The 65,527-nt window shown below is 43.4% G+C and overlaps 1 long non-coding RNA gene across 1 annotated transcript; it reads right to left on the reverse strand.

Moving 5' to 3' along the window:
• Positions 1–44,000: 44,000 nt before the first annotated feature.
• LOC115030371 lies at positions 44,001–53,063 on the reverse strand. The gene is made up of 5 exons (XR_003835954.1): positions 52,816–53,063; positions 52,140–52,333; positions 50,979–51,182; positions 50,402–50,510; positions 44,001–45,068 (listed from the first exon to the last, which is right to left on the reverse strand). It is a non-coding gene; the product is annotated as an uncharacterized LOC115030371 (long non-coding RNA).
• Between the last annotated feature and the right edge of the window lie 12,464 nt (positions 53,064–65,527).

The raw sequence follows: 65,527 nt of genomic DNA on the forward strand, positions 1-65,527 counted from the left end.
ACCTGTACTTTTTGCTGCCCATCCCTGTTGCCTTTGAGTTTCTTGGAATTGTGGCTGTCCTTGGAATCTCTTTTCTATTCACAGCCCTTCTGTAGCCTTGCTCTGATGGTTTTAGCACTTGATCTGAGAGAAGCTTGCCCATAATTTAATGCTTCTTTTCCTGTAAATTTTGAGGCATGGCTGCCACACTCATAGTGGTCCTCCTGCCTCGGCCTCCCAAGTTCTGGGATTATAGGTATGCAGAGAAACCAATGTGAAGCGAGAACACCAGGTCTTTCTTTCATGGACAAAGGCTCCTTCCCCTATTTTTTTTTTTTTAAAGATTAAAAATCCATAGGTATGGGCTGAAGAGAGATAATTTTAGGAAGGAAGATCAGAGTTACCAGAGAAATAAGGAGTTGATTAATAATAGACTAAGAGCCTTACTTTAATCTAACTTTGGGACATTTAGGGCTTAAGCAATTGAAAATGTGTGTGTGTGTGTGTGTGTGTGTGTGTGTGTGTGTGCTCTCGAGCACACTCGCCAGTATGCTGCGACACACATATAGAAGTCAGAGGACAGCCTTGGGTGTTGGTCCCCGATTGCCATCTTGTTTGGGACCGGGTCTCTTGCTAACCAGGATAGGTCAGGAACGTGAAGAGATTCTGTGGTCTGTGCCTCCCATTTTTCTGTAACTACACTGAGATTACAGGTCCATTCTACCTCTTACTTTCTGTGGGCTCTGAATGCAGGTCCTAGCACTTGTATAGCAAGTGTTTTACCCACTGAGCCATCTCTTCAGCCTGGAGTTTCAAGCCAACCTTGCCAGTACGTTCCCTCTGTGTTTCCTGGAATCACTTGGCTCTCTTTAGACTGGTGCTTATACTTTGTAGAAGATGATCCAGTTTATACTGATCAAACAGCTAGTGTAAGATTCCGGGAAGCCTTAGCTTACCAGGGACCCCCTGAGTGAACCATGTGGAGCCAGGATCGATGCAAAAATCAAGAGGAATTTATTGTTCCAGTGCACTGAGATTGTCCCAGACCCAAAGGAGAGGCAGCAACCCCCAGCACTCATTCGGCGAGTTTTTATGTGGTTTCCAGGGGCAAAATAGAGCATCAGCAACTAGGCACAATGTGATTGGCAGAACAGTGCACCCTTTAAACTGATTGGTCTTTAGAGAATGAGCTGACAAGGACTTCCCTAGTCTGAAGGTGGGCAATGGTCCATCCCGTGGAATGTGTCCCCACCCGCAGGTCTGTTCCTGCCCTGTGGTCTGAGAAATGGTAATCAGCCTCTTCCTTCCAGAAGGGTATTTCATGACCTTCCCAAAGTTCCTAAGCTGACCTTTTTGCTAGGATCCCAGAGAAAACAAAGCCATGAACTCTGTCCTCTGGGCTCCATGTCCACTTTTGACATACTGCATTTCTTCGAGGCACTGGACCACCTGTGCTAGGAAAAGCAAAGTGACATTATGGCTAGACAAAAGCAGGAGAGGGACTTAAAAAGGTGGACTGGAAAAAAAAATGCCAGACATGGTGGTATACACCTGTAGTCAGAGCACTCAGGTTCAAGAGGTTGATTCAAAAGGATCCCAAGTTCGGGGCCAGCCTGTAACCCTATCTCAAAAAGCTAAAAACAGAGTCCCTGAAGAAATGGCTTAGGGGATAAGAACACTGGCTACTCTTTCAGAGGATAAGGGTTCCATTCCCAGCAACCACATGCCAGCTCACAATCACCTGTAACTCCAGCTTGAGGGAATCCAATGCCTTCTTCTGGCCTCCACAGGTCCCAGGAATGCCATGGTGCACAGAAATGCATGCAGCCAGAACATGCATACACATATATTTTTTATATGTATTCAAAAATAAAATAAAAGAGGAAAAAAGAAGCAAAGGAAGGAAGGAAAGAAGGAAGGAAAAAGAAATAGAAAGAAAGAAAGTTAGTTAGTTGGAAGAAAAGAGGGAAAAGAAAGCAGGGGGAGGGATTCTTTCTACCAGTATGACTGATAGACACATCATCCAATCCATTAGGGCTCAAAGAGAACAAAAAGGCAGAAGAGTGACTGCTTGCTCCTGGAGCTTGGTTCCCATCTCCTCCTCCTCAGATATTGATGCTTTTGGTTCCTCGATTCTGGAACTCCAGAGTTTATTTCAATAGAAATAGTTCCCCTAGTTCTTAGGTCTCCATATGTGTCTGTGTTACACCTGTTTTTCTTCTTGCTCTCCAAGATCACAAGGTCTAAGGACTAATTCACTATATATATGTGTATGTGTATATATATAATATGTATATATACCCATACATATACACACATATATATATATATAATATATATATATTCATTTTTTTAAATTTCCCTTGGGTTATATTTTCCTGGAGGGCACTAATACCACTTATTTTAAGAGAGATAGGAATGATTAACAATGGATGAAGTGTAGCAAGATTAGTTTTTATATTAGGGAGGGAAAGGCAGTCAGAAAATTGGGCCATTCGTAGTTATAGCCTTCGGGTCCCCCCCCCCATCAAGTAAAATGCAGGATATTTTGCTGAGAGTATCTAGTTGTGGACAGAAGTAGAAGACTTGAAAAAGTGGTGCAAGGAAGATAGACTCAGGCAAGGAAGGATCTAGGAACAGATGCAAGGACTGTCCAGTTTTATCAAGGTGGTAGATGCTAAAACATTCCACCCCTTGCTCAAGGCACAAGTCAACTACACTGTCCATGAAACTGTTCTCCATGGGATGGTGTGGCACACCCCTCCAAGCTCCTTGACATCTGACCCTGCTCCTTACAGTTCATACCATGTTTGTACAGCAAGAGCCATCCTGCTGGCCAGCTCACTCAGATCTGAGTCTGGAGACTGGACAGAGTCTGGGAACTGATTATCTGAGGATCCTGAGTTTGGGAAAGCAAATATCAGAAGTTTTGATAGAGACACGTTCTAAACATGTCAGGATCCATTGGGCTTCTCAGGTTAAACAGCAAAAGTTCTGATAATGTCTTCATTAGTGAAGTGATACAGTTTAGGTGTGTGTGTGTGTATGTGCACGTGCATGTACATGTGTGTACAAACCTGTGCCCATGTGTACACATGTGCCTGTTAAACTGGCTGATGTATGATACTCTCCTGAGGGCAGATCTCTTATCTGAGAAATTGTCCCATTTCTACAGGTCCTAAGAGTTCTTTTTACAGGGCTGCGAGCCCAGTGTCTGCTATATGGATAAGTAAATAATCCCAGAACTTGGGAAGCAGAAGGGCAAGCCTCGCCTTGGGCTACAAAATGAGTACCAGCAAGACCCTATCTCAAAACCAAAAGCATCCTGTAAAACAACAACCGAAATCTTTCCTCATTTCCTTTCCCCACTTTTCTTGGTTTAAACTTAACCTTTCCTGTTGTATTCAGGTCATTTTAAAGAGAATCTAAAAGGATAACTGGACCACTTCCAACCACAGTGATAATCACCCACTTTTTCATTCTCCTTTTCTACCCCTCCTTTGGAGACAACCCCCACCCCACCCCCCAACCCCTCTGAGGAGACGGACGCCACGGCTTGTATAAAACATTCTGGCTCTGAGTCAAATGGGCTGTGCAGGAGCGTGTAAAAGGGATTCACTCGCCACATGAAAGCATTCATTTAAGCAGCACATGGCTTCGATCTCTTTATTACCTTCGGGAGGGTAAAGCATTAGAGGACATAAAGGTATCATTACTGTAGGAAAACTGCTGAATAAGGAACGCCCCAGTGATAACAACTCCTCGAAACTGCCCTGGTGAAGAGGAGATAAGGCAAGCTATTGTTTATTGTGCCTGCAACCTGTTTGCCATACGGGGGACTATATACATGCCTTGCCTAAACAGGAGCAATCATGACATTGTAACCTTAAACAAACACTTACAGCTCAGCCACTTGTTTGCCATTTGTATATCTTTAGACAAGGCTGCAGTGACTTCATTCCAACTAAAAGATTAAAAGATTTCTGAAGCCGTCTGCGAAGCCTTTGTTTCTGCATGTTTATGTGTAAATTAGGCTGACATTAACACGGAGTCGATGTCTCTAATAAATATTCATCGAAGGAGTGGGTGAGTAGAGACAGACTCCACTGGTAAGGATTAATAAAAACATTTTCCCAGGAGGAGGCAGAGAAATAATGTCTTTACACTCTGTCTTTTGCAAGTACCCAAGAATTGTGTTAATAAGCTTGGGGATTTGGAGGAGGAGATTAACCACACACCTCCGAAGGTGGGCTCACGATGGAGGTTAGCAAGTCAAAAGAAGGTGCAGCTATTCTTCAATTCAAAACAGCTGTGTTATTTGTCTAGCGACAAACACACAGCAGGCAGGAACACTGGATTTAATTTCCACGTGTGTTACTCATTAGCTATGGGGTTTGGCATGTCATACTATGCGGTGTCTGCTTTCCCGTTTGCAAAGTGCACGCATCTCACAGGGCCTTTCTGAGAATTACATATTTGGTATAATTTGGACCTTAAGTGCCTGCCAAAAGTCTGTGGAAACTTTTAACAAGTGGGATCTACTGAGAGGTCTTCTACTAATTGGACTATGTCCTCCAGTGGATAGTGGAACTCCCACCCACGCCCTCTCTCATTCCTACCCACGCAGTGAGTGGTTTTGCTATGCCACGGGCTTGCACTATAACACACCACCACAGGCCCAAAGACTGGACTTCAGAAACTTAGCCAAGTATTATATATATCTCAAATGCAGCATAAACATTTGTTGTAAGTGTGTGAGTGCCTACATGCCACAGTGCATGGGTGGAGCTCAGAGGACAGCTTTTAGGAGTCAGTTCTCTCTTTCCATCATTCAGATATTCAGATCCTGGGGATCTAGACAAGTCGTCATGCTTGGCAGCAAACACTTTACCTAACCCTTGAAATACGTCTTGACAGCCCCCATAAACCTTTGCTCTTTATAAGATGATTATCTCAGATATTCTGCTACAGCAATGGAATCTAACACGATGCTGTATGTAAATACATATAGAGTTAAGCCCAGTTTATTCACTTATGCAATGACTATAAGTCAGGTGCTAGGGACACAAGTACAGAGAACAACCCAGGCCTTGGAGAAGTTAGAGGTGTGTGGGGAATAGACAGAAATACACGAACATTGTGAGGTTATTATAGGTGGAGTATCAGAGACGAGGAGGAATGTCTAAATGGGATTGGTTAACTCAAGAAAGTTGTTTTATTTGGGGAAGCAGTGATCAAACTGAGATTTGAAGAAGAAAGAAACAGGAAGTTCATTTTAGTGCAAACTGCAGCACGTACAGAGGTAATCTGGCATGCGACAGCTGACGCCTGAGGAACTGCAGTTGGCTAAAGCAAAGGTTTCATGTAGGAAAGTGGTAGGAGATGGCAGGGGAGACAGGAGGAGACCAGAGCTTGAAGAGTATGGGATGTTAGAAAGTAAACTTTATCCCGAGATGCATGGGGAAGCCCTGCAGAGTTTTAAGGCGGGCAAGTCAAAGATAGATTCACATTTATAGAGAACACTTTGACTGAAGGTGGGGGAAGAAAGTGGGGGATGTGGCCTGGATGTAGAAGGCCCAGTGAGAGGCCTCAAGAACAGTCCAGATTTCAGAAACCGAGTTAAACTAACGGGATGGGAAGAAAGCTTTGAGTCAAGTCTAGCGTAGCACAGAGCTGGTAGTGAAGAGACAGGGAGAGTCTAGAACGATTTCTAGCCAGCGAGGTGGATGGATTCCAGCAAGATTAGGAGATCACAGGATGAACAGAGTTGGGGTGGGGCTGGGCATAAGAGCATGGTTCTTCTAGGTAGGTGCTGAGCAATCAGAGCTGAGGGATGTCTGTGGCTATGTATTATAATGCTAAAACCTGCGAGTGAACTCTCACACTCTTTTGTTGTGCAAACCTTCTTCCTTGATTTAAAACTATTGGTTGCATAAAATTGGCTATAGCCAATTACTGGAGTGGGTTTTGAGTGACATGGTTGGGGGTGGAGAAGAGAGAAGAGTAAGGAGGGACTAGGAGGAAAGGAGGAAGAACAAAAGGAGAGGAAGAAGCCACACATGGACCATGGACACACGTGACTGGGAGAAAGAGCAAGCATCTGGGGTACAATGCTGGGGGAAGTAGCCAGGTTGGCAGTTAGGAAAGTAGATTAGGGGTTACCCCCAATAATTGTCAAGGCCAAATAAAATAACTGTAGTGTGAGTCTCATTTATTTGTAAGCTAGTCAGGGATAAGCATAAATTGGGTATGCTACACAGTGGAGTTTGTTTTTTACCATTGACAAGCTGTCTGTATAAACACATCCAGGATATTCTTGGCTATATGAATCTCAACAAAAGAGAGTATGACCAAGACGTAGTCCTCTAATGCATATTGTCTTTGACTCAATGGAGACTGAATTTTCCCCTTCTTTCTCTCATTTGTTTTTCTTTTCTCTTTTCCTTCCTGTTCCTCTTCTTCCTCTTCCTCTTCTTCATCTCCTCTTCCTCCTCTTCTTTTTCTTCCTCTTTTTCCTCCTTCTCCCTCTCTTCCTCTTTGTTTTTCTTTTCCTTGCTTGCTGAGTACATGAACATAAACTGCATGTGCCACCTTCACTTGCAGCCGAGCCTGGTAGTGTGACTAAGATGTGCTCTAGACAATGAAAGGAAGTGGACCCTCATGCGGGAAGTTCTAAAAACCTCACTTAAGGTTCAGCCCATGTCTACCCTGAACCCTTTCTTCTGAAACATTCCCACCACTATTTTCCTCCCTGGAAGAGAGATGATACCATCTTGAACAATGAGATTGAGACAACTCCAAGAGGATGTTTCTTGGCTACTCCAGAAAGAACCAGCCTCGTGAGACAGTCAGCCACACCTGCTGGAGCTGTGGGCACAGAATGTGTAAGGCTAAGTACAGATGCCCAGGGATTTATCTCTGACCTCATGGGGTTCCTGAACTATTTATTATTTATTTATTTATAACCTTTTATTTTTCTAATTTAAAGAAATTATATTTATTTCCTTTGTGTGTTTGCATGCATGAGCCTTTGACGCTTGGCACTTTATCCACAGAGCTGTCTCTCTGGCCCTATTTAGAATTGTTTTGTAGGAAAGGAAAAAAATTAAATCTTACCTTTTATTTAAATTTTTTTGTCTTTGTTTTTGTTTTCATTTTTTGATAGCTCTAAGAACTGAACCCAGGGCCCTACACATGCAAAGTTCTACCACTGAGCCACACGGACAATACATTCTGGACTTTTTTTATTTTGAGACAAGAACTAAATTGTCCAGGCTGCCCTTAAACTCACTCTGTAGCTCACCCAGTCCTTGGATTTAACCACCATCCTGCCTCAACCTCCCCAGTAGTTAGAATTACAGACTTATGCCACCAGGCAAGACCTGTTTAAACCCTTACCAAAAAAAAAAAAAAAAAATTCTAGTAGTTTTTCAATTAAAACTAAACCTAAATTATCACACAATGTATGAGAAGGAATTAAAGCCACAGAAAAAGGACCAGGTCACCAGGGGACTGAACCTAGAGACAAGAAACACCAGAGGGTGGAGAGGGCAGGACTCAAGTGTCCCTTCTGTATTTCCTCCAGCCACCCCAGAAGGGTTTTGGGTTTTTAGTGTGTTTGTTTTTCCAAGATGAAACAAGAATGTCTTCCCTACAAATCAAGCAGTTAAATAATTCCTTGCTGTCACAGGCTGCCTTACTCCAAACAGAGAGGAGTGTGGCTTAGTGTCAGTATGGCAAGCAGAGGCAACGATTTTCATATTGACGTATATGTCACATACCATCTAATTCAACGTTTTCTTTCACCATCATCACGGGGGCATTCAGCAATCCCCACAGTCTAATTCTAAAGCATTTTTGTCCTGCAAAAAAGAAATGATACCCAGTGTTACCCATTGTCCATTTGCCGTCACTGCTATTCCACGATAATGACTTTTTAACTGTTGTCGTTTCAAGTTCTTTATAAATTACAGGGAAGCCAATATCCCTTCCGCGTAGGCATTCCCTCAGGACTCCTTAAGCTACTGGGGACAGTGGGAGAATAAATCTGTGCTCTTTTAAATTTCTCCACTCAGAAATAATTTCAAACACTGCAAGAACACTATCAACACCTGTTTGACCCTGTCCCAGACTGCTCAATTGTTAACACCTCGCTACAGTTGTTTTCTGCGCATATCTGCATGTATTGTTTCTCTGCACAGTTTGGGAGGAATGTACGGACCTAATGTCCTATTATCTCCTAATATGTTAATACTTCCTAAGTACAGGAACAATCTCTCTCGTAATTACAATGCAAACATCAATACCATCTAATTCACAGACTACATTGCGTTTTTTTCCCTACATATCCCAATAATATCATTTACGGGGCCCAAAATTCAATCCAGGATCACGCAGTGCTTTTAGTTATAATGTTTCTCTCATTTCCTTTAATTTGGAAGTTGGTCAGCCTTCCCTTGTCTTGCCTGTCACTGGCATTTTCAAGGAGTTCGGCCATTTGTTCTGTATAATGTGCCTAAGTTTGGTTTTGCCTGGTGTTTGGCAATGCCTGGATTTAGTCATGCATTTTGGCAAGAACAACACAGGGTCTTGTTTTGTTCTTTTCACTGGATCCTGCCAGAGCTACCTGATGGTGATCTGTACTGGTGTTGTTGGACATGGTCACTTAGCTAAGTGACGTCTGCCAAGCTTCTCTTCGGAAAGGTTAATTAGCAAGCATTTTGCACTTATTAATAAGGAAATAATAATCACGATATAAATACACAGCTTCTCAACAAATTTTCTTCTGCTGAGTTTTTAATCCATTGAGGATTCTTGCCTAGATTAATTAATTAATGGCAATTTTCTAATTCTATCATATTCTAATTTCACTGTGTTTTCTATGCTTACTAACTGGCTTATACTGTGAGATATAATTTTCTTTTTTATTAAATAAAACTTGTTTGTTTATACACTTTGGACTCTTATTTATAGCCGACAGTAATACATTATTATTGATACTTGATTCTTATTTCTTCTCAGTTGGGCCCATGGAAGCTCCTTTCCTGGTGGTTCCTGATGCCTTCTTTTGACCTTACATTCCTGACTACTCCTTCACTTTCCAGCAAAATAAGATGTATTTTAACCATAGACTTGGTGGCTTAAAAGAACAGAAATGTATTTGTAAATCTTTATGACCAGCATCACTGGGTTGCTATTTAGATGTTGACAGGACGCTGTTCCCTCCTCAGGGTCTAGGAGAGAACCTATTCCTGCCAGCAGACAGATGCTGGCGTCCAAGGCTTGTGGTGGAACTGCTCCAATCTCAGCCACACTCCCATCTAATCTTATGTCTGTAATCTCCCTGTTTCTTTCTTACAAGGAGTAACCCAAGCTAATCTCTACAACCTAAGACCTTTAACTGAATCACATCTACAGAGATATGTGCAAATAAGGTAACCTTCATAGATTCCAGGAATTGGTTTAGGAGATGGTTTATTTATGAGTGGGTTTATTTATTTTGAGCCTACCACACCCTAGAATCTACCAGGTCTTGAAGGCACCCTGGTTCCTTTGATTGAAGAAGGATTTTTTTTAGGTGAGATGGGAATTCAAGGTATTCCCATTGCCATGTCAGCGTCTCTACATCTAGTCCATATGTATACGCAGAGCTCGAAATGTACATACGTTAAAAGAGACATGTGTGTGGATAGGTATAGATCAAGGCATACGCACAAACATAAATCCGCATTAATTTGTCTATTTACATTTTAAAAATCAAGAGTTCACATCTGTGTCTTTAACTCTAGTTCAGCATCATGGGATTCACACTGGCCATCTTCCTTTGTTTGTAGTCAGGTTATAAAGACTCTAACGGTAACAGATGGGGCTCATGTTATCACAACAGGTCTACTTTCTTGCCTGGTTCGCCTAGAACCAATTTCCTGACTGTACCACCTGAACCCACTCGGTCCTCGGGAAGAGCAGCTCGTGCAGTGTGCAGAAATGACAATTTTATTGGAGAAATAAATTGCCCGTGCTGGACAGGCCTTTCTTCCACTGAGCTCCAAGCATCTCCATTTGTGATCTCACACTTGCTATGCCCAGAGAGATGTCATCAAGTCCCAGAAACGAGAGAGTGGCTTTTACAATCCACTGTCTTCAAGTGCTCCTTTGTGTCTGGCTTCAGGGCGAGACTGGAAGGTTTCGAAGCTGAGACGCAGCGTGGATATTCACATTGCCCTCTTTCATCCGTTAAAACCTGTGAATTGCTAGATATGCTGAATCGCACATTGCTTACAGGCATAAAATGTTTTCTTTTAGATGAACACCTTAAAAACCTAGGAGACAATCCCTTATCCCACCCTCCAGGGAGAACAGTTTTAAAATCCACTCAGAGACAATAACAGATGATTTTGCCCCTCGCCAGCTCCCTTTCTGATGCTATTAATGGGAGGAAGGGTGGAGTTCAACACAAACACAGGATTTCTACATCTACTGTGGATGTAGTGCTGTCTAGGCTGGGGTGTTGAGGAGGCAAGCCAAGAGAAATTGGTGAATTGGAACTCGTTTAGTGATGTCTCCGGACAAAGTTCTCTTTGCTTTCTGAATTGAAAAAAAAAAAAAATGTGTGAAGTGATTCTCCTTTCTCTCTTCCTCCTTCCCCCTCCTTTCCTTCCTTTTCTCCCCCCACCCCCCACCTCTCTCTGCTACTGCAGTTCTTGGGCTGTTTAAGCATTAATAATGTTCCAAAAACGCAACAGATTTTGTTTCTGCTGCTACGGCGTATGCCAGGCATCTGGGGTGAGATGAGGAAAATGGGAACCCGAAAGCCTTTGAAACTGCAATGATCATGGAAGCGTCTGGTAGCAGAGACAAGTCTGTTTTCCTACATCGATGACAAAGGTTCGGAAATCAAACTGGGGTGGGGGGGATTAAGAAAGGAAAAAAAGTATCTCTGGTTACTACATACCACCGTCCTGAGAAGGAATGTGTGTATCTAGACATTAACATGATTCGTGAACATTAAACACTGTTTGTAGGGCTCATGTATGTGGTATGACATAAAGCATGGAGATTTTCTCTAATTCTACCAATTGGCTTAAACATTCAAAGGAATAGAATCTGTTTCTAGGTGGCTACCCGATGAACCTTTATGGAATCCAAACCCAGTGTAGTCCTTGGGAATCGTTTGGAAATACCTTTTGGAGTCATGTAATACACTGCTTATAATTTTAACCTTGTGTCTATGGAAACGATTTTCCCCTACCCAAACTAGGATCGTCAACCCTTTATTATCCATTTTTATACTCCTAATTTGACTTTAAAAGATTTTGATTTTTTTTTAAAAAAATCATTCTTGAAGATCTTTCAGTGCAACTCAAAACTGACACTAATAACAACTTAGTGGGACTCCTTGGGAAGTGCAGACACCTTGCAATTGTTTTATGCTTATTTTTCCTCTTTTCTCTCAAGACACAGCCCTATAAAGCCCTGTGAGAGGCTGGACCTGAGCTCTCTCTATAGCCAAGGTCGACCTTGAATTTTCATCCTCCTAGTCACACCCCCTGCATGCAGTGTGCAACTTTCTGCTCGGTTCGATGAGGTGCTGGAGAACAAACCCGGCTTTGTGCAGGCTAGGTGTGTACTCCACCAACTGAGCTTCATCTCCAGCCTCCTTTTCGCCCTTTCCAGATAAGAACACCCAGGCTCAGAAGGAGGTTGAACAACTTGGTCCAGGCAGTAAACAGCAAACAAAACCAAAACAGGCTAAATCCGACTTGCCCCAAGTCATCTGCCTCCAACATTCAGGTTTTATTTGGGGGGGAACACACTAAGGAGCCCCCACAATTGTTCTTGAGCAACACACTAACCCTGGAAGCACACCTTGTTCTCCAGCTCCCCCAACAAGGCCATTTCAAGGCCCTGTGCTTATTTGCTGCAGAAATTCTTGTCCTATTTATTTAAAAGCCATCTCATTACTTTATTGGCCCTGTCTCATATTTTATTTCACAAAGAAAATGTTTACAACTGAAATGCTGATGGAAAGTTACCCAGGAGCGAGCGAGCGAGCGAGCATGGCAAGTGTTAATATTACCATTTAGAGATGATTCTCGGGGGCTGGAGGTGGAGAGGTGGGTGTTTGTCCACATGCGCATAGCCTAGCATCCCGAGGCAGAAGGAGAGGGTGGCTACAGGCTCGGTCTAAAAACAAAACAATGTTTTCCTTTGCTGTGCTTTTGGACCCCCCACCCCATATGATCCCCATTGAATTCCAGGGAGTGAAAAGAGGGCCTAAGATAATTAAAAGTTAAAAAGTTAATCTTGTCTCGAAAAACCAAAATAATGGGTGGGGGGGGGGGGGCGAGAGAGAGAGAGAGAGAGAGAGAGAGAGAGAGAGAGAGAGAGAGAATGAGAATTAAAAGTTTATCAAACAGCACAGGGTTTTAAACGCGTATAAAATACAATCTTTCTGCACGGTCTGCTGCGCTGTGTTATACACAGCTTTTCTTCGGCACAGGAAAGCTCTGCCTAGTGAAAGCCGGAAGTATCAAGATTAAGGAAAACATCCTGTAATGTCCATTGTTTAATAATTCAATGCAAACCCTCTTTATTATATCTTTAAAAAGATTTTTTAAAAAAAATCATTGTTCCAAGAGAAGAGCTAGGGAAAGAAACCCCTGCCTCTGGGCACAGGCTCAAGACTCAGCATGCAAAGCGGCAGGAAGCTGCACACACCGAGCCTGCCTGCAACCCAGCTTGTGCGACCCACTTAGACGCACTGCTCTTGCGCATCTACCCCCCCCCCCCCCCCCCCCCCCCCCCCCCCCCCCCCCCCCACACCACACACACAGTTGTCAACGACAGGAGGATTTCTGAACAGATTGATAGGTGCTGTGTAAACAGTCGGGTGTAAGAAATGGCTCCATTTGTCCTCGCCTATTGTTTGCTCGTGGAATTAGTGTGCGTGGCCTTGCACCTGACAGAGGTCAGGGCGTTGCGTGTTGGCATTGTGAAATGCTACATTGAAAAAAAGCACTGAACAAACGCCCGGGGTGCCTCGGGCCCATCCTCGTTTTATTCAAATATTTCTAACCCCATTTTCTTTCACAGTCTTCTCCTTTTCAATTATTCATGACTTGACGGTAAGATTCATGGGCTTCAGGGACCACGTCTGTTTGATTCAGCGGTACACATTCAGCAGACAGCACAGTATGTGGCCCGTGGTTGATACTCAGCGGCTCAGAAGCCAAAAGTTCCCACTGTATTTGGGACTCCAAGGTGGCCATTGCCTGAAGCTCCTCTGAATTGATCAGGTTGAATTAGGGGGATATGCAGGAAGTGCCACCACCTGAGGCCCTTCTGGGGACCATTTGGAAAGCAGATCTCTATTCCTCATTGGTGCTTCTATGCTTCCGGAGTAGGAAGAAATCAGCACTTTGAAACATCACCCTGGAAAGGTTCGAATGCTGCTTCTTTGTGGGTGTTTTAGGGTTTTGTTTCCAATAGCTAGATGTCTGGAGTTTGGCCTCAACACTACCATCACCACCACTGAGGCAGAAGCCAGGGATGGGTGGAGCCCTGCAAAGCAGCCAAAGCCACTAGTATGGCCTGCAGGTTCTCCAGAGTCCTTGGTTTGTGCAGAGAGACCAGCCACTAGCACAGCCTTGAGAGGAAGAGGTGGTTGGTCGCTCTGGAAATGAATGTGCCCTGAGCAAGCCAGTTCTGCCCATGTCACCGTTCTGGCATAGAAGGTGTGCCAGTCATATTTTCTGGGTTGTAAAATGCCATACTATGAGGAAGGGGTTTGGAAGGCTAGAAGTCAAGCCAGCTTAACTGAGAACAGAGCAAGGAGGCTGGGCTCTATTTAAACATGCAATTCAAGTCACCTGGAGAGCCAAGTCTGTCCCTAGAGATCTCCCGTTTAATTGATCTGGGGGGCAGTCCAAAGTATCAGTCGTTTTTAAAAACTTCCCAGGTGATCCTAGTGTGCAGCTAAGGGTGATAAGCACTGTGGCAGGGTGTCAGGAAAGGATGCTAATCCCTCTGGGGACGTTGTTAACCCACTTAGCTCCTCTTCCCATGGACAGTCTCACCTGCAGACTCAGCTCATCCCAAGCACTGGGACCTTGGCCTAGCGTATCACTAGTTCAGAGAAACTTCAGGATGCTAATTTTAGTAGTTCCGATAACTTGGCTATTTGAGATAGCCTCCTCTACACTCCCCTCTTGGCAAGTAGATGATGCCCCAAATGAAGCGAAGTCTAAAAGCCACCCATGTAAGCAGGACTTGGGGTGTAACTTTTGTTTTAACTTTTGACTGGAATTGCCAACAGCAAATAAAAATATAAGATTCTTTGTTAAATTGTAATAGTAAATAAGGAATTGATAACTTTACAGTCTGTTTCATGAAATATTTAGGACCTGCTTATACTAAAATGTACCTGTCTATCTGAAATTTAAACCTACAGAGCATCTTCCTCTATAATCTTTAGGCCTAAATGCTATGTTCAAATTTAAACGAGTATGGTAGAGATTTTGTTTGGTTGGTTGATTTGGTTTTTTGTTTGTTTGGGAATGAAAGAGTTACATTACTGTGTGTGAGTTGGGCGGATACATTTCTCAGCTGTCTATAGATGTCCAAGGTAACACTCCAGCTAGTTACACTGTGTCCCTTACACTCTCAAAAATGTTCAGACTGAATATTTGGCTAGTGCCCTAGAAATTTCTGGTCATCCCAGGCTGGAAACTTGAAATACCAGAATGTGGCCCCTGGGCTACTGACCCACTGCCCCCTTCTTTGACTGGACTAGGTGGACACAGACCCTCTAGAAGCCCAGACAAGTCTGGGATGGCAAATCTCTTTGCCTTGAGCATCCCCCATATTTTGAGGGGCATAGAAAGCCCTGGATGCTATCCTGTTTTGGGTTAGGGAACTCCTCCTCCTTGCCTACCGGATCTTAGAATTAAGGGTCATAGTAGTGAAACAGTGTGATATTGACCTCTGGCTGGCGACTTTCATCCTTCTGCTAAGGGTCACTTCAAGAAAGGAAAGAAAGCATGCCTGCCTTGGTTTCACTTGGGAACTAACAAGCTAGTTCTTCACTAGAGGCAAACACTCAGTGCTGAGCTGACTCTACTCTTGTTCTAGTCTGTTACTTCAGTGTCCCTCTTACTGTAGTGGTCTGGCTCTATGTTCCACTTTAGGCAGCTGAGGAAATTCAACTCTGATTCCTGTTTGTCCAGCCTGGATCCCTGTGTGCCAATCCCATGAATGTACTCCTGAGTACTTTAGCTGTGTGTGCAACACCTGCCATTAACCTCGGTTGCACCCCTGCAATGGCCACCCATCTTTCCTCCCTGGGCTTTGCTAATTTGCACCTCCCCCCGCCTATTCTGCTTAATTTAGGATTGTTTAAATCCCTGAGTCACAACATTTTTAAAAAAAAATTTTTTTTTATTATGTTGTGTATGTGTGTTCAAAGGGGGCTAGCGTTCCAGGAGCTAACGTTCTGGAGTTGGTTTCTCTCCTTCCACTGTGCAGATCCCAGAGACTGAATTCAGATTGTCAGATGGGTACCCAGGTGCCTTTAGCCACTGAGCTATCACATCAGCATCTCTCTTATTTTATTTTTTTCCTCCCTCACCCACCCCCAGAGTTAAAACATTCTTAAATCTTTAAATCTCTGGATGCCTGCCTCTCACTATCCTGTGTCTGTAAGATGCTTCAGAATCTCGTACCTGAGACCCCACCCCCACCCCACACACACATGCGGGCACACACACACACACACATACACGTGCGTACCACACATGTGCGCCCGTACATACTCTTGGGTTCTCTTCCATGCACCTGGTTGGGCAGACATTCTGTGGGGAAATGACATTCACAGTACAGTCACAGTCCTCAAGTGTCTTAGATCTTGCCAGCTCTAGGGTGTGATTCATAGTCACATTTCTCTGCCTGGCCAGTACATCCGCCCCCTGGAAACAAAAGAACAACTCTGGTAAGTCCTGGTCTTTGGAAGCCAATCTCCAAACCTACCGACTTCCAAAGAACCAGGCAGCCTCGCTATCATGCTTAATGTGGATAGCCGACCTCTCTGCTCATTCCTGGACAGGGTAGGAAAGCCAGAGAGGAGAGAAGAAGTCTAATTCAGAAAAATCTTAACTATTATGACGACAGTCGCAGACCGATTTGTGATTTTATCCTCCTGCTTAGCCTTGGAGGGACATACGGCTTCTCTCAGATCAGGATGCACAGAGAAGGCCTCCCAGGTAGCCTCAGCATGCTGCCTGCCCAGCCACACCATATGGCCCATGTAGAGTCCCTGCTCTGAGCTGTCAGACAACCCAATTCTGGGAATTGTCTGCACGTCTGGATCCCCATGGGTCTCTTGTTCCCCAAAACCCTGCTGTGTGCTCCACCTACCTCCTGAAACACCACCTGTTGCCCTGGTGGGATTGTCCTGACAAGGAAAACCAGATTTCTAGGCCCCACTTCATTTTCTGTGATCAAGGACATGCGTGGCTTGGCTCTGCATCTTGCTATGTTTGCAGCTGGAACTGTCACTGTGTGCCTGGTCATAGTGAGGATTAGGTTTGGTCTTTCCAAATATCCCTCATCCAGATGTGTTCTATGCTCCCATACCAGCAGCAGAAGGAGGAGGAGTAAGAAGAGGAGTAGAAAAAGGAGGAGGAGGAAGAGGAAGAAGAAGGAGAAGACGATGATGAAAATTGTGGCTGAAAAGAAAGAGCAAGCAGAAAGATACCGGAGAGCAGGGCAAATATATCAGAAAACCTAGACACTAAAAACCTCCCCTGCACCTCTTCTTGTTATCATTAATCCACTGAAGCTGGAGCACAGTGACTCAAACCCCGTTGTGGCACCAAAAATAGAGAAGCCAATCCAGACTTCTGCATCCTAAGATGACTCAGTATATTATACTATTAAAAAAAATGGCATAATGCTCTTGCAAAACTGAGTTGGATTGAGCAGATATTTAATATAGTTTAGTTTACCAAAAGTGCTAATGTATACACTTTTTAAGAGGGGATTAACTACTGTGCAACCTAGATACAACTAAACTCACTGGAGGAGGGAGAAACACCTTGTAAAATAAGAAAATGGTGGATTTAGTGAGAAGAATTGTTCTTACTGTTAAAGTAGCCAGGAAAGGTGTAGGTTACTCAAAGTCATCGTAAGGAAGGCCAAGCATATCGGGCTATTCAAAAACAAAAACAGCATTTTCATTAGTTTGAGAGCCAGGAAAAAAAACTTGTTCTTTTTTTTTTTTCCCCAGATTCTGGGGTGTGGCTTAAATCTAAATGCCAGGTACCCCTATATGTGACTTCTTGCGTTTTGTTACCGTGACACCTTCAGAGGAGAGTCTGAACACTGGCCCATGGTGGCCTCTGCACAATTCCAAATGGGTGAGACTAACAGGGTTGTGATGGTCACCATTGCCATGGCAACTTTAGTGTAGTTAAGATGGGCAATTCCCTCCAGGCACACAGTGGTATTGTTTACTGTTCTACTCTAGAGGGTGGTCCCAAACACGCTAGTCACACAGTCACAATGACCATTGCGTATGGAGCCAGGAAGCCAGAGTGACAGTCCCACCATTATTTAGCATATCTGTTCCAGTTGAACATGGAGGAAACTGAGAAGTAACCATATGGAGACCCAGGGCCTTTTGGGCTCACTGTAGGATGTACTTGAGTTAAAATGTCACTTTGTCGCTCACTGTCTGACTTCTTTAACCTCTAGAAAGTTGAGGTTTTGGTTCTTTGGGGATAAGTATCTGAGTTTCCTAATGCTGCCAGAAGGGGTTAGCACAGCGGTTCTCAACCTGTGGGTCGTGGCCCCTTTGGAAATTGCATATCAGACATCTTGTATATCAGACGCTTACATTACTATTCATAAAAGTCACAAAATTACAGTTACGAATTAGCAATGAAATAATTTTATGGTTGGGGGTCACCACAATACGAGGAGGTATGGGGTTGAGAACCACTGGGTGGGTTAGCGTGCTAGTTAGCTGTAACACCAGAAATGTATTCTCTATAGTTCTGGAGCTCAGACATCCACTATTAAGGTATTGGCAGTGCTGTTCTTCCCAACAGGCTCCAGAAGACAATCCTTCTTGACATCCAGTTGCTGGGATTCCTATACGACTGTACAGCTCCAATCTTTGGTCCTATCTTCACATGGCTGCCTTCCCTGTGTGTCTGTCTGTCCCTTACAAGGACTTTTCTACTGGATCTGAGTTCCATCTTAACCCAGCACGATGTCCACCCCATCCTTTATATCTGCAAAGATCCTATTTTAAATAGGTCACATTCTGAGATTTCAGGTGAGCATGACTTTGGGGGACACATTCAATATCCAACAGAACATTGTCTCATAATTCCATAAAAACTTCATTCCCCCCATTTTTCTTGAGCACAGATAACCTAGAGATGCAGATTGTCTATGGAAGGCTTACACAGAGATTATGAAGTATCTTTCTGTTGTAGTGATCTTCAAAATGGCCCAATCTCACTTCTACTCTGTGGGCTGTGGCTTACAAATTGGCTCAGCTATGGGGACAGATTGAAGGAGCATATATAAACAGTGCCAGGAAAGCAAACACTAAAGAAATATAGCACATTCCGAAAGACCTTGAAACTGTATTTTTACAAAGACCTAACAGCTTGCAGAATTTAGTAGTGGTTTGGTTCACTCTCTGTGTTAGTATGGGAAAATGTAGCCATTAAAAATAGAGTACAATAGTTACAACGACAACAAAGACAATGAGAAAATAATTAAAAGAAACAAACGCCTGGGGCGGTGGTGGTGCACACCTTTAATCCCAGTACTTGGGAGGCAGAGGCAGGCAGACTTCTGAGTTCAAGGCCAGCCTGGTCTACAAAGTGAGTTCCAGGACAGCCAAGGCTACACAGAGAAACCCTGTCTCAAAAAACAAACAAACAAACAAACAAACAAAAAAAGAAAAAAGAAAAAGAAACAAACAAATCACAAAGGTCATAGCTTTGGTCTTCCAGGATCTCCCATACCCTACTACCCTGAGCTTCTTAATTGCACGTTCCTTCATCCTGATCAAAATCTGGATTAAGGAATATAGCAGCTGGGTAGATGGCCAGAGCATCAATTAATAAGTAGGCAGAAAAGCATCAATAGAATATATTGCTTATCTGGTGTCAATTAATGCAGGCCTTCACAAGAGAATTTTTATAGAACTGGCTAAAAGGTAGTACGCTTGTGTTCTCATCAAACAAGACAGCATCCTCAAATGGGAGCTTCAAAATATTTTTCTCCCACTAAGTAAGTACTGAATAAATCTTTAAAGAGCATTGATTTGAAAGGAAGCTAAGTTATCAGGCTTCCTGACCTGTCTGGATCCAGCCCTGCCTACCTGTCCTTACCTGCGTCCTGCTTCTCAACTGGTTTTCTCTAGTCTCAGATATTCTCAGACTTGCCCTGAGTAAACAACATTTTCATTTGACACACTAGTTAACACTCAAGGGACAATTAAAGGAACAAGCCAGAGATTATGGGATTGTGAGATGGGTTCACTAGTACACCCCTTTTTTTTTTTCCAATAAGGAAAGTGGAATCTCTTTTAAAGGGTAACAAAGCAATTGTGAAATTATTTTATATCATCTCCTGGGACATAGACGGTACACCTGCTGAAAGCCACTGGTAGGTAGGGTTTTGCACGCGCTAGCTGCTTCCTGAAGCTTTCAATTATATCTTAAAGCAAGCCAACTTCCATTTTGGTTTTTGTTAGTGGTGGGGTTGTTGGTTTTTGTTTTGTTTTGTTTGTTTGTTTGTTTGTTTTAGCTAAGAACCAGTCCCAGAGCTTGCTACCACTGAGCTAAATCCCCAACCCTCAACTTCCATTTTAACTGACCTATCTAAATACAGAAGAAGAAGAAGAAGAAAAAAAAAAAAATCACTGGGATCTGCTTCTTATGGCCAATTGACTGTGTACCTTGACAAAATTTCAAAGCTAAATGTTTGGGTCCAATCTAAAACACCGTGAACAAAGTCAAAGGCAGCAGACAAAGGAGGACCATGAGACTGTGGCATGGTGACATCAGAGAAATAGAAGGGAAATGTGTCCCCAGACTGACAGGGAGACTGAGTAATGCAGTGCCCAGACTGTGATAAAATAGATATCTGGAGCAGGGACAATGAAGTGGCCCAGTCACCAAAGTGTTTGTGGAACATGTTTGAAGACTTGAGTTTAAGCCCCAGCAGCCATGTGAAATGACCAGGCATGGTGCAGAGGCAGAGGCAGGAGGATTCCAGGGCTCCCTGGTCAGCCTGGTTCATGAACTCCAGGTCCTAATGAGAGAACTTGTCTCAGAAGACAAGGTGGGCAGCTTCTGAAGTACACCACCTCTGGCTTCCACATGCACTCACCTGAACACACATGTATAATCACACATTACAAACACGCATTCACACACACACACACACACACACACACACGTATGAGGCAGTGACTTATGAAAAGCAGATGATAGGCGTACAACAGCCAAGTCACTGACATCGATAAAATACATCATCGATAGAGAAGTAAGATGTCCCTTGACTTCCACGTGTGCATCTTGGCACTTCTGACTTCCACACGTGCACTAGGGCATGAGCGATCATGTACGTGAGCACACATGCTTGTGCACACACGCAAAATAAATTAATGCAACTAAAAAATGTTTAAGTAAAAAATAAAAAGCAACTTTGAAGCCGGGTAATCCAGAACTCAGGAGGTGGAGGCAGTGGAATGGAAAGCTGAGAGGGGCCTGTCTGAGCTACATAGCAAAACCTTGTCTAAAAAAAAAAAAAAAAAAAAAAAGGCATATTAGAGATTAACTAGAGGGAGCGGGAGAGATTGCTCAGTGGTTAGAACTAGCTACTCTTCCAAAGGATCAAGGTTCAATTCCCAGAACTCACATGGCAGCTCATAACAGTCTGTAACTGCCTCCACGGGATCTGACACCCTCACACATAAATACAAGCAGATAGAACACTAGTGTACATTACATAAAAATAAATGAATCATAAAAATTATTTTAAAAGAAAAAAATTAAGTAGAAAGAACGTTTGAATTTCATTCACCAACTCTCATTTTTGCTGATATTTTGGGGCCTTTACAAAATTTTAACATAGCGGGCTGGAGAGCACTGCCTGCTCTTCCAGAGGTCCTGAGTTCAATTCCCAGCAACCAGAAGTAGCTCAAAACCATCTATAATGGCGTCAGATGCTCTCTTCTGGCACTTTGTACAAGCAGATAGAAGACTCATGTAAAATAAATAAATAAATCTTAAAAAAAAAAAAAAAAACAGGCAGTGGTGGCGCACGCCTTTAATCCCAGCACTTGGGAGGCAGAGGTAGGCGGACTTCGGAGTTCAAGGCCAGCCTGGTCTACAGAGTGAGTTCCAAGACAGCCAGGGCTACACAGAGAAACCCTGTCTCTAAAAACAAACAACAACAAAAAAAATTTAACATATATAGCGAAACAGGACAAATTATAAAATCTACTATTGCTATAAATGAAAATTTTCATCTTACATGAATTGTATTACTGATTCTGAATATCTATAAAAGTAAAAATATATTTTCTTTTTTTATTTATTTTTAAAACCTGGGCTGGCTAATTTTATGTCAATTTACATAAACTAGAATTACCTAAAGAAGGGAAACTCAGTTGAAAAAAATGTCTCCATAAGATCCTGTCGAAGAAGAAGAACGAAGACCAAAGTGTGGACACTGTGCCCCTTCTTAGAATTGGGAACAAAACACCCATGGAAGGAATTACAGAGACAAAGTTTGGAGCTGTGACGAAAGGATGGACCATCTAGAGACTGCCATATCTGGGGATCCATCCCATAATCAGCTTCCAAACGCTGACACCATTGCATTCACTAGCAAGATTTTGCTGAAAAGACCCTGATATAGCTATCTCTTGTGAGACTACGCCGGGGCCTAGCAAACACAAAAGTGGATGCTCACAGTCAGCTATTGGATGGATCACAGGACCCCCAATGGAGGAGCTAGAAAAAGTACCCAAGGAGCTAAAGGGATCTGCAACCCTATAGGTGGAACAACATTATGAACTAACCAGTACCCCGGAGCTCTTGACTCTAGCTGCATATGTATCAAAAGATGGCCTAGTCAGCCATCAATGGAAAGAGGGGCCCATTGGACTTGCAAACTTTATATGCCCCAGTACAGGGGAACGCCAGGGCCAAAAAGTGGGAGTGGGTGGGTAGGGGAGTGGGGGGGAGGGTATGGGGGACTTTTGGGATAGCATTGGAAATATAAATGAGGAAAATACCTTAAAAAAAAAAAAAAAGATCCGGTCGAAGGCATTATCTTAATTAGTGATGATAGAGGAGGGCCCAGCCCATCGTGGGTGGAGCCATCCCAGGGCTGGTGGACCTGGGTACTATAAGAAAGCAGGCTGAGCAAGCCATGAGGGCAAGCCAGTAAGCAGCATACCTCCATGTCCTCTGCATCAGCTCCTGCCTCCAGGTTTCTGAGCTGTTTGATTTCCTGCCCTGAGTGTTTTCAGTGAAGAACAGTGATGTGGAAGTGTAAGTCAAACAAACCCTCTCCTCTACAAGTCGCTTTGGTCGTGGTGTCCCCTCACAGCAATGACAACCCTAACTACAAAATCCAAAATGCATTAAGATAACAAAAAGCATATTTGTACTATGATTTAGTAGTTGCCTCAAATGAACCTTTTGTAGACATTTCAGTTTTGTTAATATTTACTTACTAGTTACTAGAAAATTATGTACATAAGCTATTAATCACATCAGGCTATAACCCAACAATCAAAGTTCAAACTATAAGGTAGATATGAACACTGTCAAGTAAATTGTGTGCCTTTCTCTTCTTAGGGCTGTATTTATTTTAATTAATTAATTAATTAATTAATTAATTAATTAATTCCTTTTTTGAGTCAGTGTCTATGTTGCCCAGTCTGGACTTGAACTCCAATGTTCAAGAGGTTCTTCTGCCTCAGCTCCAGAGTAGCTAGAACTACAGAGGCATCCATCACACCTAGACTATTTTTTACTGATATGATTATGCAGCTCTTGTGTGTGTGTGTGTGTGTGTGTGTGCTTGTTTGTTTCAGCTCTGCTTTCAGAAAGAGAAAGAGAGAGAGAGAGATTGTCTAGGTGGCCCAGCCTTGAACTCACTGTCTTCCTTCCTCTGTCTCCTGAACACAGATTTCAGGCACAGGTCATAACGCCTGTCTTATGTACAGAGGCACAGAAAAGGAGGGTGTTCAACTTCTGTACTTCCACTGTAACTGTTATTGTTTATTTCTATTTTGTGGCACTAGAGTTTGAAACCGAGGCCTTACATTATGCTAAGCCAATGACGAGTCAAATCCCAGCTAATATTTGTTTATCACTTCAAATGTATTACCAAAACTTATAAAACTACATAAAGGAACATTTAACATGATCTATTCTGGACTTCAAATATAATTGGGTGTCAAATAAATTGTTAAAGGGAAACAGTGATAAGTACTGAAATTTTGTTAATTATCTTTTCAATGTATTTTTCTATAATAAGATGTTTAAGAGAATAATTATAAATGTCTGAGATAATAGATATACCAATTACCTTGTATGGGCGTGTGTGTATTGGAATGATATACTGTATACCATAAATATATACAATTACTATATGTCAATTAAACTCCATTAATTTAAATTTATCATTTAAATGATATTTTATTCATTTACTTTGTGTGCATGTGTGTGTGCCCATAAACACTCATCACAGTTTAAGTATGGAGGGGGTGGGGGTTGTCAAAGAACAGCTTGAAGGAATCAGTTCTCTCCTTTGACCACGTGGGTCCTGAGGATTGAACTCAGTGGGTGACCTCGCCCACTGAGCCAGTACACAAGATGCATTCAAGGCACAAAGAGCTTGCATCTGAGGGATTAGGTAATCAGACTATAAAGGTAGCCATCCCTGGGATGAAGCAGGACATAGAGACTGGACTTGAGTACATTTACGACAACCATCATTAATGAACCTGCCTAAAGATAGGACTATGAAGGTAGCTTTCTTTAAGGGCTCAGGGATAGAATGGGACTCAGGGGAATTTTCATTGTCCAGATGAATTTTAAAATGGCAAAGTAGCTTCCAGATCTTTATTACTATTGTGCATTCCTTTGGGGACCCTAGGATAAAAGAATCTAAAACAAACCTCATACTAGCCAAGAAATTAATTAGAATGAAGAGAATTGCAATAATTGAGACCTGCCAGTAACAGCAGGAGCTAAAGCATTCAGTGGTAGATATCTTCCTCCAGAGCCTGCTTCAGTTAATAAGAACTTTATTTTTCATTTTTTATTAATTAAAAAAAACAGTCTTATTCTGCAGCTCATGTTGGCGTGGAACCCACTGGGTAGCCCAGGTTGGCCTGGAACTTACTGTTCATCCCAGGCTAACCTCAAAATCAAAGTATTGAGTGCTGGGATTATAGCTGTGAGTCACTGCACCCAGCAATAATATCCTTCTGCTCACTGGAATGATCAGATCCCAGTCATAGTAGAATTTCTGGATCCCCAAGTTAAAGAACAAAGAGCCAGGTGTGTAAGGGACTGTGAAGGCAGCCCGTGGCACAGTGAGGACTCCAGCTTCCTTGCTCCTCTCTAGAGAAGACAGGCCATGTCAAGTTACTGTCACGAACCTGCGTTTGCAGAGTCCATTTGCTAAGTTCAGTGTCTCCTGGTGACAGCAATAGAAGTGTAGTTATTTTGTTTGTTTTGTTTTGTTTTTTTCGAGACAGGGTTTCTCTGTGTACCTCTGACTGTCCTAGAACTCACTCTGTAGACAAGGCTGGCCTCGAACTCATAAATTCGCCTGCCTCTGCCTCCCAAGTGCTGGGAGAAGTGGTGGCACACGCCTTTAATCCCAGCACTTGGGAGGCAGAGGCAGGCAGATTTCTAAGTTCGAGGCTAGCCTGGTCTACAGAGTGAGTTCCAGGACAACTAGGGTTACACAGAGAAACCCTGTCTCGAAAAAAACAAGCAAGCAAGCAAACAAACAAACAAAAAAGATATGCTATTTGAAGTGAAGGTCAGTATCACCAATTTCTGAGTTGCTTCCTTAGAAACAACTGAGGTTGGCTTCTTCATACTTTGTTTCCTTTGTATAGTTTCTAGTCTCCGGGGTTGCTCAGGAGCTGGCCAGCCCTTATGATGGCCACCTTTTGTTTCTTTCTTTTTTTCTTTTTTTCCTTTAAATTAACTTTTATAGTAACAGGTTTCATTGTGGCAATTCCATATCCACCTTTCCTTCCAGGGTCCACATAGTCTGTTCGCTGTTCCCCCTCCCTTCCCCATTTGCCCCACTAGTTAACACTCTGGCGTTGAATTCTAGAAAATTTGTGCTTTAGAGCCAATTTAGCCTAACTCTTTCATTTTTCAGATTAGGAAAAAAAAAAGTCCTGGGAAGCTGGGCGATTTGCCTGAGATATCTCAGCAAGGTCAAGGCAGAGCTGGGTTTAATTGGGGGCGCTGGGAGGGGAGGCTTTGTCTCTAGTGCAGGATACATACACAAAAGGAGACTGTTGCCGTGGTTCTGAAGCTAGCAAATCAGACAGATGTTTACAGATGCATGAACACACAGCACCCAACAATAGCTCTCTCCTCAGAAGCCTGACTGGTGCTTGAGAGTTCTCCTGAACCAGAAGGAGCACAAGGAGAGGGAGGGGAGGGGGGGACAAAAACCACGGATGCCATGCTTGGGATGGGGCTGGCGGCGTGGAGCGCTTGTGGACAGAGACTTGGGTGAGGCTCTGGCTCCATCGTGTCCCAGCTGGCTTCTGTGGGAAGCCTGTTGGTTTCATGACACTGTTGTAGGCATCCTGCGGATTTTACATCACCCAAAGCTATAAATGGTTTTGCATGGGGGGCGGGGGGAAAGGGAAAGAAAAAGAAAGGGGGGGGGGAATTACAGGTCTCCCACAGCCCACAAAAATATGCTCCACCTAAAAAGAAGGCCATAATTTGGCTGCATCCAGCTGGGTCAAACAAAATCGGAGCCAAGGTTGTCCTGTATTGTCCCGAGAGGTGGCCCAACATTAGCAGGAAAGGGAGAAACGCAAAATCACTCACACAATGGACTACATTTTTTTTTTCACAGAGACAGCACAGCAATAACACAGCAAGACCTTGGCGTCCGCCAGGTTAGGCCTCCTGGCTACATTAAAATCACTTGCAAGCTATTATTTATAATTTTATAGCATCTCACATTTGCAAATTGCCTAGTGATGAATTGGAGCAGCTCGTTGCAACAAGGCGAGAGGGAAGTTGAGTATTTTAACCCCTTTTTTATTCGCATAACAAGAAATGGAGACAAACAGTAAGCATCTATAGTAGAGTCTGCTGATGGCCTATTTACTTTGGCTACAGCCAGGGCTTTGTGCCTGGCCCACTTTAGGCTCACCAAATGTTCCTGTTTGCTTGAGATGGAGGGGTTTTCTGGTAAGTGGTACTCTCAAGAGTATTAAAGCTAGGACAGTACTGGGCAAATAGAGGGAGAGATGGTCACACTATACACTATATGTGGAATAATTTCTGTCTGATCATCTAACTATCTATCATTTTTACATAGATGTAGATAGAATTTTTTTTCTCCTGGAGACAGGATCTCATGCTGTCCAGTGCTATGTCCCATCATGCCTGATTTCAGTTTATGCAGTATTGGGGATCGAACCCAAGGCTTCAGGCAGGCTCAGTAAATACCACCAGATGACCTATATCCCTACCCTCTTTGTTTGTGTGTTTACTGCTCATTTTACCTTTTGTTACTGTTTTATCTTGCTATGTTTCAAACAGCAGAACCTTAAACTGACGGTTTTGTTGTCTTTAATATAAGAAACCCTTAAGTGATATTAGACAGCTGATTGTTCATTGTTGTTCAATTCCTGGGAATTTATATGCCCACTACTGACCTCTGAAATGGTTTTGATAATTATGTGTCAAAAGCTTAAAGCAAAATGCAAGTAAGAGAATTTGATTTTATTTTTTTATATACTAAGCAATCAATTTAGAAACCATTCTGTCTCCTGAGAATAACTTGGCCAAAGGACACACTTCATATCTGGTTTATTCTCTTTGACAGGCTAACATTTAAACACATAAATTCAAAGAGCCACCAGAATAGATACAATGAAACATTTTACCTCTGGCTGAGAAATCCCTTGAGTTAAAATTGTTTCCAACTAGAATAACAGACTACTTTATCAGCAGCCAGGAGGATAGAACGGACTTGGTGCCAACATTTTTATGGTGGGACGTCATGAATTGAATGGAGCTTTCATTAGCTTTACAGGCTTGAAAACCCAGAAGGGTCTGAGTGAGGTAGCTACACGCACTAGCAGGGCCTGGCAGTGTGAGGCCTCGAGAGACAAGTCAGAGGGCAGGCAGGCTCCAGACACACTGTGGGTAGCAGTGACGACTGACGATTAGACTTGAGCTGCAGAATTCTGTTATTCATGCATTCCTCGGCCTCTGGTGGGAGATAACATGGCCTATTTAAAGAAGATGAAGAAAGCAACAGGGTGCAAAGAAAGAGTCAAACAGATACAGAACTACATGGGAGGTTGGACGGCTCCCTTAGCTGCCAGTTTCTAAAGTGTACTTTCAAGAATAAAGAAGAAATATGGTGTCGGGTAAGTTCAACTCAAGTCTTCACACGAAAGCAGTGTAAGCGGAACCTGGCCTTCCTCCAGGGAGTACACAGTGTCTTCCAGAGCAAATAAAAGCACACTCTTCCCACAGCCGCCCCCACTTCCCTGTCACCAGCTTGAGGTCACCTTTGATAGACACCGAAGTACTAAGTTAACTTCGAATCCCCATACTCCATGTTAAAGTCTTTCCAGCACGTATTGGTCCTCTGTGTAGCCAGTTCTCTCTGGTGAAACTGGTATTTTCTGAAGCATTCACATAGAAAGGGGCTGGGATATAAACACTGTGGGCCTTGAGAGAGGTACTTTACGAGTTGTGGCAGCCTACTGCAAGTCTAGAGGTAACTACAGGTCATCTTTTTCCTTTCCTGCGCTGTCCATCCCTGGGTAACATAAGCACCCCTTACCTGGGAAAGGGTAATGTGAGGCTTTGTGATCTCTCAGAGCCAATTGGCGTTTACTATTCTAAGGCTCCTCGGGGCTTGGCACAGCTCCAGTCTCCAGCCCAGACGCTTCGTTTCGTCCTGAAGAATTTCTTTTTATGAACTGTGTAAGAGAAATCATTTTCTCTACCGCACATTCAACACATAATTGCTTCTGATACCAGCATATGGGGTTTGTTCCCTATGCCCAACTCTTCCCCAACCTTTCCCCCCAGGCAGTTACTGACTGGGAAACCTAGTTTCACTCAATTCTGACACTGTCTACCTAACGTTAGCATTAGCTCTCCTACCACCAGTCACTAGACAACTACCCTTCCCCCAATCCCTGCTTCAGGCAGCAATGGAAAGTGTGGGTTCCCCATCACCCACAGCTTCTATCTGACATGATTAGAAGACATAGGCTCCCACAATGCTCTTCTCAGATTTGATCACTTGCTCTAATAGCTCGCATAACTGAAAGCCAAAAAGTGTTTACTAGCTAAATCACTATTTATTACCAAGGATCTATCACAGGACAGAAATATACAAACACTCGAAGAGATATACAGAGAGAAGGCTGGAGGGTGCTGACACCGTAGCCTCTGTCCCTGAGGAGTTTGGTACCTTGGTCTCTCTCCTGACCTGTGGTTATAGTCTTGTTAACCAGCCCAGTTCTTCAAACCCCATATTTTAGGCATTTCTTTAAAAAACAAAAACAAACAAACAAAAAACAAAACACAAACTCCTTTTTTATTTTTTTTTCAGATTCATTTATTTATTTTATGTATATGAGTACAATGTAGCTGTCTTCAGACACACCAGAAGAGGGTATTAGATCCCATTACAGATGGTTGTGAGCCACCATGTGGTTGCTGGGAGTTGAACTCAGGACCTCTGGAAGAGCAGTCAGTTCTCTTAACCGCTAAGCCATCTCTCCAGCCCCATTTTAGGCATTTCTATGGAGACATCATTGTAAATAAATCATAACTGATTGATCATCAACTCATTCTTCTGTTCCTCTCCCTCTCCTTCCTTCCAGGAAGGAGGAGGGTACTGGAAGTTCTAAGTTTCTAATCATGGAAAAATATATCTCTCATCTCTCTTTCTCTCTTTCTCTCTCTCTCCCTCTCCATAGTACATCCATCCATATATATGTATACATACATATGCCCATAGACATTTATAATAGCAATGATGATGCCTTGATTCATTGGTTTATCCCTACCTCAGAAGATCCCAGAATAGTAAATGAGACTGACTGACAAGCCACAGTAAGAAGGTTCATTGTCTTGCAACCCTGAATTCCTGGTTAGCATCAGACCCAGGCAGAGTCCCACAGTATGCAGTGGTTCTTCACTCTAGAGTGAAGAGTGTGGGCATGTACCTAGGAGATAGGCCAAGCGTCATGGCTGCAGGGATCTGAACCAGCCACAAGGACATCGCTGCAGAGGAAACCAGCTCGGTTGGACTGTGCACTGCTAAACTTGACTGTGGTTGACCTGTTTCTGTCATTTTTCCTGCCTCAGAGCTAATGGCCATGGCCAGGAAGATGATGTGCTTGGTCACCTTACGTCAGCATCTTCTCTGGGGGAACAAGGGAAAGAATGGGGTTATGTGACTGACAGCCTCACCAGGACCTGAGGAGATGAAGAAGGCGGAGACTTCAAAGAAAAGAGGAACCATGTTATCAAAAATATAAGGGAACTGACATTTCTGGATGAGGTCCCCTCCTTCCTTCCAATGCTCATTCCCTGACTACACAAATCAGTGTGTTTGCATGCCTTCCATTTCTTGAACCTAGTAGATAAAGGAATGACATGTTTTCTGTTGTTTTGTGCAAAAGGTTATTTGACTACGCAACCCACTTACTACTAGGAATTGAACTAGTATATATATATATATATATATATATATATATATATATATATATGTGTGTGTGTGTGTGTGTGTGTGTGTGTGTACATACATATATACATATACATATACATATATATACATACATACATACATGGAGCCACAGTGATGGCTTAGAGGTGAAGAATGCTTCATGGTCTTCTAGAAGACACTTTGGGTCCCAGTACCCATGTCAGGTACACACACACACACACACACACACACACACACACACACAGAGCATACATTCACATAGACACACATACACATAAAAGTTTTAAAATCTTTAAAAAATCATTGGGGCTGAAAATAATACAATAGACCAAAGGTGAATTCTTTTATGCTTCTGAAAACCAAGTGATTAATGGAAAAGCTAACTCAAGAAAATATATAAGGAAAATAGTTTTATTCTTGCTACATAGAAAGGTGGGTTTTTCCAGGACCCCAGGTTCAGTTACTATTTTTCTAATTCCTTAAATGTCCCACCAAAGCACGGATCTCTCTCTCTTTCTCTTCTAACGCATTTCAGAAATTCGGGGACCAAGGCAGAACATTTAGTTTAGTTGGCACAATGCCTGCCAAATGTGCAGGAAGCCCTGGACTTGAGCCTTGACCCTGAGCATCACATAAGCCAGCCTATAATCCTAGTACTTGAGAGGTGTAGGCTGGAGGATCAGAAGCTGAAAGTCATCCTTAGCTCTTTGGTAAGTTTGAAGCCAGCCTGGGATACATAAGACCCTGTTACAAAAGCAATAACAAAAAGAGCAAAAACAGAGCTCAGAAGTGGAGGTTGAACTGGTACCCGGTGGCGTTCTTCATTACTGTGGGTGTCTCGAGAGAGAAACATCTTGGGTGTCAGAGTCATGAATGAAAGTCCTCTTGTACTGTCTCCCAGCATCATCACTGTTGACTGAGCATAGGCTTGGCTGCCTTATCACGTTGCTTCTATTTGGCCATTGGGTTTAGGGGATAGTGCTTACATTAGAAAATAAATAACTTACCAGTTTCTCTTCATCCTTCCATTTCTTAGGACCTTCATCTGTCTCTGATTTCCCTAGCAAGGAGAAAATAATGTGGTTTTATCTCTTTCCACTTTATGATGAATATCCCTAGAACTAGAGCTACGAGTAATTGTAAGTTGCCATGTGGGTGCTGGGAACCAAACCCAGATACTTTAAGAGCAGAGGCAGCCTGTACCTAGCCTCTCACAGTGTGCCAGTTCCTGAAAAGCATTAAGGGAATCTTGTCATTTTAGGGTGTGCAGAGACTGAGACTAACTTCTCCTTACACACTTTCTATTTCAATGGGAAAATCTAGTCAAGGACTAGCTATGCTCTGCTGAAAAGAGGCTGCATCATTCCTAATTAGTTTCCCATTGCCATGAAGTGACACAATGACCAAGGCAATGCTCATCAAGGAAAGTATTTAATTGGGCCTTGCTACAGTTTCAGAGGTTTAGCCCATTATTGTCATAGCGGGAGTATGATGGCACCGAGAGAGACATGTTGCTGGAGAAGTAGCTAAGAGTTCTACATCTGTATCTGAAGGCAGTAAGAAGCGACAGACATAGGCCTAGCTTGGGCTTTTGAAACCCAAAAGCCAGTCCCAGCGATACACTTCCTTCAACAAGCCATGCCTATTCCATCAAGACCACACCTCCTAATCCCTGTCAAGTAGTGCCACTTCTTGATAACGGAGCATTCACATATATGAGCCTATGGGTGGCCATTCTTATTCAAACCATGACACCTAGGCATGTCACGGGATACACAGCATAGGTTTCCTATGTCGAGATGCCCTGTCTCTTTCCTTAGTCTCTGCCACATTGCTAGTCTGCTCCTCTAGCTCCTAGACCAGGGGTCTAGATTTCAGACTCATCCAACCTTCGGACTTTTGCCTCAGGTCCAGGTTTCAGTCATCCTCACTGCATCCTTTATTATCTTCTGAACTGTCCATCACAGCCTTGAGTTTCCACTGTCGGAATCTTTTGGTCAGCAAGCCATCTTGTTCATGAATGCCACAGCAGAGACACTAACACTGAATTGCCATATGCCTATCACCAACATTCAGTAATTAAGCTTCTGCCACATTGATTTGACCCAGTCCTTTTTTTTTCTTTTGACTGTATTGGAGTTTGAACCCAGGGCCTTGTGTGTGCTAGGTAGGTAAGCACTCTACCACTGAGCTATGTGGCCAAGGACTTGTTTCTTTATTTTTTTAATTGTCATTTGCTGAGATACCTTAAAGCAAATGCCAGACATCACATAATTTCACCTCTGACACTCTCAAAATACTGACCTTTAAGAAAACAGCCACAGTGTCATTATCCCAACTAACAAAATTAATTTTGGCATCATAGTCTACCCAGTCTGTAATTAAACTTCCCCAATTGTCTCCAAGGTGTCCTTTTATAGTTGGTTTGTCTGAATCAGGACCCAAACAAGCTCCCCACAATATGTTTGGTTAGCATTTGGGATTTAATATTAATTTCCCCACCCTTGAGTATTTTTGGTTTTGGCTGATTAATGTGCTCAGGGGGTGTGGGGTGGGAACTGTTCATTTGCTGAGACTGGAGCTAAGACCTAGTGTTGAATGTGTGTGGCAGGTGTGGAGCGGTGAGGGGGAGGGGTAGAGGCATGGGAATGGGGTATTAAGGTTTTAGCATCTGGGGAGACAAATGGTACTGGTCTCATCTTCAGGCCAGACATAAACATAATAATTACAGCTAGCATGTATTAGACCACGCTGCATAACTGTTATTTTGGAATTTTAACTTTACATAATACAATATAAAATATATTTAAAATCTGTTATATAATATATTATACATGTATATATTATACATTATAAATATATGATATATATAGATATATTTATATCATAATTTTATATTTTAATTGTAATAATATCATATAAAATAATTGGGAGCTTTTAAGGCTTTTTTGGGGAGTCTCTGCTGGAGAAGTGGAGGGAAAAGTGTTCCTTGTTTTGGTTGTGGGAAGTCACAGAGTTTTATGAGCCTGTCAGGCAGCTATCTGAACCTGTTCCTTCATTACCAAATATGCTTTGCTCTTAAAATCCTCAGGGTGGGCACGGTGTGATGGCAATCCTTTCATCCTCGGTTCTGGACATGTCTGTGTCACTCCTCCTCCATCCCCACTCCCTGCTGTAAGTTGTATATAGTCCCCAAATGTCACATTTCCTGGCGACAGGCTCTGTGATTCATCCCTCGTGGCAACAGAAGGCAGCCTGGAGTTCAGGAGATAGAGGGACTTTCTCCAAGCCCTTCTGAGTGAGTGGGAGTATTACTCACCACCCGTCATGGTTTCTGACCCTGGAGATGAGATCACAGGCACACTACAAAGTTTGGAGGGTCCTGTGTTGTTAGACACTGTTTCATACACTCAAGATGCCGCAAGACCTGACCGTGAAATGATGAGTGTATCTGACCGGGAAAATATAGGTGGAGGGGGCTAGAGAGATGGCTCAACAGTTAAGAGCACTGGTTGTTCTTCCAGAGGACCTGGGTTAGATTCCCACCTACATGGCAGCTCACAACTGTCTGTAACTCAAAGATCCAACGTCCTCACAAAGACATACATGCAGGCAAAATATCATTGCACATAAAATAAAAATAGTGGGGGGCTGGTGAGATGGCTCAGTGGGTAAGAGCACCCGACTGCTCTTCCGAAGGTCCAGAGTTCAAATCCCAGCAACCACATGGTGGCTCANAATAAATAAATCTTTAAAAAATAAATAAATAAATAAATAAATAAAAATAGTGTGTATTTGTGTGTGTATGTGTCTGTGTGTGTATGTGTGTGTATGTGTGTTTGTGTGTGTGTGTTTGTGTGTATATGTGTGTGTGTTTGTGTGTGTGTGTTTGTGTGTATATGTGTGTGTGTTTGTGTGTGTGTGTATACAGCCCAGCTGGAGTTGTTTCATATGGACAGCAGGCAGAGGCACTGAGGAAGATGGACCTAAGCACAGGAAATCTCTGTGACTTGAGGTGAGTTGGGGTTAAGGGCTGAGACACTATGAAGTGAATATCAGAAACAGACCAAGACAGATTCTGGAAAATGCCAGGGCTGAATCTGGTCCATGAAACTAACACAGTGTTGAAGCAATCTGGGATCTGGTATCTTCCTAAATTAGATATCTCTTCCCAGGGTATATCTGAGAACCAAGCTGGAAGAAGCTCAAGCAAATCAGACTTTACACTTGGGAGATACCGTCCCCCATGGGGCCACGTTAGAGGGCTGCAAGCCTGACCCTACACCTGGGCTGAACCCATATTAAAGGCATTGCTCTCTGAAAAAGTTCTTTCCCAAGGATCTGCCCCTGTGATGCCTTCCCCAGGAAATCCCCTGGTACAAAAATCTGCACAGAGCTGAACACCGCAGCATAGCCAAGTTGGTGAAGATGAAGGAAGAGCTGTTTATTGCAGCTAGTGTCTAGGTATCTTTGATAACTGACAACTAGACAAGGAGCCACCATTTAGGCAAAGTAGTTAGGTTCAAACGTCCACAATGTACTGAGGCTCTAGCTGTTCTAGCCACTTACATCTTTGAAGGGAAAAATATATTTTTAAAGATTTGTTGGACTGGGATTATGGCTCAGTGGTAGAGGTATTGTCTAGCATTTGTAGTGCCCTTGGTTAAATTCCTAGCACCATAAGAAGAAAAAATCAGAAATGTCATCATTGCCCCCCCCCCACTTTTCTTGCTTGAGGGACACAAATCTATATAGAGATTCACAGCTAAAATAAATATAAATTTAAGTCCAATAGACCTGTACTCCTAATGGCCCCCTTCAATGGTAGGAATGTTTAATGATAGTTTAGCTTATGGAAACCCCAGTGACCAGGTTCCAAACAGTCTCAACTGGGAAACCCAAGTCTTTTTCTTTTGGAAATTCTCAATGATAGGTTTTCAAAGCAGCTGATAAAACAGTTAATTATAGTGAGGTGTTTGGCTCCCCCGCCATAACATGCACTTTCCTCTTCTCTATGATTGGAGCCTTTTGTCACGTTCCCTAAGCCGGGTTAGCTAGTGTTACCATCTGCTTTCCCCGCTTGGGTGAAAGCCGAAATTACAACATAAGTGGAAGGTCAGTACCGAATGCAAGATCCCGTACAAGAACCTTCAGGTGAACCTCTCTCGGGACCTCCCCTCCCTCCTACTTCGCCACCCCCCCACCCCCACCCCCGTTCGATTCTCTCCACTTGTGTTGGTCTCAGACAAAGCAGGTAGAAGATTGGGAAAAGTCAAGTAGATTTCTGCTTCTGTTCAGAGGCTCTTTCATTTGGGGACCAGAACGCACTGAGAAGGCACTGCTGAGGGCATCAGAATAACAAGTCCTGAGGGTGTTAATGCTGCAGACAGACGTAGGGGATGGCTGCCCCCTCCTGTTTATCCCGCCTAAAGCTCATCTCCGTGTTTCTGCTGGACTCACTCCTACACTTTCTGCAAGCGTTTGCAAGCTGTCATCTTCTCAACATAACCCCGTCTGACCCCTCTTCATTTTGCTACCTTGTCCTAGACAGATCACCCTACTTGCTCTCCCTTTTTTCCCTCTGGAACTTGACACCTACTAACATTCCGTGTAATCTGATCATTTGCTGTGTAACTCATTCATTGGCTGTATTGACCTGCCGGTTTCATCACCTAGAAATAGGTTTCTTTTTAATTTACACACTTGATACATCCCTGGAACACTGCCTGGCTCCTAAGAGGCTCAGTGGATATTTGCTAGACTCAAGAGCTGGCACTTGCTAGGTGTGGTAGCGCACACTTTTGATCTGAGCACTCGAGAGGCAGAGGCAGGCAGATCTCTGAGTTCAAGGTCAGCCTGGCCTACAGAGTGAGTTCCAGGACAGTGTGCGCCACAGAGAGAATCCTGTCTCAAAAAACCAAAATCAATCAATCAAAGGAGCTTTGTTATTGATACTGATTTTGTTGGTTATGTTGGCTCATGCCAGTAATACCAGCACTTGGGAGGCTAAGGCTGGAGGATTTCTATGAGTTCCAGGCCAGCTTGAGACCATTTTCTACCTGTTTCTATTTTCATGCATAGATGTCTCCTCTAGAGCTGGAAGAGTTAAGGGTCAACAGTTAAGAGCACTGGCTGAGTCGGGTGTGGTGGCGCACACCTTTAATCCCAGCACTCCGGAGGCAGAGGCAGGCAGATTTCTAAATTCAAGGCCAGCCTGGTCTATAAAGTGAGTTCCAGGACAGCCAGGGCTATACAGAGAAATCCTGTCTCGGAAAAAAAAAAAAAAAAAAAGTTCCCAGCACCTAGTTAGGGGTTCGCAGCCATCGATAACTCCAATTCCAGAAGATCCAGCATCCTATTCTGGTTTCATGAGCAATACATATATGTAGTGCTCATACATACATGCAGACAAAACATATAAAATAAAAGTAGACAAATTTTATTTTTAAAAATATCTCTCAGCTGGGCGTGGTGGCACACACCCTTAATCCCAGCACATGGGAGGCAGAGGCAGGCAGATTTTTGAGTTCGAGACCAGCCTGGTCTACAAAGTGAGTTCCAGGACAGCCAGGGCTATACAGAGAAACACTGTCTTGAAAAACAAACAAACAAACCTCTCTATTCATTTTGTTTTGTTTTGTTGTTTTGTTTTGTTTTTCAGACAGGGTTTCTCTGTAATCCTGGCTGTCCTGGAACTCACTCTGTAGACCAGACTGCCCGGCTATCTTTTCTTCTTAAATTGAGCCTTCATCTTTCTACTACAGAGTCAGCTTAGCTCTTTTTAACTATTCACATTTGCTTCCTGGGAGTTATTTTGGTGTCCCTGGTTGTAAAGTCTCTGAGCAGAAACCGTATTCTGAATAACTGGACAAATACAATCTGAATAAGCGTATGTGGAGCGATGGAAAATTCTTTTCATGCTACAACACAGTGTTTCTTATGACAATAGCTATTATGTTCACTTTATAGGGAAAAAAAAGGCAATTTGCAAAGTCCTTTCATGCTCGAGGTTTTTAATCCTCCTAAGAATTCTTCAGGCTAGGTAGCAAAGGTATTATTATGTTCATTTTACATCTGGGAAAAGAGAAGCTAGGTTAAATTTAGATAGCAGCAGTTGCTTCATCAAGATTAAATGATATCATCATGGAAGTTTCTGGCACAAAGCTGGAACTCAAGACACATCAGTTTCCCCTTCTCTAAGCGATCTCAGAGAAGCTACTGAGATAAACTGATATATATCCTGTTCTCATAGTAAGCCAAGTGCTTAACACATTTTAAGTTCTGCGTCTCTAAATTGTAAGCTGTTGGCCAGTAGCTTGTTTAGTCTCATTTACCTATGGAGTAACAGATTCAGAAAAGCTAATAACCTGCACAAAGTCACACAGCTAGCAAGTGAAATCAAGATTTGAACTCAGCTCCACAATCACAAACTCCCTCAATTACATAAGAAGACAATGTCTTGCTGCACAATGGTGGCACAAGCCTTTAACCCTAGCACCCAGGAGGCAAAGGCCGTCAGATCTCTGTGAGTTTGAGGCCAGCCTGGTCTACAGAGTGAGTTCCAGGACAGCCAGGGCTGTTAATAGCAGAAAAACCCTCTCTTGAAAACCCAACCAACCAACAAACCAACTAAGCAAACAAAGAATACAGTGTCTCTTTGGTAGTGTTAGTCACCTTTCTTTACTATGACAAAGACCCTTTGGCTCACAGTGTCAGAGATTTCAGCCCATGGTCACTGGGCTCAGTTGCCTGTGGCAGTGCAGTCATTGTGGGGGGCGGGAGCACACAGTGAAGGAAGTAGCTTACCCCACTGAAATGGGAAACTAAGAAACCGGAAGGAACCAGGGTTCCAAGTGTCCTTTGAGGGTAGAACCCCAATGGTGTGATTTTATTCCACTAGACCCCACCTTCTAAAGGTTTTAGCAGTAGAGCGCTGTCCTACAGTGACAACTTGGTGTGTTGGTGGCATGTATGGGAAGTGTGAGCACAAGCAAGAGCCTTCAGTCACCTGGAAATGGTTTCCTTTGAGAAGGAAATCTCTGGACCCTTCAGAAGTTCCATGGAATTGCTCCTGCCAATAGCCAGGAGTAGACAGGAATGTAGAAGCCACAGCCATGGTGTGAAGGACACGTCTGTTGTTATTTTATACATCACCATCTGGGCATGAGGCTCTTACTTGGCTTAGCCCTTTGCAGAGACACTGGGATGTAGTTAGCAGTGCAGGTCTCAGGGGTCAAAGATGCAAACAAAGCAAACTCCATTCACCCAGAGTCTGAGGTGGGGCTTCTCAGCTGGCCAGTTCTGTTTAGGATTCCTGGGAACGCTTCCTGGAAATTCCCTGAACTCTTCTCCAGTTGATCCAAACAGTACCCCTAACACCTTGTCTCTTTTGTACCATCTGTATAACCTTTATCATGTTACCAATTAGTTGGCATCCAAAAGCTACTTCTCAACACTATAATATATCCGTGTTTCACTTGGAGCCTCGAAGCTTGCCAGCTGATCCCACTGAACAAGGTAGAAGTGCAACAATATTCATCTATTAAGCAACTTCTAAAAATCAAACCCCCCAAAACTTCCAAATTTGAAATGGACACTTACCAAAGGCATAGCCCACCCCACCCCCCTTTTTAATTCTTTAAAAAGTCTATCTTTTATGCTCATAGGCAAACCTCTTTGCTCAGTGCACACACAGTAATCAGTGGCATGTGATGGCTGGTGAATGAATTGTTGAAATAGATTGTCTTTAATAGAGGCAGTAGTGATGATATACAGCCTTGCTCTATCAGGTCTGTGTTCCCTTTACGTGTCCTCCCTCCCCTTCCCAGACACATTAAACCATCACATATACCTTCAATGCACACTCTCTGCCATTCACCCCAAGCCTGGCACAAGTGAGGACCACCTGAATACTTTCTCTACGTGGCTTCATCCAAGGGTAGGTTCCTGCCAAATAATTACTTTCCAGGAACCATATGACTCGGTTCTGTTTCTGTAACACAGCCAGGGTGGTGTGCCAAAGAATTATGTGAAAAGATGGATCTTATTCATTCCATGCCATTGTATCAGAAAAATCTACCATCAGGCTGTTTGCCCATTAATTAAATTGCCTAGTGAGGATGGAAGAGCGGGAAAGGATTCGGCAAGCTGTTTCTTCCTGTGTTTAAATGAATCTATATTAAACTTTGAAAGAGGATTATGCTTTTTGTCCTTCCTTAATATTGAACCCATTACAATGAGTTGAAAACGGAAAAGAAATGTGATTATGTGATTTCCTTTTTCTATTAAATTATTTTTTACCGCTATTTGTCATTTCGATATCTTCATTAAAATGTGGTCATCTTTCACAATAAAGACTGGATCTTATTCCAGGATGATTACAGAAAAGAGAGCTGGCCAGAGAATCAGAGAAGCTGCTGTTTCTGAACCATATGAGATTTAAACATGGAACTTCTCTTCCCAAGCCAAGGTGTCCTTTTAAAAAAAAATGTGATCTTCGTGGGCTGCCTTAACTGCCTCTGCCTCTAAGTCTTAATACTCCAGCAGGATGTGTTATTGCGTACGTTAAGGATGAGACCTTTCGTCTTCTTTGTAGGAGACTGCTGAGATTAGTAATGAGCGTTCTGTTACAAAAGGCACCAAAAACCAGGTCAACAACCTCCGAATCCTGTGTGGAGAAGGCAGAGAAAATGGCGATGAGAAGGGACGGAGGCATCAGACTGCCCCCTAGTGGCAGTCGGAGTATGACACGGAAGGTGGTGGTAGCAGGGGGCCACCAGGTAGCAAGACCTGCAGAGAGAGAAGTGGGGGAGGGGAAGGAAAGAAGGAGAGAGGGACCGAGGGAGAGAGGGAGGGAGGGAGGAAGGGAGGGAGGAAAGGAAGGAAGGAAAGATGGATGGACCTAAGGAGAAGTCACCTTCATTTCCTATAAGGGCATTTAAATACCATAGAGGAAAAACAGAAAATAATAACGTGTTTCATGTAAATTGGGCTCCAGCGCCCTGGCTTTCTTTTTAATGCCTGCCACTTTATATTCAGTTCACTGCTCCGGTGAGCACAATGAAATGTTGCAATTCCATTAAAAACCTCAAAGAAAACAAATCCCGGTCCTTCAGAGCTAGCAGGAAAGCACTTTAAAAGCTTTGCAAAAGCTATCATTTGTGCATTCAGAAAACCATTAGGACTGCCTCCTTTGGAAATATGTGTGATTTCTTGTCATCTAATTTTAAACATTTAAATTTTCTTTCAGTGACCCTTATCCTCAAGCACAAATTTCTCACGCCTCGCCAGACAACGAAATCAGTTTCTAGGATGCTGAGATGTGGACTGGATTTATTATAGTAAAGAGACAGGTCTGTCAGGAGGAAAATTAGAGACAGGAGTCAGAGAGGTGGCATACATTTGAACACTGAGAAATACAGCAAGGTACGTGAGGGTTTCCAGACAGCCACGCAGCTGAGAAAGAAAGGTGGCTGCCAACTGGATAATGGAGATGTCAAAGGTCCAGACTGAGTCACACTGCGCACATCTTTTCTCCCTTACAAGTCTTGGATGTGGGCATGCGTGACTGGCAAAGGCATGAGAACCCTGGGGCAGCCTCTTCAGCTTGAACCCCATCTCTGTTGCTCACTTAACAGACCTGGGAGAGATTGGTGTCTTCAAGTAGCCTTGAGAGAAAAATTCAAGGTAACCCAGAGCAAACTCGACGCTCTTTCATTTATCAAGACTAACATCTCCTTTTGTGCCCACCAAACCTGGTTTAAATAAGTTTATGAAAGTTGGTATGCTTTCCAGATTCCTCTTGTAAAGGAGAAAGTGTGTGTGTGTGTGTGTGTGTGTGTGTGTGTGTGTGTACAAACATGAGGGTTGTGGGCTTTGGAGCCAGATTATCAGGGCTGAGTTAAATGCCAGGTCTGTCCCTGACTAGCCAGGTGTCCAACCTCTGTCTCTTTAAGGTCATTATCTTCATCACTAGAATAGGATAAACAATAAATGGTGGCTTATTATTTTTCATCCTTGATATCTGAGACATGGTGTTATAGGGATCCCACCATCAGTGACTACTCAGATGTGGAGAGCTGTGCCGCGAGCAATCGCCATTATAAGATGGCGCTGGCCTCCGGTGTGCCTAACTAGTAAACAAGCCTTGTGCACAAGTGCAAGAGTGAACTCACGCTTAGTCACTGCCCATCTCGGGACGTAGTAGTGGGGTGATGGGCGAGCAACGAATCAGGAGCTGACACGCCACATCAGGTGCTGAAACGCCATGGCTGAGGGCTATATAAGCGACCCCATTTTCCGGGGTCAGGGTCTTCCCTCTTGAAGAAGCAATAAAGCTTTTTGCTGCAGAAGATTCCCGTTGTCCCGAGTGTGTTCTTGCCGGCGAGAACCGTAGCTCGGGATACTCAGACACAGTTTATAGCTAATTCAAAGTCTTAATTCCAGCCAGCTGGGACTACACTCAGGTATTCAGGACCCATGCGTAGCATCTAGTGTTTAGAGTAAGTTTTTAAAGGCAAAAAAACCTCACATCCTGGCATCTCTCTCAGCAGCTGAAGGAGAAGTTTTACCCAGGCAAGCAGTTTAACAGAAGCTAAGATAAGCAGTTAGCTGGAGAGGGAGGTTTGTACAAGCAGGCAGTTTGGCAGAAGCTTAGATAAGGTAGCTGGGGCATTGTGACCTTGGGTCCCTAGAATAGAGTTGGGTAATTTTCCACAGGGCTTCTCATCAAGAGCAAATTATAGCCAAATCTAACATGGTCTCAGCAAGAATTCAAGGTGGATGAATCTCTGCCCTGGCTTGCCCTGTCACAATGGAGCTATATCATCTGGTCAAGTTGAGCAAGTATTAACACATCACTTGGGGTTGGGGGTATAGCTTGATGGTTCAGCACTTGCCTATCATATAAGAGCTCCTTAGTTTAATCACCAGCAGGGTGAAAATAAATAAAAAATAAAACCCAAATAGCAACAAGGAAATCATAACTTACTTAACATCTGAAACAGGAAGGTCCTTCACAGACTATTTGATTTTTCTCTTCTTAAAATTTTATTTACCTTTGTGTGGTCTGCACACACACCATAAGGCACATGCAGAGAGGTCAGAGTTGGTACTAACTCAAGTTGTCAGACTTCATGTACTGAGAATTCTAAAATTTCTGTTTCTTTAAAAAAGATACAAGAAACATTATAAGAATATGTTTTCATTTTAATCCCAGGTGTGGGACATGGGGCTGCTTCAGACTGTCCACAGCAGCTGACTATGATCGGCCTTATGTTCTAGCATGAGCATGCTTTTGCCAGCTACAGATCGTTTCTGCTATTGTGTGGTGTTTGGAATTCTGGGGACTTTTCAGGGCTAGGGCTCTGATGTGGTAATTTGTTAATCTTCTCTAAACTCCCCAGCTGGTGTGCATGTGTTTCTTGCTATCGCCCCAATAGTCTGGATTCTTGAAAGACACAATTTCAAAACCTTATATTTTAAATGCCTTAACCAGCTCAATGGCTGGGCCACTCCCTAACTCCACATGGCTAACACACACTCCTCTTCAATATTCCCTAGTTAATACTTAATAAATCTATATTTTATCGTTACTGCCCTGGTCTCTGCCTGGCAGCCCTCCTGGGGCCACTTTCCCCCTGCACCTACACGTTGGCCGTCTCATCCTCCTACATGTTCCCGGTGTGGTCCATCTCCTATGCCCACATTACAGGAAAATCCACTCTTCCTGCTCCCAGGAATCCTAAAAGTCCTCTGTCTCACTGCTCAGCCAGCGGCCACAGTAACTTCCCTGACCAGTCAAAGACCCACTGAGGACAGGCTTCCTTTAGTCCTACGTGCAGGACAAGGTAAACAGGTTTTTGGGTAACATAATTAACATGAGAACACACACCACTACAGGTCCTCCAAAGAGGGTTGGAGGTTGGTTATTGTTGGTCGCTATTGGTCTCAATTTGTTAAGTAGTCATGTGTGAAGAAGAAACAACAAGAAGAAATGAGGTATCCTATTTGTGATGATCAAACTTGCCCCAAGAAACCTGACACCCTTAATCAGAAGGAAGTAGTTGAACAATAACATTGCCCCCTTTCCCCTTTATCCTTTTTTCTTCCCTACCTAGTGTTAGTGGGTTGAAAGGCTGGAGAAGGGGGGAAGAAAGGAGAACCTAAAGGTAGTTAAGGCCAGCCACAGTGCATGCACCAATGATCCCAACACTTAGAGGCGTTGACAGGAGGCTCAGGACTGCAGTCATCTCAGCTTCATAGCAGATTCAAGGTCAGCCTGGGTCTTGAGACCCTATCTCAATAAACCAAACGCAAAAGCAATTACTGCTTTTATTAGTAACCACAAAGGTGATGTGTAGTATAACAATGTAGCTTTCGATATTTTATATTCAAACAGGTATATACAATCCACATCTTACGGTATAGCACACACAACACAGCATGAAATTTAGAGATTTTTCAAAGAACACAGAAATAGCCACCGCTAATTACTCTATGTTGAACAACCCTGAGATATATATATGCATCTTTTGAGCTCATACTATGCACAGTTGTATAGTCAGCTGCTTTTCATTCAACAATATGGTGTGAACATTGTGAAATTTGTTTTTTGAAAACATGGCGTTTAATTTCTGCACACATTTTACTAATGAATATGCAATAACTCAGTCAATGCTACATCACCGAACATTTGGATCGTTTCCAGCTTTTTGTCTATTATAAAGTAATAATGTTTACTTCTTAATTATGGAAATTCCGTAGGGAAAGCACTGAACCTTCTGAAGCTTTCACTTCCTGTTGCCAGATGTCCCCTCTGAGAAGCCACACATTAAAATGAAACATTAAAAATGCACAATTTCGCCGGGCGTGGTGGCGCACGCCTTTAATCCCAGCACTCGGGAGGCAGAGGCAGGCGGATTTCTGAGTTCGAGGCCAGCCTGGTCTACAGAGTGAGTTCCAGGACAGCCAGGGCTACACAGAGAAACCCTGTCTCGAAAAACCAAAAAAAAAAAAAAAAATGCACAATTTCCTGAATGATGGGAAAGTGTCCGTGAGTCTCACAGGTGAATGTGATCTTGCTGTCATCATCGTTCATCTCCTGGATTTCTAATGAATTTTATTTTTCCCTAACGTAATGTTTTTATTCATTATGTCAGAATTTCATACAATTCACCCTATGACATCTGCTTCCCCTTCCTCCCAGATCCAGCCTTCCCTCAAAATAAATAAATAAATAAATAATTTTAAAAATTTAAAAAAATTTAAAAACCCCAAAAATCCAATACCAAGTTCAGTTTGGGTTGCCCATATACTCAATTGAACATGGTTCGACTTCCCGTGGCCAGCCCTTTAAAGAAAATTGATTCCTCTGTGTTGGTCCCCCTTGGTCTGACCCCCAGAAGCCATCAACTGTGAAGAGCTATACTTCAGCATCTTTATTACAATTTTAAGGACTCTCTTCTATAGCTTGATACCTGAACTGTTTCTTTTCTGGGATAGGGGGTGAGCGGAGGTTGGAAAAGAATGAGAAGCCACCTCTCTCTCTCACTCTCAGGTATGAGTCTGCAGTCATCAATACCACTGCAAAAGCAGCTTTCCTGCCCATAGTAGCAGGCAGCAGTACAGATCACAGACATCAACCTCTCTAGCCCCAGCACAGATCATGGACATTAACATGGTCTCTAGTAGCAACATGGGCCAAAGACATCAACATGTTTTCTCACATCAACCTGGTCTCCAGACCACGGACCTCAACACTGGCTTCCAGTGGCAGCACAGACCACAAACATCAGCATGACCTCTGCCCCGAGGCGGGGGGAGAGCAGCATAAATCACAGACATCAGTCTTTCATGGAGACTTGATCCAAAACATGAATGATTCTTCATCTCAGCTATCTTGTTGTTAAGAGTCAGGGTTATGGCGCAGTTGGGCAGTGTGTCTGGAGCAGGACCTGCATGAGTTCCAGACTGTGTATCATCCTGCCCTCTCTGCTGGCTGACACGCGGGTAATCCAGGCACAGCCATTGTGTTTGCAGCCCTCGGGTAGTGGAGACGTGCCACGCTCTCCCTGTTTCAGCAGAACAAGCAGTGTGAGTGGTGGCAGCAGCCCCAGCAGCAGCAGCAACAGCAACAACAACAGAGGCAATGGCAGCAGCAGCAGACCCCGCCTGTGGGGACCCGGAGCTTAGGTGAGCACTACTCAGCAACAATACACTCCTTGGCCCGCCATGGTCCCATCCTATTCTAGTTACTCTTCTCCCTCCACATGTGCCACTTTTTTTTTTTTTTTCCAATTCAATAAAACCACTTTCTCTAGTGAATTTTACATATGCGTCTGAACCACTTGCAATCCATTCTTCCCTCCCTCCTATTTCTCTGTATGTGTTGTATGTAGGTGCTTGCTTTTTTTGTTTTTGTTTTGTTGTTGTTGTTGTTTTGAGACAGGGTTCTTTGTGTAGTCCTGGCTGTCCTGGAACTCACTCCGTAGACCAGGCTGACCTCGAACTCAGAAATCTGCCTGCCTCTGCCTCCCGAGTGCTGGGATTAAAGGTGTGTGCTACCACTGCCTGGCTTTTACTTTGTGTGTGTGTGTGTGTGTGCGCGCGCTTGCCTTTGTATGTAGAGACCAAAGAGAGCCTTCCCCTGTCTCTGGTCCTATCCATTGCCGGGGTTACAGGTGTGTGCCACCACGCCTGGCAAGAACATTATCTACGGAATATCCAGTCTATCCACTGTAGTTACTGTTTACATTTATTCATTTGTGTGTGTGGGTGTGTGTGTGTGTGTGTACACATATCACTGTGCACTTTTGAAGGTCAGAGGATATCTTTTGGGAGTGGCCTCTCTCCTGCCTGTGGAATCTGGGGATGGAATTTAGGTCATAAACTGATGTTGAGTGCTTTTGTCCTCTGAGATAACTCTCAATGCCAGATACATATTAAATAGCAACTGTAAGTTCCTAGGAAGCAGAGGTCCCTTTCACTTCATTTGTCTCCTGTAGGAGTTGGCAAACATCTATGCAATAAACTGGTGAAACATTATTTTTATTGTATTTGGTCATGATAGCTTACATCTCAGAGTCGTGTTTCTGTGTAACCATCTCTGCCATCTTGATTGGTTAACTGAGGGGCAGAGGACTTTGAGAAACTAGTTTTAAAAGAGGCATTCCATAAGAAGCAGTAAACATAATTGACTTTGAAACTATTTTTTTTTTTTCCTGTGGATGGTGTAGGACTTATCAAATGCCAGGCGAGAGCTCTGTCACTGAGCTACCTCACCAGCCTCTGGTCTGCTGAGACAGACTCTTCTGATGGATTCTGTTCTTGTCTTGATACGTCTTCTGAGTGCTGGCCTTACAGGTATGAGAGCCACCCGGCAAAGCTCTAATTTGGAAGTTTGTATTTTTTTAAACTTTTCATTGATTCTTTTGTGACTTTCACATCATGCATATCAGGCACCCCAATCCCGTTCATCTTCCCATCCTTCAGTGTCTGCCCTCCTCCCTTGCAACCTCCTCCACCCCAAAAGAAAACAAAACCAACCAAACAAAACAGTCTTGCTATGGAGACTGTGGTGTGTCACCTGGTTTGTATACCCCTCCTCCCACCCCCAAACAGCTTTAGTTGCAGATGTTCATTACAAAGGTCTGGTTCAAGGACACTGGCTCCCGTTACACCATCAGTACTGGATCCTCACCAGGACTCCTCTAGGATATCTTGTTGTTGTCCGGTGTCATGGAGATCCTGCACCTTTGGTTATACAGGACCAGCCCTTTTTCTGGCTCCTACAGCTCATAGATGGACTAGATGCTGGAGTAAGCCAGCTCAAAGCCTTGAATCTGGGCCTGGGTTAGCTTGCTAGTTCTCCTGAGCTCACACCATCAGGGCCACCTCTCCCAGGCAAGGGGCAGGATGAGCTCTGTGCAGCCCACAGACATCAACATGGCCCCAGCCCAAACCAGGGACATCCTTTTGTGATAGCATGGGCCACAGACATCGACACAGACCCCTGCTACTGTAGGGTCATGGACCCAGACATGGCCCTCTGCAGCAGCATGGGCTGGGACATCCCCAGGGCCTCAGGTGGCAGCGCAGGCTACTCACATCAGGCTGTTCCTTACCACCCTTGAGTACCTAGTTCTGCCTTCTTCCTAGTACAAAACCCACTCCGCTTCTCTTTCCCATCCCCCACCATATGCCTGCTCATCTGTAGTAGTGGGGGGCAGGCCTCTCTAGTTCTGAAGTTTTTTGTTGTTGTTTTTTGTTTTTTCAAGACAGGATTTCTCTGTATAGCCCTGGCTGTCCTGGAACTCACTTTGTAGACCAGGCTGGCCTCGAACTCAGAGATCCTCCTGCCTCTGCCTCCTGAGTGCTGGGATTAAAGGCGTGCGCCACCATGCTCAGCTACTCAGAAGTTTTTAATACATTGGCAGTTAACCGTCTCTTTGTACCAAGCCTTATCTTACATTTACTTGTGAAGTATAAATAATCCATTGTTCCAAGGTAGATGCAGAAATGTTCAGCCAGGCGTGGTGGCACACGCCTTTAATCCCAGCACTAGGGAGGCAGAGGCAGGCGGATTTCTGAGTTCGAGGCCAGCCTGGTCTACAAAGTGAGTTCCAGGACAGCCAGGGCTATACAGAGAAACCCTGTCTCGAAAAAAAAAAAAAATATTCTATGACCTCACTCTCTGTTAGTCAAAATGCCACTCAAAGAAAAATTTCCTTCTCCACTTCTTTTATAGGAAAAAGCCAAACCAAACCAAACCAACAACAAAACAGTCTTCGAGCTGTTGTAACTAATGTAGATAAAGAAAGAACAGGGCCTCAGGCACTAGGAAGTAGAGGCAGGCTCAGTAGAGAGAAGAGAGAGTGGGGATAGAGTAGGGCCCTGACCAGACACTACCCATCTGGTTCTACATTGCTACAGGGCTGTGGGTCCTTCAAATGCTCAGTTGAGAGGGAAACCCTGGGGTTATTTGTCTTGTAAATATAGGAGGGCATTGAGGAGGGTCCCACAAGACTGTGGCAGCTGTCATACTGAGCTGTCAGGACTGAGGTAAAATGTTCTTTGGTTTCTTTCACCAAATAAGCAAAGGCTAGTGATGTGGAAAGGCATGGGAGAAATAATATTTCATTTAGCAAACTTAGGGGCCCAGTTTCCTGCCTGCTAGCATCAACTAGTGTAATGGTTTTGTCTCAAATGGAAATGAGTCAGAAATCAGTTTGAAAATAAGCTCCAGAAGGGGACCCCAAGCTATTGGATGTTTTGAGCACGCCAGTGACTAGGAGATTGGGGTATTGACTTGCCTCCCAAGGCTCCCTGGTTTTTCCTGAATCACGAATCATTGCCTTCTTAGAAAAGTGCCTCTGTGACATTCTTATTGATTAGGCTTCAAAAGGGAGTGGAGCTGAGGGAGGGGGCTGGGCAGCCTCCCACTGTACCTCCCTGGGACCATGGAGTCTTCTACCGTGTTCTGTTCACCCCGGAAGGACCTCCCTCATCAGACTGGGATTCTCCAGGCATTCTAACTGGTTGATTCCAGTTCTCCTGGTCAGTTGTTCTCAGGGAATTTTCTCCTTCTTCTATACCTGCTCCATGTTGTCAGGTCAACTGTCCTATGAGGTATAAGAGAAAGTTCTCGGTCTCTGGACAGAAGACACTTAGAAAAATGTCACTCCATTTCCTCCCAGATCTTCCAAACATTTTTCCTCGGTGGAGAGAATCCTAAGTTACAAGTACTGAGATAAATGGTTCGTCTGGAAGACAAAGTAATAGCGGAACAGTATGTTCTTAGGGTATTAATTAATAACCTGCTAATCGTGGGATTTAAATCACATAAAATAGCAGATACCACAGTGCCATTTTGAAAGAGGCTCTGAGATAAAGTGTTTGCCTCACAAGCATGAAAACCCGAGTTCCATCCCTAGATTTTCTCAGAAGATAGATAGATAGATAGATAGATAGATAGATAGATAGATAGATAAAAATAAAAAGCACAAAAATAAATATATAGTGGCATGTGCCTGGGTATAGTGGCATGTGCCTTGAGTCCCAGCACTCTGGAGGCAGAGCCAAGTAGATCTCTGTGAGTTTGAAGCCAATCTGATATATACCATGGGTTCTAGGATAGCCAGGGCTACATAGTGAGACCTTGTCTCAAATTAATAATAATAATAATAATAATAATGAGAGAGTTTGACAACCTAAGTTCAATTCCGAGAACCCATGAAAAGATGTGTAAAGATGGAGGGAGAAAATGACTTCAAAAAGTTGTCCTCGGACCTTCACACACCTCCTCCCCCAGACATGTAACATGTACACACACTATAAATGAATTGGTAACCTTTTAAAGATGAAAACCTATTCTGGAGGTTGTTTTGACCTGTGTATGCTCACAGGTACCACTCATACCCACTTACAAATAAAGCTTTGCACCAGGTATGTCCCCAAATATTCACCTCTGTGATTTCTTTAAGCGTTACCGATAAAGCCCTGAGGTTTACAAAGTGCTTTTAGACGCATTTCTTTTCCTTTGGTCACCGTGAGACAAAGCACAGTGGGTGTTTCCCACTTGATTTCTAAATGAAATGAGAACGTGGCGAGATGTTAGGTGCTCTGCTCAAGGCCACCCGGCTCCCTGCAGTCGGGTTTGCTCACTGCTGTTTCTGAGTGTGTCACAGACCAGCTGTGCTCTGTTGTGGAAAACAGTGTACTCCCCTTAACACTATTTTGTGGGTCAGTTTTACTTGCCTTGCTTTTGCACCAAGCACCCTTTGAAATGTGATTTTGAGCTGGGGAAAGGTGACTTTCATGTACCCAGGAGGCTTAGCTGGTTTTTCCCTAGCATTTCCAGATGACTAAGAGAACAGGGTATCTCAAGTGTTCCTTCCGTACACTAACAAGTGTTCTCTCTTCTTCTTCTTCTTCTTCTTCTTCTTCTTCTTCTTCTTCTTCTTCTTCTTCTTCTTCTTCTTCTTCTTCTTCTTCTTCTTCCTCTCTTTCCTTTTCTTTCTTCCTTCCTTCCTTCCTTCCTTCCTTCCTTCCTTCCTTCCTGTCTTTCTCTTTCTTTCTTTCTTTCTTTCTTTCTTTCTTTCTTTCTTTCTTTCTTTCTTTCTTTCTGTTAAAACAATTCTCTATCTGAATGCACTGGAGATATACAGTAACCAATAGGAAAGAGAGACTGGTTAAAAAGTGACTTTTGAAACAATGATAGTAAGTAAAAGATTGATTCTTTCTAGGTTGAGCCAGATGCAGAGAGAGCTCCTCAATAAAGAGTTCTGGAGAAAGCAGCTTCCTCTGTAACAGAGAAGACCTGTCCCCCTACATCAGGCTTGGAGTGGGGCTGCTTCAGTAGTGTCTAGGGAGAAGAACTCACAACCCAACCTCTCTGAACACATACCTGGAAGTTTGCAGAGTCCAGAGGACTGATGTGAAGTCACCGGGACATTTGTGTAGTAATGTGACCAGGATTAGTTCCCGCCAACAGACACTTCCTGGCTCCACAGCTTCTAAAGTAAGACAGTGGAAAAGTTTGTGATCAGCTGGGAGAATGTCAGAATCAACCCCGATGCTTACTAATTAAAGCAAGATTTGACCAGGTTATTTTTAGGTTTTCCTAAAACAGAACCCCAAATCACCAGAGCATTAAATAAACGGAGTTCCCAGCCAGCGAGGGTGAGAACTTTGCCAGGGCCCAGGTTCACCTTGGCCTCAGGAATTATCACCTCCTCGGGCTCTGAGCGCTGACATCACGAGAGAATTTTCCAAATTGAGAATTTGGGTCTCTAACTTTATTTTTGAGATCTTTAAAGGAAGAAATGATAACCTGTTAGATGCCTGCTATTATGTGGCAGCTGTTGAGAGAACAGAAAAGCCAAGTGGGTGACTCATTGTCCCTTGAACAGGCCGATCTCATTCTCTTCCACCCCACCCCCACCTTTGTTTCTGCTATACTCTACTACTTGGGGCCTGCTTACCCTCTCCCACTGTTCTCCAGGAATGTGGCCACAGACCTTCATCAGCCAGAGTCAGTCTTCTCTCAGGCCAGCTCCACTGCTCCTGACCACCTGGACCCTTTATCTCCTGCCCAATATTTTTATAACCTGGCTTCCCCTGTCTGCTTTCCATCATTATCTCTCAGATCACTGCGCTCCAACACTGGTGGCATGTCTTTCTCCTTCCTAAAAAAAAAAAAAAAAAAAGGCAAATAGGTAGCCCACCCCACTCTCTAAAATCTGCTCACTGGTTTGTGACTCATCATCTCTTGGTGTTTGGAGACAGGACTGTGTGTTCCTTCGAGCCGCCGAGTTGTCATTTCTCCCCTCAGGTTTATACAGACTTGGTTCTTGTGAGCGTCTGTCAGAGCCAAGGTCATGCAAAAGGACCATCGTACTCTATCTGAATGTCTGCTCCCTCTTATCTGGGGCTATTATCCCAGCCAATGGCAAGGACATAATTTAGAATTATGAGGACACAGGAAGGCAGACTGTCCTGGCTTAATGGAATGCCAAGGCCAGCTTTGAGAAGGCAGAGGAGATAAGAGGAAGAAAATACAGCTTTAGCCCTGGAGCTCTCCTTGCTCCCAACTGTGGGAGAAATACCTGAGAGATGTGGTGTGTTGTTGCCAGCTGGGTTCACCTGCCTCAAAGAGGGGTAGAACAAATGAACAGACTCTAGTTCCCAGGATAAAATGAGGCTCTTTCCTTAGGTGAGCTGACAGTAGGAGAAAGGGGAGTAGGGACAGAGACAGCAAAATGTTATCTAGAAGAGTCAGTGAGGCGCCTCTGGGAAGGAGATCAGAGAGGACAGGAAAGTTCTCTTGGGGAGGTGGAGAGGGAGGGGGAGGATTTGCCAGAGCAAAGGATTCAATTGCATGGGAGAAAATGTTAGGGGAATTTTTGCCTGACTCTACAGAAAACTTTGCTGAGTTAAGGGGTAAGAGATCTGAATTCTGATGATCTAAGGAGTGTGGGGCGGTACAGGGCAGCTGCATAGCAATTAGAAGCACGGGCTTAGAGAAGAAGGAGCAGGGTTCAGATCCCAACTCTCACGTTTCCTCAAAGAAAACAAAACAAACAACAACAAGAAACTCCCACAGGAGACTGCACACAAAAAATGAGTCCCACGGGAAAGCATACCGAGTATTCGGGAAGATACAGTACGTGGTTAGGAGAGTCCCTGGCTCTTAATAAATAATAGCTCCATCCATATAGACAGATGGGATATTTCTTGATCTCCTTTTAGACAGCTTTGGCTTCAGAGTGCCCTGAGGATTCCAAGGAGGGACACAAACAGGCAGAGATTCTTCACAGAAGGAATGGCCAACTCGTTTCTAGGAACAATAACATCTGATGTTAAACTTGAAATGATTTCCTGCTCTAGGCAATAATAGCTCTGTCTGTTCTCATTAGCCACAACATCTTTGGAAAAGTCTGCTATGTACAACTGCTTTGTGTTAGCACTGCTTTATGAGAGAGAGGAGACAGGCAATGTCTGGGCTTTGCTTGTGCTTCAAGGGGGGCGGGAGAGAGGGGAGGCTGGAGGAGGAAGAGATGGAGCAGGAAGCAGGATTTGAAACCTGGGAGTGATGGATGTACCACAGACAGCAACAGAGACCAGCAAAGGCAAGAGGCTCCGGAAGAGAAATAGAACCTATCACATTTACACTGTCACAGGTAGAAAGAAAAATACAATCCTGAAACACTGTTAGTTGTTACTGAGCTAATCAACCCAGGGCTGCAAATGGATAGAAAGGCTGTCGTGGGCTCTGTGCCAGGAGCAGTTTGTCACTTCTGATTACATTAGGTGACTCACCTAGAGCTGGTGTAGCACATTCTAATTAGTCCGTACCCGGCATGTTTGTAAAGCCAGCCACACTGTCCACGGTGGCTCTATGGCTTGCTCTTCCTCCCGGGGACAGGAGGATCCTCAGGTCCCCAGCCTCAGATGCAGGTAGGGTGCAGATTAACAACAGCACAAAAATGCTCTGGCTCCAGATGGGACAGACTCTAAGGTGTTCCAAATATTTCTGTGCCCAGGGCTGCAACGACTCTCCCGGAGGGGCTGCCCAAACACTTACCGGAAGTAACTCACGGAGTTGCGGCCCAGCCACTGCGACAAGTGCAGCTACTGCCTCAGACTTGGCTCCGGTTTAGGGCAGTGCCCTTAAACACGCAGGCTTCCTATGCCCGAGTCCAGACCCCTGTTCTTCTCAGGCCCAGATCGCGTCAGGTGGCGACACTGGGTCTCCACACTGGGTTGTGACCCCTTCTGCTGTCACCTCGGGCTATTCCACCGTACCCCAGTTCCATACCATACACAAGAGATTCCCTCTACATTCTGCCAGTGGCAAGAATTGAACTACTGCCTCTCATCTTTTCCCACCTCTTACAGAAGCCCTTCAAGGGCAGAAATCTGTCTGACCCATCTAGAGTTTCTTCAGGCCGTCTCCTGCTTGTTCATTTGCGAATGTCTGTTCTTCTCAGCTTTCCTGTCCTCTTTCTACTCTTCCCCATCCCTAAATCTGATTCTCTAGCTCAACTTCTGTCTATGTTGGAAGGGACCTAAGCATGCATTTGGACAGGGCCCCTAGCTTTTCTCTACCTCCGCCTTCTAGAGCTAGGCAAAACCTGTGACACGCTAGACACTGGGGGACGTGGAAACTATTACATGTATGTTCAGAAAACCAGAAGACAAATACAAATGCCAAGAACTTCTCTTTTCAATACTTTTGTGAGTGGTTAAACGTTCTTCTTGCCCTCAGATTTTGGAGGCCTGATTGCTGGTGCGCAGAGTCCATGATGGCTTGTGATGGCTGTCTAGCGGCCATGTTTGCTTCCCTGTTCTTCCCAGCCTCCTGCTCTGTTGCTGCCTGACCCAGCCCTCCACAGAGAAGGGCCAGCAGAGCTGGTAGGCTCAGACCAGGCCTTGCTTTCTGTTCCTTTCCCTTAGTACGCCTACCTCGTTTCTTCTCTCCCACTCCTGAGGACCCGGTGTGTATCTGTTCATCTCTTCCGCTGGATGTGATCGAACTGACTCACTCTTCTCTGATAAAGATGACTAAAGATCTGTAGCTCTGTGCTCTGTGTAGTGGCAGGCGCTCCACTGGAGCTACGTGCTGAAATCTCAGCCGTCACTCCTTCCTCTGGGCCCCGTTCAGCCCTTCAGCTGTGGGTAGAGACGGTGAAAGCGATTTCAGCAACAGGCTGAGACAATTGTTTTGAACCCAAACAAATTACGCGGGTCACCAGAACATCCATCATTTCTCACTGCCGGGTCCGAATGCCAGTGGAGATGGTCATGCATAATTTATCACGCAATCAATGGGAACCAAAGGCCAAGGGAGAATAACGAGAAGACCTCCTTCTAGCCTGCTTCTAGCCTTTCTCTCTTCCTTTTTCCTTTCTTTCTTTCACTTTCTCTTTGTCCAAGCTTGTTCTAACACAGGCTTGCTTTTTTTTTTCAGAGTTACTCGAAGCTGTTCCTCATGATGTCACTCTGCTCAGCATCGCCTTCCCCGAATGCCTTCCCAGACCTTCTTTGCAATCAAAGGCAACTACTCACTTAGGGCTCTGGCTTTAATTATTAGTTTGCTCCTACTGCACCCAGCCTTCCCTCCTCACCCCCCTCATCTCATAGGCATGTGGAGGAAGCTTGTTTGCCAGGGAGCCCAGAAATGGCCTCTGCTAACGGTGGGTGCAGCCCCTTCCGGGTCTGCCACGTTTTCTTGTCATCCTACTTTTCGCTCCCGGGCTCCGTTTCCTTTTTTTCTTTTTGGGTCTCATGTTCTTTGTGCTTTTCCTCTAATGATCATTTTATTCTTTGTAATTAACCATCGATCTCTTTGTGTCAATCCCTTCAGAGTCCCCCGACTGTTTATCCCTGTCCTGCCTCATAGCAGACACAGGTGCAGTGGAAGGCAAAAGGAACCAGCCAGACTAATATTTGGATTGGATTTATAGGTTCTACCCCAAGAAGAGCTGCCTTCAGTGTATCCTGATGGAGATGCTCTCTGATGAACCCTGGGAGTGGGCCAGACAGAGGCAGCAGAACATGTGGGACGAAGATGACTACTGTCCCAAGGGTGGGGCACACAACACAAACTGAATAGCTTTGAACAACAGAAACTGCCTCACAGTCCTTGCAGTTAGAACTCCAGAATCAAGGTGGAGGTGGAGCTGAGACACCTTATAACCAACAGAAGGAAATCGTCCATTGCTTCTTCCAGCCACTGCTGTTTTGCCAACATTTGTTAGCATTCCCTAGCTTGCTATCTCAAAGGCTGATGGATGGTCACCTGCTTTTTTCTCTATATGTTGCCTGACCATAACTTCACTTTAACATCTTCAATGACACTGCTTCCTACCAAGGCTACATTCTGAAGTACTAGGATTTCACTTACCTTTTTTTTTGAAGAGATGCAATTCAGCTCACAACAAGAATGTGTCCATTCTGAGGACAGCCAACAGATAAATTTGGCTGGAGAGGGATGAGTAGAAAATGTAAAAAACTTAGCAGAGAAACTAACTGGAAAATGAAACTATAGACTAAGTCACTCAGTCTAACATGGCAAATGTCTTTGTGTCTCTCACTCCAGTCTGGTACCTTATAAGGTTTCTGCCATCCGTCAAAAGTGAAGTGTTAGTTATGACTCCTATTGCTTTGGCCAAAATAACTGTCAGGGTGGGGAGAGTCTTCTGCTCACAGTTTCAGAAGATCATAACCGATCATGGCTGGGAAAGCGGAGGTCTGTGGCCCTGGGGAGGATAGGCTGCCATGGAAGCACGAAGCAATGGTTTGTCCCCATGGCCACTAAGCAAGAAGTGGAGAGAGAGTATAGCCTAAAACTAGAATCAAGTAATCCCCTACAGACACACACACACACACACACACACACACAGCCTCATTCTTAATGACCTGCTTCCAAATGCCCACGCCCCACCTCACAAAGGTTTCACAACTTCCTAAAACCAGGGCTTCAAGCTTAGAGGGACCAAGTGTTCAAACACATGAAACCTATGGGGGATATTTTACATTTGAGCCACAGCTGTAAGATAGAAAACTAGCACATGGATGAGCCTGTCATGTGTTCTCACTCTCATGTATTGAGTACCATGTACAGGGAGGAGTCCCACACAGTGGGGATTCAGGGATGGATGTTACTGGCATGAGGACTGCCACGCGGAGAAGCGGCGCACAGGGCAGCTCTTCAGTCATGACCTTCCTTATCACCAAGGAACAGTGTTTAGAAGGAATTCCAAAACAGAGAAACTACAGACAGACAAGTGGCAACCTTGCAAAGGCACAACAGGAAGTCATTTTACAAATGGAAAGCAGATGGACATATGCCCAGGCGGGTGGCAAGCCCGTGCAAAGTCCTCGTGTGTCAAGGCCATGCCCTTTGTGGTGCCGGGTAACTAAATCCTCCAGTCGGCTAAGGCATACTTGTTACTCTTGTAACGACAACAAAAAACCCAGAACGGTACAACACACTGCCTAGTCCCCAGTCAGTACCTGAAGTTCAAGAGACACTGGGAAATTCACAGCTATGTCTCCCATGAATCACAGAGACCGGAACCAGGCCTGGACAAGTGAAGTGACTTGGAAGCCAGCCTTCGCCTCTAATCTGGGCCAGCACAGTTGTTGGGAAATTGTCGAATGTCTCATGTTTCCATGGAAAAGAGGTGTTGCTGATGTGTGACTCAGGGCAGTTGCAGTCACCAAAGTTCACATTTTCCATAAACTACAGAGGGTCTTGGAACTGGGCTGTGTTTGCAGAAATTATGCACCACTCCTATAAAATATGGCATGGGATTGCTTTGTGAAGTAAGGTAGCTCAAAGCTGGCTTGTTTGTCATTTAGCAAGTGACTGTCCTGTGAGGGGCTTTCCCTTGTGAAATATGATTTGCTTTTGCACACAGTAGGGAAGGAGAACAAGAGAGCAAGACTGTCTGTGATTTCTTCTCGTTCCACGAACACAGTAGGACTGCGTTTTGTCCCCCTATTTTAAACTGGAATGACCACATCAGTTACTTGGGCTCATGAGATATGTGCAGAAATGACCTGCGCCACCCTGACCAGGGCACCGTGCCAGGGCACTATTTGCTCATTTCTCTCTGTTGCTGCTTTAGAGACTATGGAAACATGTCAAGATGGCTCCTGCCAGCGCAGGCTGGTCTGCAAGTGATTAACGGGACAACAGTGTGTGGGTGGGTGGGGGTGGGGGGAAATCAAAGACCTGTGAGGTGAAGTCACTGAAGTTCGTGGGGATTTTGTTAATGCCACAAACAGTCTGTTTTGTCCTGATTGGTATCAGTAGTGAATTCTTCACAACTTACTTATTCACAACCTAATATGTTCATAGACAGAGTTCTTAGAGAGATGGGAGGTATGACCCATAGAGGATTTATTCAGGTGCATACCTGTCAGGGATGATGTATTAGGAAGCCAGAATAAGGCTCCAGATAAACTTTAAAGGTTTTAGTAGGAAGCCCCTGGAATACATTTACATGAATGTTTAATTGTATCAGATCAGCGGTTCTCAATCTGTGAGTCACGATCCCCCATATCAGTAGCAAAGTTACAGTTATGAAGTAGCAATAGAATAATGTTATGGCTGGGGATCATCACAACATGGAGAAGGTATTAGAGAGTCACAGCGTTAGAAGGTTGAGAACTATCATCCTAGGCACTTTGGATAACTGTGAAGTAGGTCTGTATGATAACAGCGACTCTTCAATTTCTACCCACAATTCCATAGTGTCAGTCTTGTTCTCTTCATTGGTGTGCTTTCCTGCCTCTGGGATAAACACCATGACCAGAGGTGACTTGGGGAGACAGGGTTTATTTCAGCTTACAGTTTACAGTCAACTCAGGGAAGGAACTGAAGCAGAGGCCAAGGAGGAATGTTACGTACTGGTTCGGTCTCCACGACCTGCTCCACCTGCTTTCTATGAATGGTGCCGCCCACAGTGGACTTGACTCTCCCTGATCAATCATTAATCAAGAATGTATTCCAGAGACTTTGCATGCAGGTCAATCTGATGAGGGTAACTTCTCAGTTGAGGATCTCTCTTCCTAGATGACACTAGTTTATATCAAGTTAACAAAAAACAACAACAACAAAAAAAACCCCTAAACAGCATACCCTCCATTCACGATGAGTAACTTTTCGGCCATCCTCTGTATTCTCCTCTGTCTTGTTTCTGCATAAAGCGTTCATCTTGCACCAAAATACAAAATGAAACAGGCCTTACAATTCAACAGCAAAAATTCATGCCCACTTATTATCTACAGAAGGTTCAAATCTAAGATTAATAATATGCACGTTGGTAAATGTATGACTCATGGAAGATAAGATATATTACATGAAAGTTAGATGACTATTTGAAAGGACAGAAAATGACAACTTTTGTGTCTAGGATGAAGTATCACAGCTACACCTCTTTTTGTTTTTAAATATTTTATATGGCAATATGGTTCTTTGAATCATTTTTTTAAAAAACTAATATTAAAAATTGGGGGTCTTATAATAGAATTTCTTTTAAATCATGATACCTGCACCTTAGTTTCAAATGGTTCATCAAAAGCTTCTAGAAACGCAAAGCAAATGTGACAGGAGCTGGACAGCTACTGAATTTCAGAGACAGATCCTTGACTGGTAATTCACTATTTGGCTATTTGAATAGATCTATAATACATGACTGATAAGAAAATTATAATTGAAAAACCAGGAGGAAAACATGTATATTAGAATCAATTGAAACAGCAGGAGATTGTGTATGTGAGAATGTGTGCCCTGTGTGTGTGTGCCGTGTGTGTGTGTGTGAATATGTGACAGTACCAGCATTTGTATAGTTTACAGATTCTCATTTCAGAGTCATGTTTAGTGCACTTAGATAACTTGCTGTTTTCTTGATTTATTTGATGGCTACTGAAGAGAGGTTTAATTTTTATTAATGGCCTACAGATATTCATGGTTATTTAATATTTGAAGAGATTTTGTTTGTTTGTTTATCAATACTCTTCTATTTCTACCCACAATTCCATAGTGACTTCTATAAGCCACCCCAGGAAACATCCAATTCTTTCACTCTTGGGACATTTAGCTTTCCTTTTCCACAGCTTTATTCCTGTTTTATCCATGTTTAACCATGTTTTGAAGACATGGTTTCTCTGTGTTGCCTTGACTGTCCTGAAACTTGCTCTGTAAAACCAGGCTGGCCTCAAACTCAGAGATCTGTCTGCCTTTATCTCCCAAGTGCTGGGATTAAACACATGCAGTACCTTATCCAACTTGTAAATTAAAAATCTTACAATTAGGGCTTGGAGGGATGACTCAGTGGGTAAGAGCACTGACTTCTCTTCCAAAGGTGCTGAGTTCAATTCCCAGCAACCACATGGTGGCTCACAACCATCTGTAATGGGATCCAATATCCTCTTCTGGTGTGTCTGAAGACAGCTACAGTGTACTCATCAAAAAAATAAATAAATAAAATCTTTAAAAAAAAATCTTACAATTAGTCAGACTCAAAACAAAAAACCAAATGGGTGATTTAATTTTCAGTTTAAAGACACTTTTGAAAAAGATTACAGGGCTGAAGAGATGGCTCAGTAGGTAAGAGCACTGTCTGCTCTTCCAAAGGCCCGTTCAAATCTCAGCAACCACATGGTGGCTCACAACCATTCGTAACAAGATCTGATGCCCTTGTCTGGTGTTTCTGAAAACAACTACAGTGTACTTAGATATAATAATAAATAAAATCTTTTTTAAAAAAGAAAGAAAGAAAGAGAAAAAGAGAAAGAAAGAAGATTGCTTCATTCAAACCCATTTCAAATGTTATTTCCTATTTTAAGAATAATATAAATGAGCCGGGCGTGGTGGCACACGCCTTTAATCCCAGCACTGGGGAGGCAGAGGCAGGTGGATTTCTGAGTTCGAGGCCAGCCTGGTCTACAAAGTGAGTGCCAGGACAGCCAGGNCAGCCTGGTCTACAAAGTGAGTGCCAGGACAGCCAGGGCTACACAGAGAAACCCTGTCTCGAAAAACCAAAAAAAAAAAAAAAAAAAAAGAATAATATAAATGAAAGTATTATATCTGATTGTGTTTGCCTGACCATATTTCCTTGACAATAAAAACTATTTTGGGCTTTTGATTGCTGACATCTTATCATTCTTCCAAGAAGAAATCCCACAGAAGTAACTGAAGTCATGAATACCTCCAAGGTGATGCCCAGCCGTAGCCATCAATATTAACAAAGAGAGCTTGACTCTTCTTTATGTGTATGTAGAGGGGCCTTTTGCCTACGCGTACGTCTGTGCACCATGGGCACACCTGGTGCCTTTGGAGGCCAGAATAGGGCATCAGACCCCGAGGGACTGGAGTTAAAAACAGGTGTGAGCTGCCAAGTGAGTGCTTGGAGTTGAACCTGAGTCTTGAAAGAGCATCCAGTGTTCTTAAGCACTGAGCCATCTCTCCAGCCCAAGAAAGGATATCTTAGCAAGTGCAGACTTTAAAAAAATGTTTAAGCCGGGCAGTGGTAGCACCTTTAATCCCAGCACTTGGGAGGCAGAGGCAGGAGAATTTCTTTGTTCGAGGCCAGTCTGGTCTACAAAGTGAGTTCCAGGACAGCCAGGGCTACACAGAGAAACCCTATCTCGAAAACAAACAAACAAACAAACAAAAATTTAACCACACAAAATTTTCAAATTTTAGTATATCCTAATGTCGGTCTGTCTTATATAACTTCTAATAAGCATGTTAAACATTTTATTTTTGTGTACTTTAGAATATCCGTTTTAATTTAACATTCTCTAAAATGGGAGAGGAAAGTGACATGTAAGTGTTTGGAAAGAGCAGAACTGCTAACTCACTCAGGGGCAGAGGTAGGCAGATCCCTGAGTTTGAGGCCATCCTTGTCTGCATTGCAACTTCCAGGGCTACATAGATCCTGTCTCAAAAACAAACAAACAAACAAAAACAACCAATACAACATTAACAACAACAAAAAGAATGTCTAAAGCAAAAACAAGCAAAAGGGGCTAATAATGTAGATTCAGAGGTGAGTTTATCTCAGTCCACACTGATTGATCAATCTCTCCTTGTTACTGTATCACTCAGGCTAACAAGTGGATTTCTGAGAACATTGTTTTTTAGCTAACCACAACCTATGTTCTTTATACACAGGTCTTAGGTTTTTATGCACAAAAAGTAACAAAATTAGGATGGAGATGCTGTTTAAAATAATGATAGAATTACATAAATAATTAGTCTATTCACTGTGCAGTGTAAAGGTCAGAGTTTTAGCAAGATAATCCAATTGGCACGTCCCAGTGACAGAACACAAATATAGCTCTATGCTGCCATCTTCTGGTCAGTATGTGTATTACACTTGCACTTGCCTGTTCCCATCAAGATACTGCATATCTAAAATACTTTACTATTTTTGCTTTACTTTCTTTTTGAAACATGACTTCATTATGTCGCCCAGGATGACCAAGAACTTAAAATCCTCCTGCCTCAGCCTCCAAAGTTATAGGATTACAAACATGTGCCACTACATCCAGCAGGATCTGGAATCACCAGCAACCTGGAGAAGCAACAAATTCAGAGGACTGTTTTTCTATAAAGATGTTATATTTTATGACAGTATATATTTATTTTCTTATATCTTTGTTCTTTAAACCACTAACTTAAAACTTGAAAAGATTATGGAAACGGATAAGAAGAATTTCAGTATTTTAGTTTTGAGTTCAATGATTTTCTTGAAAGATATTTACTTTGCTTATTTTTTTTTTTATTGTTTTATCTTTTAGGTCTTTTGAGACAGGGTTTCTCTAATTCAGAGATCTGCCTGCCTCTATCTCTCAAGTGCTGGGATTAAAGTCATGTGCCTCGAAGGTGGGAGTGGGTGGGTGGGGGAGCACCCTCATAGAGGCAGGGGGAGGAGGGATGGGTAGGGGGTTTCCAGAGGGGAGACCTGGAAAGAGGAAAACATCCGAAATATAAATAAGGAAAATATCCAATAAAAGGGAAAAAAGTCCTGTGCCTCCACTGCTAGGCTGCTCGTGTATCTTGAGACAGGATCTCTATACATAGTTCAGGCTGGTTTCAAAATCCCCATCCTCCTGTCTCAGTTTCCCATACACAGGCGAAGAGCTTTCCTCCTAAGGTACCTACCTGTAAACAGTCTGATGTCCTCTTCTTCCAATAAACCCAGCTCCTGCCCCGTTTAATGAATTCTGAGCACAGTGTGCCAGCTAATGTAAAAGGCTCAGACTACTTAGAAAATCTTTGTGCATCCACACGGCCACTCACTTAAATGCAAGGCCAAAGACCTCGTGATATTTGAAGGGCAGCGTCTGGAAAGTAATGGGCTCAACAGGGGAGGCTGGCCAGCTTCTCAAAGTGCATCGCACGCTTCACAGTCTAAATTTACCATCTCCTCTGAGGTTTTCTTTTTAGATCTACTTATCTTATGTGTAGGAGTGTCTTTCCCATGTGTATGTTCAGCGCCCACTCTTAATTTTTAGTAAGAAATTGAGCCATCCTTGAGATTTCGGAAATGTGATTTTTTTTTCTTTTTATAATCACAAGTTTTAGTCATTTTACTTATTGCACAGTCTCCAAGGTCGAGACTACAGGATCCCTGCTGGGGTTCGCACCTCGGCGTCCTGCTGAGTATTTGCAGGTGTTCATAGGAACCTCAGGATTGTGCAAATGAAATAACGCCCACTTACTGTCTCACTCGCTCATCTGCCCGCGGTGCTGCTAATGTGCTTCAAGAGTGGGATTAAAGGCCACGGTTTCCTAGACTGTGTCCTAAGTAAATCTGCTAACGTACTTTGCTGATTTAAGACTAAGCTACAGATCTGTATCAACTTTACTGTCTTAAATATTTGCAACAATGACAACAAAAATGTAGCCTTTAGTAGATGAGGTTTCTTCTGTTGGGAGAAGTGGGCCTCGGCTGTACTATTGAGTTTACGCTGTAAGAGAGGAAAACAAATAAATGTTTGAATCTCGTTAAGAAAAGCGAGAAATACTCTTTGCCTGTTCTCTCTTTACTGTGACTCCCATGCTGGCTCTCGGCCTGTGCGCCCGTCTCCGTGCCACTTGCAACATTTTATTGCCCTCATTCATTTACTATCTGTGAACACTTACAGGATGGCGACCATGTCTTTCATATATTTACTCGTTTATTGATTGAATAAAAGACTTCACTTGGGACCAGCTGTGGGGAATCCATCAACAGTAATAAACTTCCTTTCCCTCGGAGAATAGAGGAGGGTAGAGGTAAGAAAGGGATGGAAAATGATTACACGTCAGTGACCAGAGATGAAGAAGAGGGAAAGGAAGTGTGGAGAGGGTTGTGACTTTTTATAGGATAGCCAAGGAGGGGTCGACTTATGGGATATTTGAGCAAAGACCTACAGGGTTTGTACATCACTAAACTAAATAAGCAGTATTTACCTGGGCCACCATCCAGGAAATCACGGCAGTTAATCTAATCTTTAAGCTCATTAGCAGGACTCTAGAGGCTTGATGCATAAGTCTAAGAGGGTAGACAGTAAGGAGGCAAGGACAAACCATTGTGGGGTAGAATGTCCCAGAGATGAGGTGAGTGAGAGCCGGTGCTCTGTTGGTCTGGTTGGTGGACTAGATGTCCCCGTGGCTTGGCTGCAGCGAGAAAAGTAAAGAATCATTTAGTTTATCTTACTGGTAGAATGTGAAATATAGTAAAAGTGAATGTATTTTTAAAAAATGAATCCATATATATTTTGGTAATAATATAGAAATATTGTCGGGACTGGTGAGATGACTCAGTGGTTAAGAGCACCGGCTTGTTCTTCCAGAAGTTCTGAGTTCAAGTCCCACCACTAACATGGTGGCTTACAGCCATCTGTAAAAGGCTCTGATGCCCTCTTCTGGTAATCAGGCATACATGCAGACAGAATACTCATACAATAAAAAAAAAAAAACCATAAAATTTGAAAATTATTAAAAAAATATTGTCAATATTTCACAAAATCTGAATTGTTCTAAATATGGCTCCCCATCCCTCTTCTATTATGAGACAGGGCCTGACCATGTAGTCCTGGCTGTCCTGAAACTTATGATGTAGATGAGGCTGGCCTTGAACTTACAGAGATCTGCCTGCCTCTGCCTCCTGAGTGCTGGGATCAAATGCATCCATATCCCAGTGCTGATGTTAAAGGTTTGTGCCTCCCACCTGACTTATGCTTCAAGCCCAGGGCTTTGCACTTGCTAGGCAAGCTCTCTGCCAACCGCGCCCAGGCTCCGCCAGCCCAGTTACTTTTTTTAAAAAAGAATTATTTATTTATTTTATGCATTTGAGTACACTGTTACTGTCTTCAGACACATCAGAAGAGGGCATCAGATCCCATTACAGATGGTTGTGAGCCACCATGTGGTTGCTGGGAATTGAACTCAGGACCTCTGGAAGAGCAGTCCCTGCTCTTAGTCACTGAACTACCTCTCCAGCCCCATAGTCCAGTTGCTTTTATAACAATTAAAATATTTTGATTGCTGTCCATTGAAGTTGATTTGACTTTTGTTCGCTCATATTTTTAGATCAGTTCAGGATGTTACATTGGAAATAGTTTACAACATTCCTACCTGCTTCTCTTTGGACTTCTGTCAAAATCATAAAAAAGAACTATGGCTTATAGTGAATGCAAAAACACTGGGAGGTGAAAACATCCGCGTAGAGCTCCCGTCACGCTATCATCTCTCCTCAGGATCACATAAAGAGATGCCCAGTTTAAAGATTTCGGTTTGTATTTATAATTTACCATTCTTAAGTATATCAGGTGTCTCATTGTTTGCAATCTACATGTGCTCAGGCATGTGGGCACATGCGCACGCGCACACGCACACACATGCACACACACACACACACACACACACACACTATAACAGTAGTCACAAGCTGGATGGATGAGCTCATGAAACTTCTGTCTGCCCCATGGACTGGTCCCCTAAAGCCCCCCACCTCACCCCAGGTAATGTTTTTAACTGTTGTTTTGATTTTACAGTTTGTTGGAACTCAATGTGGCTGTTAACTTTTAGCTGGAAAATTACATTTTCCATTTGCCTCCTTGTTTTGTTTTGTTTTGTTTGTTTGTTTGTTTTGTTTTTTTTGGGTTTTTTGTTTATGTTTTTGTTTTTGTTTTGATTCAAACACGTACCTCTCCCAAGAAACAGAGCATGGCGGTGTAGCAGACTGAAAGCCCCTGGTTTAATTCCTGGCATTACCAGAAAAGAAAGAAAAAAAGAAGGAAAGGAAGGAAGGAAGGAAGGAAGGAAGGAAGGAAGGAAGGAAGGAAGGAAGAAAGAAAGAAAGAAAGAAAGAAAGAAAGAAAGAAAGAAAGAGAAAGAAAGAAAGAAAGAAGAAAGAAACTGAAATATAAATTGTAAAAGATTTGTTTTCTCAATAACTAGATCCTTATAATTTGGGGCATGTAACTGAATATCCAAGGAAATAAGACATTCTTTTTTTTTTTT

This window comes from Mus caroli, chromosome 1 (genome assembly GCF_900094665.2).
Source record: "Mus caroli chromosome 1, CAROLI_EIJ_v1.1, whole genome shotgun sequence".
In the NCBI taxonomy this organism is placed as follows: domain Eukaryota; kingdom Metazoa; phylum Chordata; class Mammalia; order Rodentia; family Muridae; genus Mus; species Mus caroli.